This window comes from Triturus cristatus, chromosome 8, assembly GCF_964204655.1.
Source record: "Triturus cristatus chromosome 8, aTriCri1.1, whole genome shotgun sequence".
Taxonomy (NCBI): Eukaryota; Metazoa; Chordata; class Amphibia; order Caudata; family Salamandridae; genus Triturus; species Triturus cristatus.
This window is the reverse complement of record NC_140591.1, coordinates 1,384,717,827-1,384,789,915: the sequence shown is the minus strand read 5'-3', so window position 1 is coordinate 1,384,789,915 and position 72,089 is coordinate 1,384,717,827. Positions and strand designations below refer to the sequence as shown.

The 72,089-nt window shown below is 43.6% G+C and overlaps 1 protein-coding gene and 1 long non-coding RNA gene across 2 annotated transcripts; one reads left to right on the top strand and one right to left on the bottom strand.

Moving 5' to 3' along the window:
• Positions 1–42,331: 42,331 nt before the first annotated feature.
• Positions 42,332–43,028, bottom strand: LOC146805797 (uncharacterized). The gene is made up of 3 exons (XR_014967513.1): positions 42,942–43,028; positions 42,742–42,824; positions 42,332–42,649 (listed from the first exon to the last, which is right to left on the bottom strand). It is a non-coding gene; the product is annotated as an uncharacterized LOC146805797 (long non-coding RNA).
• Positions 43,029–61,770: 18,742 nt separating this feature from the next.
• Positions 61,771–64,753, top strand: LOC146805796 (claudin-8-like). Its single transcript, XM_085623099.1, has one exon. The coding sequence runs from the start codon at positions 61,911–61,913 to the stop codon at positions 62,736–62,738; it is 828 nt and encodes a 275-aa protein (XP_085479225.1). The 5' UTR covers positions 61,771–61,910; the 3' UTR covers positions 62,739–64,753.
• Positions 64,754–72,089: the final 7,336 nt, after the last annotated feature.

The window sequence follows — 72,089 nt, the reverse complement described above, 5'->3', positions numbered from 1 at the left end:
CTGGCAGGATCACCTGATCCACCTTGGGAAGGTTTTAGAGGCTCTGCAGAGTGCAGGTCTCACTATCAAGGCATCCAAATGCCAGATAGGGCAGGGCACTGTGGTGTACTTGGGCCACCTTGTAGGTGGAGGCCAGGTACAGCCCTTACAACCCAAAATCCAGGCCATCATGGACTGGATAGCTCCAACAACCCAGACCCAAGTCAGGGCATTCCTTGGCTTGACTGGGTACTACAGGAGGTTTGTGAAGGGGTATGGGTCCATTGTGACCCCCTCACAGAACTCACCTCCAAGAAAATGCCCAAGAAAGTTAACTGGACAGTTAGTTGTCAAAAGGCTTTTGACACCCTAAAAGAAGCAATGTGCTCAGCACCAATTCTAAAAGCTCCAGATTATGCCAAGCAGTTCATAGTGCAGACTGATGCCTCTGAGCTAGGGATAGGAGCGGTCCTATCCCAGACCAATGATGAAGGCCAAGACCAACCTGTTGCTTTTATAAGCAGAAAACTACTCCCTAGAGAGCAGCGTTGGAGTGCCATTGAGAGGGAGGCCTTTGCTGTGGTTTGGTCCCTGACGAAGCTGAGGCCACACTTGTTTGGCACTCACTTCCTAGTTCAAACTGACCACAGACCTCTCAGATGGCTAATGCAGATGAAAGGGGAAAATCCAAAATTACTGAGGTGGTCCATCTCCCTACAGGGAATGGACTTTGAAGTGGAACACAGACCAGGGACTGCCCATGCCAATGCAGATGGACTTTCCAGGTTCTTCCACTTAGACAATGAAGACTCCATAGGACAAGGTTAGTCTCATCACCTTTCGTTTGGAGGGGGGTTGTGTGAGAAAGTGCCATCTTTCTTGCATGGTATGCCCCCACTTTTTACTAAATTGCTGAATGTACTTCGATTGAGTGTACCCTGGGCTCCTGCCAATCAGGTGCCCAGGGCCTATGTTCCTTCCTTAAACCACACAAACTCCCAATTGGCAAACCCTAGCCACATGTCAGCCCCTAGTAAATGGTACCCTAGGTACCCAGGGCCTTGTGGCCAGGGAAGGCCTCTAAGGGCTGCAGCACTCATTGTGCCACCCTCAGAGGCCCTGTACCCTTACACACACACTGCCCTTGCAGGCTGAGTGTCTGGGTGCAGGAGAAAACAAAGAGTCGACATGGCACACATCACTGTGTACCATGCCCATCACCTACACTGCCAAGGCATATGTCAGCCACCCCTCTAGCTGGGTGCATTACGCCTATGGTGTGGGCACAGGAGCAGGAGCCCTGTGCCCCTACAGTACCCGGGTCCATTCCTGGGCACTGTAAGTGCAGTGCTGTCATTTAAGAGTACATGGTGCTGAGAGCTTGTCACACACGAGCTCCACAGCACCATATTGGCAACACTGAAGCCTGGGAAGTTTGGTATCAAACTTCTCAGCACATTGAACCCACACTGATGCCAGTGTGGGATTTAATGTACAAAGCACCCCAGAGGGCATCTTAGAGATGCCCCCTTACAGCTAACTTACAATCCACGTCTGCTCTGAGGCTGCCCAGGCTGCCACACAGCAGACACGTTGCTGGACCCCTGGGTGGGAGAGCCCCTGCTCTCCCGGGCCTGCAACAATGCACATCCTGGGTGAGGTGAGAAATCTCCTCCCCCAGGATGAGCCAAGGGAAGCTTCAAAGGCATGCCGCCATTTGGAGTTTCCCCAGGCCACTGCAACCCCCCACTCTGGCGGGAAGCTTGGCCGGAAACCCCATACAAGGACAGGGGATGTGCCAGCCTGCCCACCCCACCCCTCAGGTGGGGGAGGCGAGGTGAAGCACATCTCTGGGCTCTCGCCATCTTGAAGATGGGAGGCCCTACCCTATCAGGATTAGGCTACTGCCCCCCTCCCACAGGAGAGAGGCAGGATAGGGGGTGTACCCACCCCAGGACAAGGACCCATTGGTCCCTGGCCTTCACCCTCCTGTAACGCCCCCAAATCTAGTATTTAGGGGCACCCTGAACCTTCCTTCCTTAGATTCCAGATAGAAAACGACAAGAAGAGCAAGAAGAACAAAGACCTGCCCTGCAGCTGCTAAAAAGAGACGGAGACACCAACTGCTTTGGCCCCAGCCCTACCGGCCTGTCGACTCTCGAACCTGCACCAGCGCGGCATCCCTCGTGGCCAGCAACCTCACCAACCCCGGAGGACCTGGCTACCCTTTAGCTCTAAGCCCCTGGGACTCCCACGAGTAGAGGCTCTACTCAAGAAACCTATTTGCTATCCCTGGCACCAGCCCGGGACCGCGGACCCAACACACTCTGCACCAGCCAAGCCTGGCCAGTGCCGGAGTGGACAAAGACCCAGAGGACGACCCCACGGCGACTGTGACCCAGAGTCCGGCACCCAAGGACCCCCCTCGACATCCCGGAAGAAGCCTGCAGCCTCAGAACCAAGTGCCACCCCAGCCGCGATCAACCAGAGGGTAAGATTCCCGACATCAAAAGGCACCCCTGCACCCGGCGCCCTGCGGCCCCCTGTGCCCAATCCCGGGGTACCCACCTAACCTACAACTACCCAACTTACCTCTCGAAGTGGTGGTGGCACCTGAAACCTCCTCGTCCCCAAGCCTGCAGCCTTTTTCCAAACCGGAACATTCCTATTGATTTCCATTGAGCGCCCGAAGGCTCAAAAGCACCCTGCACCCAGCCGCCCGAGTGGCCCTGGCAGTGCCCTATCTACACTAACCTACTTCCCCACTTGCCCTGAGTAAGTGACCAGGAGCCCAGCTCCCACAGCCGCGTGGCTTGCCAGACAGCAGCCACCAACCAAGGCCCCCCTATCCCTCATAGGATAACATTGGGCCTAACTCTCTCTGCACCCGGCCGTCCTGAAACCGCTGAGGGTGAACCAACTGTACCTACCTGACACTGGGGGACCCCTGAGTCCATGCCCGGAATTTCAACTCTGCCAGTCGAGTACTTACCCTTAAACCGCTAACTTCATTTTCCTCATAGGGTAACATTGACTGGCTTTTTCTTCAAAAATCTTCTAAGTGTGAACTTTTCAAAACTGCAAAAATTCACCAAAAATCAGCCAAGTGACAAAAACGAATTTACTCACCTGCTCCTAGGTGAGCTCCCAGTGCTGGATCTTTGTGCCCAGCCCTGACTCTGAAAAGTGTTCACAACTATACTTACCTCTAACTCATTTTTCTCCCATAGGAAACCATTGTCTGCTTTTCTGTAAAATTTCTTCTAAGTGTCTACTTTTGAAAAATTGAAATATTCTTTAAAAATCGTACCATTTCTGCAAACGAAATTACTTACCTGCTTTTGATAAGGACCCCAGTCCTGGGTCTAGGCACCCAGTCCTGGATTACTAAAGTAACGATAACGTACTCTACCTGCAACTTGAATTTCTTGCCATAGAGATCCATTGAATGTTTTCTGTGAAATATTTTCTAAGTGCTAACTTTTGAAATAGCTAAATATTATTTAAAAATCATTACAGTTATTAAGTCGACTTTCATCACTTGATTCTGAATACTGACCCCAGGCTGGTTCTAGGAGCCAGACCTGGAATTCCAAAAGTAATCTGAAAAGTAATTTATTACATATAACCTGAATTTACCATTGAGCTCAATGCATTGTTATGTTTAGGAAATAGGATTGTTTATTGCAACCAACTGTGACTGTTTACACAAATTTATTGCTTAAGACAAAAGTATTTTTATTCAACCTCTCATTCTGAGAAAGTATATTTTTACTCCCTTTGTGGTTCTAAAAATAAAACAAGCATATATTTTATATATATAAACCATTGGCCTAGAGTTCAGTTATTGAGTGTGTGAAACCATTTGCTGACTGAGTGTGTACAATAAATGCTTTACACTGTCCTCTGGTACTGCCTTACTGCTCGACCAAGCTACCACTTTTGAGAGTAAGGTCATACCTAACTTTGACCTCTATCAGTCTCTGGGGGACTGTGGACTCTGTACACCCTGTACCTATTAGGGAACAGTATATACAGAGCCACTTTCTCACACAGGGGTTTCTAGGATGGTTTGAATTCGGTCAGGGGTAAGTTTCCTCCCGTCTTTGGATAGTTGGTGGCCTAGATACGTTACCTGGGGCTGGCAGAATTGCAATTTCTTTCTGGAGACCTTGTGACCGTTCTCCGCAAGGAAGCGGAGGAGGTGAATGGTGGCTGTGACGGCAAGAGGAGCGGTGTCGGCCGCCAAAAGAATGTCATCGACGTACTGTATCAACACCACTCCATCGGGTAGTTGGACTGCATCCAGTTGCCTCTTGAGGGCTTGGCTGTAAATACTGGGACTCTCAGTGTAGCCTTGGGGTGCCCTGCAGAATCTGTACGAACGGGCTTTTAAAGTGAAGCCGAACAGGTAGCGGCTGTCTGGGTGGATGGGGATGGAAAAGAATGCGTTCTTGAGGTCAATAACAGTAAAGATGGTGGCAGTGGATGGAATCAGGGTGAGGATGGTGGTGATGTCTGAGACTACGGGGTACTGGGGTATGACTACTTTGTTAACCTCTCGCAAGTCAACAATGAAACGGTAGGCTTTCTCATCCCCCTCGCCTTGCTTCTTTACAATGGGTAGGATAGGGCTGTTGCAAACATTACTGACTACTTCTTCTACCACTCCTGCCTCGACCAGGGACTCGATGATTTCCACCAATGCCTTCTCGCCTTCGGGTGATATCCGATACTGTGGAAGCTTTGGGAGCACTGCGTCCGGTCGGACGGTTATGTGTACCGGGTCGATCACCATGCGCCCTACATCTGAGTCGGTTTTAGCCCATAGATGTGAAGGTAATGTGTCGAGTAGGGACATATCAGCATCGGTTATAGAGAGCATACGCTGTGTGTGACAGGGTCTGGACAGATCTGGGTTATCGTGTAGGATGACTCGAACTCCGTCTGGGGAGCATCTGATGGTGGCTCGAAAATGTTTTAGCAAATCAAGTCCCATAATAGCATCGGGGGTGTTGGAGGAGAGCAGAAAGGTTGTGTCAGTGGTGTTATCTTCTAAGTCAAAGGAGATTGGTGCTGATAAGGGGTTAGTGGAGGGCGTTCCGTCAAAGCCTATTGAGGTTACGTGTGAGCCAGACAAGGGTGCCCTAGGAATCAGTCGTTTAGATAACGCACTACGTGTTGCCCCAGTATCTACCAGGAATGGAGATTTTGTGCCCAAGACCTTAGCGGTGACGTAAGGACCTTGCTGGTCAACACGGAGTTCGACTGGATCCCTCCCTTGCCCCTGGCGGTCCTATGTGAAGTCATGAGTGCTCTCATAGTCGGACTGCTGACACTGGTTTTGTCGGGGGCGATCAAAGGTGTTTGGTCTGCCTGGCCTGTCGTTGATGGTGTTGTTCGTGTGCCCTCGTCCCTGTCCTCTATTTCTGGGGTCATATGTTGTGTCTCTGGGGTCCCTATTCTTGTTCATTTCCAGAAGGACCGGGCACTGGGATTTCCAGTGTCCGAACTCCCTACAGAACGCACATTGATTCCCATCTAAGTCTCTCCGTCCGTTGTAGGGTGTAGGGGTATGATCTCTAGGGGGTAGCTTTCTAGGGGCGGTTGGTTGGTAATTCTCCTTTGGGGGTTCCCTTCCCATGGTCACCCCTTGCAACTGTGCTATCATTACCCTCTCCTTTAATTCCTTTTTCTTCTTCTCTGACGCCCTATCATTCTCGTTCTTCTGGTTTTCGTAGTATTGGGCCATCTGGAGAATTGCTGCGGGTTTGGAGGCTGCCCAACTACTCTCGCTGGTCTGTAGTTTCTGGGAAACTTCTGGCGACAGACCCTTTACATAATTCTGGACAAAAAGGTGATGTCCGGTTGCGGTGGTCATGTCTTGGCCACTGTAATCGGAAAACACAGTCTCGAATCGGGAGAAGTATTCAGACACATCCTCCTGGGGTTTCTGGCGGCAAGCCGTCACTATCGACCAGTCTACCTTTCTTTCTGGGATTAGAGTCTTCAGTTTTTGTACAATCTTGTCTGGGAGCTCTAAGATGGCTTTCGGGGGTTTCTGTCCTGGTTCTCGCTGTTTATCTATGGTATCGAGTTGGACCCAGGTATATCCGAACGGCTCAGCGTGGTCAACTCTCCGGATTTGTTTCCACACATCAGCCGGCAGGCATAGCCCAAAGAACAAGTCGATATCTGCTAACGTCATTATCGTTGAGCCTAAGGCTGTACCCAATTCAGTGTAGAAGGCAGTCGGGTTCTTTCTCAAGTCGGGTAGAGTCTTTCTAAAGGTCAAAATATCTTGCCGGTCCCACGGCTGGTAGACCCAGTTATATACAACCCTTCCCTTTGCATCTTGGTGGTTGATGTCGTCGTGTGTTCCCTGACCCCGTGGGGGGACCCAGTAGGGGGCAGCTTCTTTAATGGGCATCATGGCATCGGCCCTTCCTCCCTGGGGCTTAGTTGCTATGGGGGTTTCTGTTTTGGTGGTCTGTCCATGTTCTTTAAGGTGTCGGTAGACCTCGAGTGTACGAGTGAAGAGGTTCGTTACATCGCCCTCTCCTTCTTCCCCAATGTCTACCTTCCTATATAGGGCCGCTAAGCCTTCGGGACCTTTATCGTGGTACCTATCCTCATATGCATTCAGGGCGTGATAACAGAGCCGTACGACGAAGTGTCGTCTGCGGCTGTCGGCATACGAGTTATACACGTCTGTTATATACTCCTCACTTTCTTTTCGCTCCACCAGCGTCCCTACTATCTTGTCAATTCCTGCCCGTTCATCCTTAGTTAATCGGTTCATTCTGGTGGACTCTTTCTTTCCTATATCATGGTCGTCTAGCGTTGTAGTCGACGTTGGGTTCGGCACAAGAGGCTCAGCCGGCGCGGAGGCCGTGAGGGCCGAGGCCCCTGTACTGCTTTCGCTCGTGTTCGGGGGTTGTGGGTGTTGCACTACTGATTGGGAGGGTGCATACGGAGGGGGCATGTAAATGATCGGGGGACCTAACAGTAATTCGTCATTCATTCGCTGCTTGGAGGACAACTCAGGGTAGAGCAAAGAAGGGGTCCTAACAGCGTACTGGCCTGAGGTTTCGGGCTCCTGTCTTAATTTAGTTTCCCTTCTCTCCTTTATGTCTTCTTCTAACTTTCTAGCGGCAAGGTGAGCTGCCTTTCGTAATTCCTTTTCTGCTTTTACTTCTTCCCTCCTTTTCCGTTGCGTTGCTTCTTTGCGCCACATGCCGATACTGTCAAGCATAGTAGGCGTCGTCTTATTGCTACGCAGAGCTATTTCTAGCGCTTCTATCTTATGGTCGTCGAAGGATCCCATCAGTGGCCACTGACTCTCGGGGTCCTTCTTTGTATATTTATGCCATAGCTTGGTATAAGCTACGGCGACTAGTCCATATTTAGTGAACATGTCCTTATTAGGGGTGCCCTCCAGTGGAGCCGGATGGTTCACCTCTAATAAGCGGTCCGGGCAGAACCAACTACCAATCAGTGGGGAGAAGATAGGCATGACGGGTTTCAACGGGGACAAAAGTCAGCACTACCTATCTTTTCACTGCTTGCAAAGACTAGACAGAATATCTCTATTCTTCGTTATTTGTAAGCAGAGAATACCTCCAAAGAACCAATATCGAACAACTAGTGTTCGGACAATCAATCAATCAATCAATGGGGAGATAAAGATAGGCACGACGGGTTTCAACGGGGACAAAAGTCTGCGTTACCTACCCTTCACTATTTGCAAAGACTAGACAGAATATTCCTATTCTACGTTATTTGCAAACAGAGAATATCTCAAAAAGCACTATTCTTCAAAACAATCAATGTTCGGACAATCTATCAATGGGGAGATAAAGATAGGCACGACGGGTTTCAACGGGGACAAAAGTCTGCGTTACCTACCCTTCACTATCTGCAAAGGGAGAGAGAGAGAGTATTTCTACTCCTCCCCGTTTGTAGACAGCGAATATCTCAAAAAGAACAATCAATGAGCAATACTAGTATTTCCAAAGCTTCAAACAATCAATCAATTATTTCTCAATTTGTCGTGTATCACGACCTTACCCGGACCGCGTGGACAGTTTCTCGTCTTCCGCCTCCAGCGCCCGATCGTCCTCTACTCTCCGTATTTGCCGCGGCACTCCTGATGGTTCCCAGTCAGGACCGTAGATCACTCGAGAGAGGTCTGCTCGGAACCAGTGAAGTTCGGATGATCGGCTGCCAGACGAGGGTCTATTGGGCAGGAGCTCTCCCGATCGTTGCAGTCGTTCACTCTGTCGTCGGGACCTCTCCCACTGGATCCACGTGTCGCTGATGGGCCCCACGTTTGGGACGCCAATTGTTAAATGGTAGCGGCAGTTTCAGTCGATAACCTTTCAAGTATTTGCCCGGCGGTAATCGCCTCTTATACCACTCGATAATTTACCAATGAAAGAGGCAGGCGCCGGAGACTGGAAGGCAGGAAACAAAGTTTTATTCCGTCGGAGCAGAACACATCAGATCAGACAGCAAGGTATCGTCACGAGGTGCTCTAACTGCATCTCTGAGACCTAGTCTCTTATACACTGGTTTATTGCTTTATTACACATAGTACATTCTTGAGATTCCCTTGATGCATGGGGGAATATCCCCTGAAGCCCCGGTTCAGATCCGATCCCACACATAGATACAGTAGAAGTTCCCACCCCACCCACAGTAGGAGATGGCTATTGCGCAGCAGGGTATTCCGCCAATTCCTGGGGGGTGTGTGTGACCGGTCGGGTCTCAGGGAGTAGGGGCTTTGATCTACTGTAATCCCTTTGATGTGGGGTGTTTCCCTTACAGTAGGGGCAATAAACTGCATCCGCAGGGCTAGGTGATGGCCTGGGACCAATTCAGACAATGGGGCGCAGAGGAAGGGGGTTATCAAAGGAGAGGCATGACCATGTATGGGATGTCGGTCGGAAGTGGTTCCGTAGCAGGGTCGCGCAGAAAGAGAGGGTTTATGGCCTGTATGAGAGAGCGGGGGTGGCCAGCGCGCGGGGGATGCTCGCAGCGCCAAGGGGACCGCGCTGGCGATTGACAATGAGCGGGGAGAGAGTGGGGTGCCTAAAATGGCGGCCGTGCATTCGCTGTGCGTGGCGCTGGGGAGAGGCAAGATGGCGCAGATAATGTTCAGTTTGCAAGCTAAATTTCCACAGCGAGGCTTCTTGGCACCTGACTAGGCAGAAAACACCAAATGATATTGGAGACAAATTAGGACACTAATTTAGGGAAACAGGCATTTTCCCTGACTTCAAAATGGCCCCAGAGTTTACTGGCACTGCTTGACATATGCTAAGGGCAATCAATAAATCAATTCTATTGGTGCATGTTTTATGCATTAGAGCACAAATTTCAACCTTTGCCTAAGCTGTGTTAAACTCTATTTTCCACCAGTTTGTCACCCCCAAAATCTTTAAGAACTTTGATTACAGTAACTAAGCTCTCTTGCCTCTTGTTTGCAGTTCAAATGATTTGTAGGTCGACATTTCCTGTCCTTCTTCCCAACTGCATTAACATACAGGGCCATCTATCACTCCAACGCAGGGTTAGGTACTGCTGACTGCGCCTTTTTATGTACTTATTAAGTTATTTGTTACTGAAACAGATTGCAAGATTTTCGAACACAATAGCCCCCATCTGTGTAGCATTTTGAATGAGAATACATCAAGCATGGTTAAGAAGATATGTGTTGTGTTTAATGAAAAGAAGGCCAGACAGACAGCAACATCATTATAGACAGTATAATTGCAGGAGACATGCACACGTGTAATGTAAGAAAGATTGGATAGGGATAGAAGACAATGTTGGGTTCTTACATTTGCCCTGGGAATCCAAGGTCATGGACGTTGTTTTTCATGGCAATCTTTAACACCTTGAAGACCAACAATAACTTTGTGTCTAAGGGCAGTACCTTCCAAACACAAGGGATGGAAAGATAGATGCTCAGAAGTGGGACCGACCACAACAGGGTTTGAATGCAATAGGAAGACAAATGTGGGCAGGGTTAAAAACTTGAAATGGTGTATACTAAGGTGCAATATTGGGCATATAAGGAGGGGATGAATCCCGAAGGACCTTGAACATGGTAATCAGGAGATTAAATTGGATTGAGCTGCTTGCAAATTTACAGTCAGCCTGTATATGTTGACGAATGATGAGAGTTCAGCTAGAGTATGAAAAGTATGAGAGTGACAAAATTATCAACTATGCCTATAGGCGAGGTTGGCACTTTGGGAGACCCACCAATATACTATTACAATAATCTATGCTGCTTATGATGAAATAATTTGTAGGACTCCTTAGCATCAAAGGGTAGGTGCAGGTACATTCTCCAGTTGGACAATTGCTGGTTCTTGTCAGCTGGGTTGTTGATAAAGCAACAGGACTTAAACAACACACCCCTTTTGAGGGCATTTGATGAGGGAAAGTGAGCCTCCGGTGAGCAATTATCAGACTTGAGGCCTAGAATCATTCTGTGTCTTATGACATGGAGATAGATAGAAATCTGAGAAAGGATTTAAGCTGAAAGTGAAGATAGAAAGGACAATTTGTCTATCATCCTTGTAGAAGTGGCAATAGAAATAGACTTTGAAGTAAGAGCACCCACTGAAGAGGCATACAGGGAAAACAGAAGCAGGCCAAACATAAATTGTTTAAGGGACACCCACTGGTAGGGAAATGGCTCAGGCTCTGGATTGCACCATGACACAAAGGATGACCAGTTGTAGAGGTAAAATGAGAACCATTCATATTCCATGTGGACAATTCCAGGTAAATCAGTACTCCCCAAGGCTGGGTTGTTATTGGTGTGAATCACAACCAAGCAGAATTAGTATGCAGGATTGGTGGCTGTGTTTAGATGGATTTCATAAATGTATAATGTGTGTGAGAGCAGCACCACTTAAATGAAGAAGCCAGACATGAGTGAGCCAAGTAGGTTATCTGTGTTGGCCAAGTATAAAGAGATAGCCATTGGAAAATTAAAAAGGTAGTTGTCAGATACGTGGCTAACCTAAAGGAGGAGGAGGAGGGATTAGCTGACTTGAAGCCTCGGTGGAGGGTGCACAAGAAGGGTGAGTGAAAGGTTTGATGAGCAGAAGCTAGAACGAATCAAATAAGGCATATGAGGAATTGGTTGCTTTAAGAATACAAATGAGCTGGGGATGGTAGAGAGTGATGCTGAGTGTATTTTGAAGAAAGTAAATCCAAGTAATCAGGGATGAGGAGCAGTTACTAAAGTGAATATTCTGGATCTTTGTTTCGAAGTATTAAGTTCATTCACTCAAATGTTAGTGAATAAAGTGGTGCTATGAGGGGAAATAATGACAGCAGATTCAGATAAATATCTACAAGAAGATTGCAGACAGATGGGGTGAAAATACAGATGGAATAGTGTATCTTCAGGGTACAATGTAAGGTGTTGTTGAGGTTGTAGATAGAGAATGAAGTTCATGTAGGTTCGCTGGAAAGGCATTTAGCCTAATTTTACATTTAGAAATGAAAGTGTTCATATATGTTTGGTGGTGCAGAATTTAGAGGTAGGTGTGGATGAGGGAATAAGGGCATCACAGCAAAAAGAAGTGATGAAGGTATGGAGGTGGTCTTACTGTGTAGGGTGATGTAAATGCAGTCATGAAGATTACCAGGACTTAAATGCTGAGTGCGACAGGAGCCAGTGATGTCACTCCACCTTACATCGCCTACCTGGACTACTTACTACGAGATACCAATCCTTCTTTAGATCAAATACTAATGCTGGCTTTTGCAAAAAAAAATACTGATCACATCACAGCAAAACGAAATGCAGCAAAATAGAACACCATTTACAAATATTTAATATGGTGCTGAAGACGACCTTAGGACAATTTAGCCCGGCTCAAATAAGTGCCAACCAGACAGTTTGTCGAAGCCAGCTCCTTGATGTAATTGATCAGCTAGGAGATGACCTGAAATTTGATAGGCATTATTTCCTTGCACCCGCACATGAATTGTGCATTCACCTAGGTAACTGAAATAAAGGAAGATATTTACCTCTTGACAAAGTACATTGTACACCCTGCACAATTTAGTGGCTTCTGCCCAGTGCATTAAATGGGCAAGTACCGTCCTGAGTACCTGCGCTTCTTTAGTTTGAAAAGGAGAATACCTGCACTTCTCAGCACTGCTGCATTATTAGGAGAGTACCATCACTTCTCAAAAGCAAGCAGATACCCTAAATGTTGATTACCCGCTCTTCTATATTTCCATTGAAAGCACTGCTTCTCCGCACATGCAAAAATACTTCGGACCTCCTTACAAGTTGATTTATTTCACCCAGAGTGTTAACTCTGGGAGGAATAATGCAAATTAAAATTACAAGTGTGCAAGGGCCCATAACTATGGAGTCCGAGAACTTTGTAGTCAATAATTCTGTGTCCGGAAACAATGTGCCTGTGAGAATTGCTGCTAGACAGGGGCTAAGGGCAGCACCATTGCCCAGCTCCACACCTGCCCACCGCAAAATACAATGCTTCCTTGAAACAGGCACTAGCATGCCTTTAACCACTGTGCTCCCACCTCCCACACAGGGCTTAATTTGAGCCGGCGGTTTCTGGTGCTCGGCACAGGCACTTAATTGGTTTCCGATGCTCCACACCGGCACATAATTGTCAACACCACACTTATGCCAGTCTGCCACAAAGTGGAGCTGCTCATCTAATTTAGAGATCAGCAGAACAACAGTTGCTTACGAATACAATGTGCACAAAAGATTTCTAATACCTGCCTCCCCAGCCATTCCTTTAGCTTTGGGGACCTGGAATAATCTGAACTGTCGCACTTGCAGGTGAGAAAGATGGGCATAAGTTGTTTTGGCAGCGATGGTAGATGGTCAGTAATTGTTTTGGCAGCGATGACAGGTGATTGATGGTGCAAGCTGCAGTGGCCTCCTTGTCAGAGTCCTGGCACTTAATAGTTTACAAATTAAGCACTGCTCCCACATACAGTCCCGCTCAAAGCAGATGGAAAATGTATGCAGTTTCCTCTGAAATGGTAAAAAACTTGACAATAATTCATGCTCTAAACCCAGGTGCAAGCAGTTATTCCCTACTTGAGGGGAAAAGCTCACATTTGTGGAATTTTCACAGCAAAGATGAGACCAGCCAGTAAATGTAATTCTGGCCCTACAATATCTCCGCTGCAAAGCCTGGCCAACACCTCATGAGGGCCAAGACGCTTGTTATGTGCAGACCGCATTTCTGTTACCAGTCACTGTTAGTCCAGGTACACAGACGCACGAGGGCAAAGACAAAAAAACATAAATGCCTTTGTTTTCAGAAGAACTAAACAAGCATTGGTAAAGCTAATAGTTTCGCCTTTCAAAATCGTTAGCACACATGATGTTGTGGCAAGCATTTTGACTTTTTTAATTTACCATTTCAGGATGGCAGATGCCCATCCTCGAGCAGTTCATAAAAATACAAGAATGGGTGCACAAAAGCTTGGGTCAAGCAATTCTAGTTATTTTACTTTTTATGACTGGAAATGCAAACATTGGCAAAGCCAATAGGACTGGCTTTAATGTTGCTAATTGTCATGATACATGGACTGTGCTCACCTGTGTAGGCTGGGCAGGAAAGAAGATGTGCTTATCCGAACTTCAAATGTGCTTCAATTTTCCTCTGCAGAACAGGACAGGGGTACACACAGAGTGCGGGTGCTGCTTGGTGTATGGTTTTGTGGCTGCAACACTTGCACTGCAAGAAAAATGCAAGAGGACAGAAGACAACCTACCTTTCCTAAAGCGTCACAGGATAACCTTGAGACATTCAATTGTGGTGACCATCTTAAATCCAGCGAGTATGCGTTCCTCGTGCTTTAGACCATTCCTTGCTAGGCAATCATCATACTTAGTTGCTGCAGTCAGAACCTTGTGACCAAGAGTGTGGGATTCATTGTGCTTTCATCAAGCATCATCAAGGATTTTTTTCTCAGAGAAGAATTCTGGATAAAAATGAGAGACCAAGGATCAAATCACTGATTTGGATTTCATTTTGAAATTATGCTTCCAAGGATTATTACACTGGACTCATCCTTTCTTGGTTTAGGAACTCTATAGAACCTATTCTCATAGTGAAACTTCCATTGGTACAGACTCTATTTGTATAAATTAAATTATATATGGTATTAAGGTATTTCCAGAGGTAGGGAAGAGAACTCTTCAAAGCTCTAACAGTCTACTCTTGATTCCATCAAAATTTAAGAAAGAGAATTCTCGCACCCGTTTCTTCTCCAGGAATGCCACCAGAATATGGCACTTGCAACCTCAAGATCTCCGTGACATGCAATAATTCCCTCCCATCAAGAAGAAACTGAAACTTCTTCTCTTCAACAAATATCTATCCCTTCCTTAAACCATAAGTCCTCACTGTTTGCTGCCACCCCGCACCCTCTAAACAAATCTGAGCAATCACTACCTCAAGAAAGACTGTGCCCTACGCTCACCTTCACAACACCCTACCTTAGATATCTCGGAATCTATATCGTCCATCTATGCCACTGTCTATCATTTATATGGACAACGATGTCTTTATTTCTTGTTATTTTGATTTACTCCACATGTAACCAGTGTATTCGTAGATGTGCTAAATCTTTATATATATATATATATATATATATATATATATATATATATATTACCTACTGGCGGTCGCCAGTAGGTAGTTATAGTTAGGACCACGTTTCCATAGGAAATCCGCAACATTCTATTTTGAATAACTTTGGCGCCGGTCGACGAATCCTCGCGAATTTTTCAAAATAGTTGGGGCGCTACGCTCCGCTCCTACCCTGAAAGTCTCGGGGGGATTCGTCAAGCGGGGGCTGAGATAAAAGGGGGGTCCCAAAACGCGTTTTTCCCATGCATTTTTCCATAGGACCTTTAGACAGGGCTACAGCCCGAACGGCCGAACAGAATTACTAGAAATTTGGCAGAGAGGTAGTCCTCAGGTCAAGGAAGTGCCTTTTGTAGGTTTGGTGTAAATCTGTTCAGTAGATTCTGAGAAAATAGCCTTTAAATCAATATATATATCTGAGCCAGCTTACGGTGCGCTTACGGTACGCTTACCGTACGCGTACGGTGGCGTGCGCGAGCGCGATTCTGATTGGCTCTTAGATCTTAGTAAACATTCGAATCGGCCGAAACCAGGAAGCGGCGGCCGCCATTTTCTCTCTCGCACTGAGAGTGATTTTTAAAATATAAAGCCCAAAAACATGTAAAGGGGCTGTTTAGACAACTCCCACACACATAGCCATGTTGAGGGAGTCCCCAAAGATCCCCCAAGGCCAAAAACGGCTTTTTTATTTTTTCGGTAATTTCGCCGATTACGCTTACCGTACGCGTACGGTAAAAAAATATCAAAAAAAATAAAACTATCCACACTCTCTCTACCCCGTGTGAGCAATTGGTGCCCGAAGGGCACCAATTGTGCATGGCTTATTAGAGATAAGATAAATTATCCACACTCTCTCCACCCCGTGTGCAAATGGTGCCCGAAGGGAACCATTTGTGCATGGCTTATAAAATATACGAAAAATTAAAATATTACCTTTCAAAACGAAGTGCATCATATGTCCTCCATGTGCGCACGGTGCGCGAAGCGCATCGTGCGTACATGGCCCATCTAGCGTAACGTGGGCACGCGGTGCGCATAGCGCACCGCGTGCCCACCGTGCGGGCACGGCACTAACTGCGTAAAGTGGGCGCACGGTGCGCGAAGCTCACTGTGCGCGCACGGAACGAACTGCGTTAAGTGGGCGCGCACGCCACGAATGGCGTAAAGTAACTTAGCATTTAAAAAAACGTACAAATTCACTGAAAAAACCATAGGTTTCACACATGTTATAGTTAGGAATTAGCATTTAAAAAACCTTGCAAATTCACTGAAAAAACCATAGGTTTCACACATGTTATAGTTAGCTGGACATTTTACTGATAAAAAACCAATGAAATTCCCCCGTTATAGTTACTGTAGGCAACTATAACTCACGCGACCGTAATCCTCTGCTGATGACATATGTGTCTTTATGAAAAAAAAATATTTGTAATATATGTATAGCTAAAATTTAATGGAAGAAGACATGGGCAAATAAGTGTCTAAATACAGTATTAGCATCAGCAGAGGATTGCGGTCGCGTGAGTTATAGTTGCCTACAGTAACTATAACGGGGGAATTTCATTGGTTTTTTATCAGTAAAATGTCCAGCTAACTATAACATGTGTGAAACCTATGGTTTTTTCAGTGAATTTGCAAGGTTTTTTAAATGCTAATTCCTAACTATAACATGTGTGAAACCTATGGTTTTTTCAGTGAATATATATATATATATATATATATTTTTTTTTTTTTGAACAACAAACGCCCTGAAGCTTTCAAAAGGAGCACTCGACCATGCTCCTGACCATCAGGTCACTTCTGCCTCTCCGCAGCCTGCCCCTCCTTTCGCCATGAAATTTCATTCACTGATGCCGACACGTTTCGAGGCATTGCGCCTCTTCATCTAGGGCACAAACAGCCATTGAAAACTTAACTCCATTCCCCTTTCCGGTTTTTATTCAAATTGCTCCCAGTGGGCTTGGCTTCACATTGAGTTCTTCCGAGCATGATGGACTTTGTAGTCCTGTGGGTTAAGCATATATATATATATACCTTATCTACCTCCAAAGTGTATCATCAACCCTAATGTCTTCTATACAAGTCATATACATACTGTCACAATGCGTCTATATTTATTCCAAATGTAACTGCTGATATACCAATTCTGTGAAATGCTCTGATAACCTTCAGGTCGAGTTTGCGCTATATAAAACTCAAGTAATACAATAAATAAATAAGTGAATGCATATTGCTGGGAGTGAAAGCACAATAACGAGTAGTCATGATGTTAAAGCAGATGAACTATGTGAATGAAGCAGTGCTTAATTTGTAAAAGAATGAAGCTCTGCTCAGAAGCCTGTGGCAGGTGCAATTAAATGTCAGCATGAGAATACCAAGGCTGTGTAATCCTAGTAATACATTTACCGTATGTCTCTTTAATCCACAACCAGACAGTCCCTGCTCATTTGTTTCATTCTTGAAGGCTCCAACTTTCTCCCTTTGTGACTGTTTCCTCATCTTTCTCTTCCTCCGTCTTTCCGATCTCTATGTTTTTCCTTCTCTTGCACTCTGTAAATATCTTATGAAGAAATAAGTTTGTTCTTCTTAAATATATGCTGATGACCCCCACTGGCAATTGCCTGATTACATTAAACACTGTGATTGAGAATCATTCAGGTCAAAGACTGTATTTCTAACTTACTGAAGGTAGTTATAGATATAGAACAAGCATTATAGTCTAGATTATTCTGTGGATTTATTACAAAGGTGTATTCTCTCTTTCAGCTCTAGGAAGTCATAAAGTTGCCATCAAATAGCACAGAGTGGGTTATGTGCTGTTTGTCATAAGGTATATCTGATGTAACAGTAAAATTAGGAAACTTTGACAAGCAGAGTCTAGCTGCAAGAACAGACAATGTGAAGATATCCAGCAAGTCTGGGGCATATTTACAAGCCCCTATCGCTACCACAACGTCACTTTTCACAACATTGTGGTGGCGATAGGGGCTTCACCTTATTTACAAGGCAGCATTAAGCCACTTAACATGGCTTAACACTGCCTTGTAAATAAGGCACTCTTTCATGCTATACTCAGCGTGAAAGGGAAGGGCAATGGGTGTTGCGGTGGGCATTCGACTGCAACACCCATTGATTTTGACTCTGCTCCATATTTACAAGGGTGGCGTAAATATGGGGCAGCGCCAAAATTAGGACCAGGGAAAACCTGGTCTCACCCTGGCGCAATGAGGAGAAATTTTAATTTCCCCCAGTTTTTGCTGTTTTGATGTATGCTGTGTTGTGCAATATACATGGTAACAGCAAAACGCAGTATGATTGTTGCAATACTGTCACACTTAATAGTCCTGATTCAGAACATACGAAACCTATACGGGACCACTGGCCCATCTGAACCATTGTTTACAAAACATTACTTTAATACCCCAGGTTCTCTAAATTGTGGGGTGCCCTTGTTTTGAAAAATACTTTTATAAAGTTGGAATTTTTATGCCCTTAGCCCTTTTGTGCCTATAGCCTGGCCTGGGTCACATGACTGGGTGTAACTGACAGACTTTGTGATTTCCTCCCAGACAGACAAATAATAAAGGGATTAGCTGTGCATGATTCGGTCATCTTCTGGCAGGATGGGGACGGAGCTGAGCACATCCCCACGTACACCTGAATAGGCTGTACTATGTCTTCTGCCTTCAAACAAAGGGCCTAACAATCCTGCATTGTCACTTCAGCCAGCTTGGAGCCTAAGCAGAGGAGGCAGGAAATCCAATGCACTTCAAACTCACTGTCTAGAACCTTCTTTCAACCTCCAGACAGCCGCAGCCACAGGCCGTGCAGGTAAGAGCGGTGAGGCGGTGGGGCTGGGTTGGGGGGTATTTGACAGACATCCACGACGGAAAATGAAAGACTTAATGAATTTTCCCTCGTCGTCTGTCAAACCCCCCCACCCTACCCGCAACCTCCCCCCCACCCGGCCCGAACGCCCAACCTCTCTCACCTGCACAGGCAGTGGCTTCTTCCAAAACCACAGCACTAGTGTATTAAAGAAGGACCTTAGACATCAACTCTTCAGAAAACCTCTGGACCTGTGGATACTCTGCCAGGAAGAAGGATTGCTTTGCTGGTACAAGCACTGGCACTCTGCTGGACAGCTGCTATGAAGGACCTGCTGCTCCGCTGTGCTGACCTGCTTCCTGCTGTCTCTGGACTGGGGAAGAACAACTGGACCTGAAACTTCATCTTGAACCCAAGACCCCAGAGTGACTTAAATGGCTAGTCCGCTGGCCTCCTCATCTGAGCCTCAGGGTCATAAAAGGCTCTCTAACAGTTTCCTAGACGCGTCTTCAGTGAGTTCCTGAACTTCAAGTGGTGCCTCTCGGGTCCTGAACCCTTGGTGTGGCTATCAAGCCTTTGAAATCAAGTTTTTGGGCTATTCGCGATCGCAAAAGGGCCTGTTTGCACCAGAACCATGCTGCTCACTCCAAAAATCTGGAGCCGCTACTAGCCCAACTCTTCACACAGCAAGCATTGATCGCCTGAGGAGGACCGCCAATGAAATATCCAGCCTGCGATGCCCAGCCAGCTCTTAATACCACGCCAACAAATGCCTGAGATGCCCTACTTGCTCACTGCGGTCCTCTCCAACGGGAAGAAGACTCATTACACAAAAAATGAGAAGGTAACATTTCTGCTGTACTAATCTGGGACTGAATCCAACCTGCACTCCATCACGGTCAGCCATAACATTTGATTTTGACCGGGTAAAGCGCAACCAGATAGCCGTGGTTGGCGCTTTATGCTTTAAGTCACTATATTGTGGTTTATTGTATAAATATCCATAACTCAGGTTCTACTGATTGAATTTTTGTTGTTTTGGCCTAGCTGTATTTATTAAATAAACTCGTATTTTTCTAACCTGGTGTGGGATCTTTTATGTGGCGTTTTCACTGTTTTACTGTTTGCAGTGTTGCACAAATACTTTACACATTGCCTCTAAGTTAAGCCTGACTGCTCTGTGCCAAGCTATCAGAGGATTTAGCACAGGTTCATTTGGGGTTTGCTGTGCCTTACCCTGACTAGGATTGTGGTTGCTGCTTGACAGGGCTCACACCCCAGTCAACCAGTAACCCAGTTTCTAACAACAATTAGATAGTGTTAGAAACGTGGGTCTCTAGTTGGCAAGGGTTTGCGCCTTTGTCCAATTAGGGACCCTTCTTTCTAGTCAGCGTAAGGGGGATAACACTCCTAAAATAACCCCTGCTCACCCCCTTGGTAGCTTGGTACGAGCAGTCAGGTCTATCTCAGAGGCAGTGTGTAAAGCATTTGCACCTAACCAACAGTAATACAGTGAAAACACTACAAAATAACACCACACCAGTTTAGAACAATATCCAATATTTTTATATATCCAAAACAAGACCAAATCAACAAAAATCCAACATACAGTACTTTAAAAATATGCACTTTGCAAGAATACTTGAAAAACACAGTTCCTTGAAGTCGGTAGCTCCGTCCGGTGCTATAGCAGTGCTGTAAACAACAGAATCCAACAGTTCCGCCTGAACGCGTCAGTCAGTGGTGTCAACAAACTCGTTAACAGTACCTTTTATGTTGAGGCTGACATGTTGGTGCGGGTCGGACATGGGAACCGTCACGGTTTGGAGTGAAGTGGAGCGGTGTGGCGTGCAGTGTCCTCAAATCTCGGTGCAGGCAGCGACTCGGTGATAGTCGTCCAGCAGCATCGGTGAGACTAGGGCTCTGATGGCGGTGCTCGTTGCAGTGTTGACAGATCACGTGCAGGCGACAGAGCTGTTTGCGGGAAGCGGGAGTTGGTCGGTCCGGACTGCGGTGTGGGACGGTGCATCGTGGGACTTATGAGCAGTGTCCCCAAGCCATGATACAGTCACGGAGGTCCCGGTCAGTGTGCAGCGACGGCATTGGTGAGACCAGGACGGCAAAATGAAGCAAGGTGGTGCGGAGTGCAGTGCCCAAAGGTCACGGTGCAAGCAGCGTCTTGGTGGTGGTGGCAGCGGTCATCGTCGTCGGTGAGACCAGGGTTGCGGAGCAAGATGCGGTGGTGCCCTCTGCGGTGCCTTCAGGACACAGAGGCAGGGACGGAGTCGGTTGCTTTTCCCTTCTCTGTGGCCACTGAAACAGTAGTTCCAGAAGCGGTACCCAGAGATTGGTGAAGTCTTTGTAGTCCCTGAGACTTCAGAACAGGAGGTAAGCTCTACTTCAAGCCCTTGGAGATACTCAGCATAAGTAAAGAAAGTTAAGTCAAGTCCTTTCACTGCCCAAGGCAGAAGCAGCAACTGCAGGCCAACCCAACAAAGCAACAGCACAGCAAGGGGGCAGTACTCCTCCTGGCAGCTCTTCCAGCTGTTCTTCCTGGCAGGTTCCTTGATTCCAACGAGTTCTCTGGAGTCTTTTATCTCCCTGAGACTTCCAACAGGGGGCAATCTCTACTTTAAACACTTGGAGAAAACTCTAACAGCAGGAAGATGAAAGTACAATCCAGTCCTTTACCTGCACAAGACAGAAGCAGCAAGCAGCAGGCCAACATTACAGAGCAGGCAGAAAAGTGGCAGTTCCTCCAGACAGCTTTTCCAGCTCTTCTTCTTGGCAGGTTCCTTAGTTCAGCAGTAATCTAAAATACTGGGGTCTGGGCCCCAATATGTATACAGCAAATTCCTTTGTTCTCTTGGTGCAGGGAGGCTCTGTGCTCAGCCAAAACCAGTTCTGTCCTCTCTGGTCCTGCTTCTGGGCAGGAAGTGGAGACAGCATTGTCCAAGGCAGACAGGGCCTATTCAGGTGCAAGGAAACGCTCCTCCCACCAAATAAAGACCAGGCCTAATCAGCTGCTAGTGAAAACTCCTCCCACTACACTGAATGCAGCCCAGGTCTATTCAGCCCAGCCCTGGCTCATTCAGAGGCAGTCTGAGAGAATGCACATCCCCAGCCCCTATCACTCCATAGCCAGACAGTCAAACCAACAGAGGCACACAGGATGGCTAAGCAAGAAAATATCCACTTTCTTAAAGTGGTATGTTCAAACATACAATATAAAAATCAATATAAAAATCCTCTTTACTATAAGCTGCATCTCTGTATTCTGAGTTCAGGCATACAAAATTCCATCTTTTTATTTTGTCCCAATGAGAAGTTATATTTATAAGATGTTATAAATGAACTCCCATTCTTTCCTAAGGGACAGATAGCCTTTCAATAGTGAAAAACGGAATTCACCGTATTTCACTATCAGGACATGCCACACACCTCAGGACATGTCCTACTTTTCACATACACTGCACCCTGCCCACCAGGCTACCTTGGGCCTTCCTTAGGGGTGAATCAAATGTAAGAAAAGGGAAGGTTTGGGCCTGGCAAGTGGGTGCGCTTGCCAGGTGAACATGACAGTTACAAACTGCACGCAGACACTGCAGTGGCAGGTCTGAGTTACATTTACAGGCTGCTCATGTGGGTGGCATAATCAGTGCTGTAGGCCCACTAACAGCATTTGATTTACAGGCCCTGGGCACACACAGTGCATTGCACTGGGGACTTACCAGTAAATCAAATATGCCAATCATGGAAACACCAATCCATAACCTAATTTGCCTGGGGAGCATATGCACTTTAGCACTGAATAGCAGTGGTAAAGTGCCCAGAGTCCTAAAACCAACAAAAACAGGAGGCCAAAAAGCTAAAAGTCTGGGGGTAAACCCACTGAAAAAGCCAAGTCTAACAAATAGTCCTTTAAATAGGTGTTGATTCGACTGCTCAGTCATTGTCCTGCAGTTATGTCTTTGTAAAAGACATTCCCCTCTTGGATGTCCTGCAAAGTGTCAGGTTCCTAACAGGGATATACTGTTCCCAGTTTTGCTTTCTCTTTGATACTTAGGCTGAGGATTTGATCCCCTCTCATGTGTAGGTCTCGCAAATGCCACTCTACTCAGGCATGGAGTACTGCATAGTAACCTCTTAATATGGTTTTATTTGCTAATATGTTTGTAAATAAAGTGCTGGTGTCTTCCAGATCATTTTATAGTGCTGGGGTTTTCAACTATTACATGTCACCTTGATGGCTTGTTTTTGGATGATCTAGCACCCACTTTATCTCTCACTAACCACCCCCCCTCCATATTTATGAGCTCATGTATATTATGTTTGGTACTTTGTAAAGTTTTTAATACCTTTCCTGGTGATAAGGTGCTGTATAAAAACTCCAAAGAAAGAAATAAAATTAATGGCTGATTGATCATTTGTGATATGAATGATTATTTTCATCACTGGGAGAACTCTTTTCCTGGCCACTAGAGGTGGTTCCAACAGGAAAATCTATGAATATTGCATGAATACTTGTGTACTTTATTTCACTAGTTATGATCTGACTTGACAGTGCTACTGTCGCCTGTCAATTATGGAAGCCATACTAGTAGAGGGGCTTTGGCTCCACCCACATGTTGGGAGCTAGGAGTACATGTTTTGATTGAACTGAAGCTTTGTGCTACCTCAAACAAGTGCTTGCCCTCCACACATCTGTGATCATTTTGTTTATTTATCCAGCTGCCTAAGTTGGATATTTTAGGGGCACACACATAACATTGTAAGTATATTAAAGTGTCTTAGATAATAAGATAATATATAGCATATAGCATTTTGTCTGGCAGAAGCACAGATGAGAGGAGAGCAGCCATTACCCTAGATGAATGTTTAGGTCTGCTTGACAGTGCAACTGTCACCAGACCTTTTAACCTACACCAATAGTATTCTACTGTTCTTTGCTTCCACATAAATACATATCCATTCCCTTACTATCTACCTGTAATCAATGTTCCATCTCATTTTTTTCCTCTGTGTGTGGCGGTGCAAAATCCCTATGCACTGCAACAAAGGCTATGTGTGCAACTGATCAAGCATGCAAGTGCTGCGCTCAGCAATATAAATCTGTGGCAATTACTACTCCAAACTTCAGTTTACAACAAGAATAAAAACAGGTGCATTAGACACACATAGCTCTATATAATAGGGTCTTGAGACAGTTTTTCAACATACATACATACCATTGTGACATGAATTGTTTACTCCTGTAGCACCTACACCCCAGGTATAGGAAAGGACAGGACATAGAAGGTTGTACCATTATAAGGCTTTAATGAACAGCAGGGTTGATGCAAACAGTTAGAAGGAGGTGGCTATTATTGGGCTCGAACCGAGATCCATGCTGGACCCAGTGAAATATAATGACATTTTTCCCAGTGTAAATTGCTGACACCGGGGCACATTAAGCAGCGCCCGCAGACTGTCTGCTTTATTGTTACGAACAAGAATATGCAGACTGTGAAGGGGTTTTCTTATTTACAATTTGAGTTGGCCTAAAAAAAAGGATTCATATAAATGACCATCAGCCCTACTTTTAGTCAAGAATGAGCCTGTATGGGAGTCACCTGGAGCCTAATACATATATGCCAAAACAATTAAGGGGAAATAAAGGTATACACCTTATCAATTTACAAGTCAAGTACTTAAGAGAAACATTTGAGGAAGGTTTTTTACTTTGTTTATACCTTGTATATAAGCTATATGCATGTACTGTAAGAAGGTAGGTATATGTTAAGGGTGCATAGCTGGGAGAAATAGGACGCCTAGATTTAAAATGCAACAGTGATGGGGCTGTATTGATAAGACTTTATTACTATGCAATGGAACCCTTTTTAGCAGCTTTAGAAGACAAATTGAGAAAGAAAACAATAAGTTTCTAAACCCAGGCCTTGCAGTTTGCAAGCAGCATTTATGCTGGTTCATAGCTTACAGTGCTATATTATATGAGTTGCAATTTATGAACTGCGGGTAATGTCAAAAGCAAAAACCCACTCAACTATCTACAATTAAAATGTGTTATTTGCATGTTACAAAGTGTGCTTTACAGGAGATGTATTAGCCCTCTATGCAGCATTATGCATTAAAACTGTAACTAAAAAAACACACAGATCTCTCCAGCAACTGCATTACCCACCACAGTTATCCTACTGTTACTATTATCCCCTGAGATGTTATGGGCACACAAAGATCTCTGCAGAAGTTGTCTTAACATCAGAAGATAATTTAAAATGCAGTCTTCGTGAGCACAACAGATTTACTGTCACATTTCTTTGCTGTACAGTTTGAAAAAAGTAAAAGTACAAGTTGAAAGCTGAAGTTTTATTACTACGTTTCTCGTAAATGCACTCCGTTTCTGTTGTCACGCCTTGACCACCAATTTATGGGTATGCACATCAATGAGGTCTTTGGTTCATCGTAAATTGGTAAAAAAGGGAATGTTGTCCTAAGATCAGCACCCACAGGCTAAAAGACTAACAGAGAATTATTCCCCCCAACTTCCCAAGTTCTAACAGCACCATATGAAAATGGTATGACTTGGATAGGGTTGCACTCTTATTTGCATGAGCTGATCTTTGAACATAGTTGGAAAGTAAAACATTCAACAAACATCCTGTTACATTATGATAAGGTTGCATTTGATAAAGTTCCCTTCAAATGGGACGTGATACAAGATGAGGCTTTCACTGCCCATTTCGAACAATCCGGGTTTGGACCTGCTCTTCATTGCTTAAACTGGTGCATCCTTGCTCTCTTAATGGTGATCTCTTCACAAAACATTCCAGTGACAAATGCAGGGCATCCAGTGTTGTTCATTTCTCAAACCTTAACCACTACAGAGAATAATTGCATAATTTAATTTAAGACTGTGAACTTCTGATTATCATAGAGGACTTTTATTATTAATGACATTATCTCAAGGGGGCACTGAATACTGTGGCTGTGTGGATGAATGATTATAACATGAGATTTTTAAAGTTCACGAAATGTGCTAACTCCTGGGGTACCTGGTCATCTGTTTTTATTTCTACTATGGCATCTGCTTTGATTCAGAACATCCGCATGGAAAGGCTGTTTCTTTACCTTTAATTCATCAAGGACAAATGGAAGAAGCATACACCTCAACAAGTATTTATTAAAAGTCAGTGGTTAAAAACATGAACTGAGAAACAGTCAATAACATAACAGGAGCAGCTACACATACTATGGATGAAACGCAGGCTAGTTCCATTGCAATAAATAAATACATGTCGTGTACAATACATTCATTCGTGTTTGTGCTCCCAAATGCTGCTGCTGATAGTTTTTTCTTAATTTTATATAGCACAAACTTGGAGCGCTTTACATGAGCACCAGTTGCATTACACAAAGACACCTTTATTTTTAGGTCTTTCTTGGAAGTGCATGTGCTGTCTCTCATGACATGCTGTATTTACTGTTGCAGCATTTAAAGATCACACAATTAACTTTAAGGTCAATAAGATCGAGAAGGACAAAAAAGCCTTCAAGATCGAAGTAGTCTACCCATTTTTGAAAGATGATTTTTACTCGCAACCAGATTCCTGTAGATTTTTACCTGAATACCAAGGTGAATCGAGACAAAAATGTTTAACATTTTTCGATACCTCATCCTTTGAATCGACGGGTGATTCCGATCCCGGGGAGGGTTCCTCCAATCGCAATCCACAGAAGAAGCCTTTTTTAGGAGACGGCCAACAGAAGCCGCCCGGGAGGTACAAACAACCATGGCAGATGAGAACCAGGAGACAGTATTACAAGTCGTGAGAGCCTCATCCATTATCAATCTATCAGATGTCATCCTAACGAAGGCACAAATTGAAGTTCTGGAACTAGGATTGTCCTTTGTCCCAGGGGTAACCATGGATTTTACTAAGGTCAAGATGGAAATGCTGGAGTTATTTCATAAAATTTGCCTAAGAGCATTCTTCATGGGCAAAGGGGATACCACGAGACCCGAACCATCGGGACTACGTAACAAATCTTCCTTTTGCCCCCCGTCATACAGTGTACCCAAAAATATTTTTGCATTTGAACATGCCGTGTTATCCTCTCTTAATGTTCTTGAAAAAAAGCGTATGTACATTAAGAAAAACATATCGCTGGACCACAGGAAGGCCATTACTGCACTAAAGGAACAACAACTGGCGGTGATTAAGCCAGCCGACAAGGGTGGGGCAGTGGTGATTTGGTCTCAACAGGCTTACCTTACTGAAGGAAGAAGCCATGTAGGTAACACAGGGTGGTATCGATGCATTCTACACGATCCTACTAACGAGATTGCCCATGAAATTATGAAGATTGTTACTCACGGTTTGGACCTAGGGATCTTAGGACCCAAAGAATCAGAATATCTCATTAAAAAGTATACAAGGACTCCAGTACTATACTTCTTGCCGAAGGTGCATAAGGATGCCACCAATCCGCCCGGCCGTCCCATTGTGTCCGGGTGTGATTTGATTCTGGGGCCACTGTCAAAATATGTGGATGTGTTTTTAAAGCCATTTCTTGCGGATGTAGCCTCATATTTACGTGACACCATGGACTTTATAAATAAAGTTGAAGGGTTCCCATTTGATTCGGAAGTTCACATACTGGTTACAATGGATGCTTTATCCTTGTATACCCAGATCCCCCAGCAAGATGGACTCGATGCGATGGAGTCTTTTCTTGAAACAAGACCTAGACCACATCAGGTGCCCACCGAATTCATTCTAAAATTGGCTTCAATCGCCTTGCGGCGTAATTTCTTCAAATTTGATGACAAATTCTTTGTACAAATCAAAGGGTGTGCCATGGGCTGTCCCTTTGCACCAGAAATTGCAGTATTGTACATGGCTAAGTATGAGGAAATGTTTGTATACAAAAACAATACCTATATTACCTGTATCAAGCAATGGTTTTGGTATATAGATGATGTCTGGTGCCTTTGGGAGGGGTCGGAAATCATGCTTAAAGAATTCCATGGGTGGCTTAACGATCGTAGCCCTGACATTAAATTTAGCCTTGAATTCAGCAAAAAGAATCTGCCATTTTTGGATGTCAATGTAAAAACATCCCCAGGTGGGTTAATCACCACATTACACACCAAACCCACGGATAAGAACAATTCCCTCCACTATCAGAGTTATCATCAGTCCAACCTTAAGAACAACTTGCCCTATGGGCAATTCTTGCGTATCCGGCGGAATTGCTCTAGGAGAGAGGACTTTGAAATACATGCCGAGGGGCTAGTCAACAAACTGAGAGAGAGGGGATACCCTAGAAAATTGTTAAAACAGTCACTAAAAAGAGGATGGTTTACTCCGCGAGAGCACTTACTAACAAAAAAGACAAAAAGGCCAACAAATCGAATTGTATGTGTGTCCACGTTTGGACCACACACACATCCCATTAAAAAGATTATCCGAAGCAACTGGCATCTGATTGAAGGAACCATAAAAGATGTGGGGTTGCCACATTTTGCACTAAAAAAGAATCAGGACATTGGGCAGCAAGTTACTAGCTCTTCGGGCTTTAAAAAAAAAACATTTACATTATGCACCATGTTCAACCTCCAACCGATGCAAGAACACCACAAATGTGGTACCTGTTTGGTGTGTGATTTGACACAAGAAGGGACATTATTCACAGACGGACTACGGCACTGCACCATAATGAAGTTACGAATTGTAAATCTAAAAACGTGGTTTATGCCATTACATGTCCATGTAAACTGATTTACATTGGCAAAATAAGTCAGGAGGTACGTCACTGCATTGTCCAACATCAGTCTTGCCTGAAAAATAAGATACTCACTGCACCCATGATGGAACACTTTGTGTCCTCAAAACACCTATACACTTATTTTACCTGGACAGTTTTGTCCCAAATGAAGAAAAACAACCAGATTGGAGGTGACCCTGAAGTCCGGTTGGCACAGAGGGAGGCTTTCCTCATTATGAAATTTGACTCAGCCCTGCATGGGCTTAATGAATTGTCTAAGATCACAAAACTGTAATTACAACTTTAGACATTCCCCCTAATTTCAGTATTTTTGCCGGGTGATGTGCTTTGTTTAGGGCTCTAAACATTTCATGTTTCAAGATAAATGTATATCCTGGTCACATACATTACACTTAAATCAGGCTATTTTACCAACAACGTCGATATTTGAGCTCATGAGTTAATGATCCATTTCGGATTTTCCAGCAGCCAAAGTGAGTGCTTTACTCATTTGAGAACTACCAGTACCAGAATTCCCGGGGACTCTGTAACTTCCTGGGGAATCTCTGCCGGGTTGAAAGGAAGTGCCTTGCTTCACTCAAATATTTGCTGAATTGTAGCAGACATCGGGTGTGTGGAGAATGTTCTAAAACAATTTAATCCAGGTAAGCGGCATGAGGCACCACCTTTATAAATAGGAAAGTACATTTAGGTCAAGTGTTTTAGTAACTTTTACCGTTTCCACTTTAGACTAAGTTTAAAGAAGTGTGGAATCGGGACGGGCGTCGCCTGAGCAGCCTCATGGAGTGAAATTGATTCCCCTGGCAGGTAAACAGATTTAGAGTACTTATGTCGATTTTGAGAAGCTTTAGACATAAAAACACTTCACTAATGGAACATTGTTTTCCAACAGTGAGGCGCCAATTACTGACTACAGTCAAGCCGTCAGTACAACTTTGTAAAGTCTCTGTGGCAACTGGGATTTCTAACTAAAGGTAAAGGTCGCTCTTTACCAATTCAGATAGCTTGTGAACACCAGCGCATTGTATAAATACAGACGTATGTGCGTGCAACGTGATGTTTTGGTCATTACTTTGCCCCCTAGATTTTTCGTCACATCTCATGGCAAATTGAACCGTCAGGCACTTAGAAGAGGTTTCAACTATTCCTCTACACACATGGAGGACGCACATCGCGCCGCTTTTAAGGCACTCAATTAAAAGCAGTATCTGTTGTAAATATTCTTTGGGTCGCAGTTTAGGAAACATAAAATATTCACTTATGGTTTTGTTGTTTTTTATAGATATCAACCTTGTCCAACTCCTGAGGAGAATCCGTGAATTGTGTGGATTCAAAACGCGTTGGCTCTTGTGAGCCCGGGAGATTGTGTATATATTGTGCCTTAAGGAATGTAGTAATAATGTTTTCCTCTTGTGTAGGCAACATTGGTTTGAAGACATAACCCCCGGTCTCTTGGCCTAGGCAGGACAATTAACAACGTCTAGTTAAGAATCTAACGTTAGCTTGGTGCCTTATGTAAAAACTAGGACTGGTGTTGTACTTTCAATGTTAATTTTATTTCACACGATTGTCAAAGTTTGTTTCACTTGTCATTTTTGTCTTTGAATTTTTTCGTTTTTAAGTGAAATATAACATTGTGTATAAATGTGTTTCTTGTAAATGTGGTGTTCTGTAAATGGAAGGTTTCTTTTCTAAGAAATAAAAAAATATGTATTTGCTTCACTAAGCTAAATAATTTAAAATAAGCTAAATACAGCAATAAGAACCCTAGAATTGATGGACTAGGGGATTCTCTTTAAAGTGTGCAAACTAGTCCTTCTGAACGCACTCTTTTCTCTTGTATTTACAGTGGTGCAGTCCAGGAGGTTTTAGGACCCGAGCCTTCTTTGTTCTCAATATCTACTGTATGGGCATTCAGCACGTCCATCGCTTTTGATTGGTTCCTTGATGTGCTTTTGAAAAATCCTTTCTTTAAATTGGTCTATAGCTTACATTTTCCCTTCCTTTTGGTCACGCCCTGTAGACTGCCCCTGTTACATGCATTAGTTCACGATTGGCCACATAAGTTACTGTGGCGTACTCTTTTTCTTTTGCCACTGCTTTTCATTTACTGCATCCTGCTTTTCATTCACCTGTTGTCCATGTCATGTTGCCTTTAGCCCTTCACTCCCCTCCTCATGCCGTTCAAGTTATAAATTCCCCCCTTCCCTCCCATTGTCCATGTTTCCCTGCTCCTCGCTCCAAGTCTGCCCCTCTTTTCATTCACAGCGTCACACTTTTCTTTTACCCAGTGCCCATGTCATCTTGCCTTTAGCCCCTCCCTACCCTCCTCATGCCATTTAAAGATGTAAATTTCCCACTCTCCTCCCGTTCTCCATGTTGACCACCTTCTGACTCCTGGGCAGCTTGACAATGGAGATGGCATCTCAGAGCACAATCCCTGCTGCTTTACCATGAAGTGCGTTCATGCCTCAAGCAAGCTGAACAACGTAGGCGACGACATACACTGCAATTGTCAGTCTTTGCAAGATACTTCGCTGGTCTGCCCACCCCTGAGGTGACCTTCATTTTACAGTTCATTAAATGTACTGCGGGTGTTTCAGCCTGGTGTTGAGTTGTGGTTGCATTGTCGATGGTTGCAGAACCTGCTTCCCAGGAGCTGTGTGCAGAAACATGTCAAGCACAGCACTGGTTCAGTCTGGTTCAGACACTCAATTGCTACCAACTGACTTATTTGTTCCACCCCTGCTGCCAGATTTTCATGTTGTGTGGCTATTCAGAGGTTTGTGCTCTGTGGTTTATCCCCCTCCCCATTTAGTCCCCTAGAGTGCCCAGAAGCATGCACTCGATGAAAGGGAGAGTTGAGATATAGGTGTCAGATCCAATCGAGTTTGCAAAAGTAATTAGTCCTCTTATAGGAAGAATAACACTGAACACCCTAAATGTGTGTGGTCTTTCCAACAGGACCTGTTTTAGAGGAAGCACATATGCCATTGTTCCATTTAGTTCTGTATTGTGAAGACTAAGGAACATAAGCTTACATTCAATGTTACCCTTTCGGAGCTATTGCCACCCTGCTCCGACCATCTGGAAAATTATGGATTTATTTCCCGCCAGTAAATTGATGAGCTATTAGGGCACCGACACAGGGAAAACGGATGCAGCCACCTCACCTCTCGGGTGCAACCTACTACCCGCTCCCAGGGAATGCTAAACTTCTGGCATGCTAGACTTTTTCAGAGGTTAATTTTAGATGGAAAATGTGCAAACATTACAAATTAAGAAGTGGAGACCTGTACCCAGGACAGCTCAATTTTCCATAGTGTACGTAATACATTGGAAGCAATAGGTACGCATATATGCATATATTTATAATGGTAACTGCAAAACTACAAACCCCATAATGCAGTTTGCTGTTGGCTAAAACGTCGTTATTTATCTGTGTTTTCTTATATATGCTTCTTAACCCAGCACACTGGGGCCAAGTGTTAGTGGCCCACTTGAAGTCTAGGCATGTGGGTACGTGCTCTCCAACAAGGGGCACAGTCAGTATTTCTCTCAAGTGCCTAGAAACCTTGTTGATCACATGCATGCAGAGTCATGTGCAAACATGTGAAGGACACTGCATATAGGTACCAGATCGTGGATAAAGGCCCCTCCCTCGTGTTGAATAAACACAAAGGGTATGCCCGTTTGTTACTTATAGATGCCACTTTTCTCAAGCAATGTTTTTTATGGGCACATGTTGCAACTTCAGGGAGAACACTGAATTGCACGGGGCGATGTAGCACTAAGAATAAAGGGCCTGACTAGCGAAACGTAAACATTTTAGGAACAAGGAGGGGTTGGCCTTTGACAGTCAGGATGGGTGGAAATCTGATCTCTTTCTTACCACCTCACCGTCCCAAGGGCAGCTTGGCCAGCTCCTCTTCTCGCTTCAGAACCTCCTCCCCAGAAGTTTGTCATGTCTTCACAACACAGCACCAAAGTTCACAGGGACTACAACCAAGTATGTGAAAAGGCCCAGCGGACTCGGGAGACGACCTTTACTCCGCGGGCGTTTCACCGCGGTAGGTTTACAACGCGGGCTTTGCAACGCAAGTCGTTTCAACGATCTGCGCTGGAGGGCGCTGTAAGCTAAGGAATAGTACGATTTACTATCCAATACCTTCCCTACTGTACGTAGACTGGTGTTGGAATAGTAAATTGTACTTTCCCTAAATCCAGCACCCTCCAGTGCAAGTTGTTGAAATGACTTGCGTTGTAAAACCCGCGTTGTAAGATACGCGATCAACATGATCGCTTAGTATCGTCATACATTCTTCCCATGCTACCAAAATGCCCAATGCAGTAATCCTGTCTCCCAGTGCAGAGCACCATACTGTGCATTATCACCCCAGCACAGCACAGCAACGTGTGACACAACCCATGCACTGATGAAAATGCTGGCCAAAATCGTTCTGCGCTATTTTGCTGCTTGTGCAACATGAAATGGAACTATTTTTATTGCCAATGTCCATAACATATCAACCTTTTTGCGCCAGCTCAAAACACAAGGACAGCACTGTTGTCTACTGCATCCAACCATGCAAAGTAGTGATTCAGGACTCTACAGCCACAGTATTCTCGAAACCTATCATGCAGTAGTCCCATAAACACAACTCTTGTGTGAACTGTGCCTAGATTTCACCAATAAGAAAATTACAGAAGCCTGTGTCATTAAGGACATCTTCTTCGAGTTCATTTATTCCTTCTGCAACCGTTTGTGATCTACGAACTTTGTCCCACCGAGGCAGAGCAACTCCCAGCATACACTTGTTAATTGAAAACCATTGACTGGACCTTAACCCCTTGTGTGCCACGCCCTTTCCCCGCCCTGTGCCGGGCGTTGCATTAGCGGGCGGGGTTCATGACGAGCTGGACTCGTCATGGGCACAGCGCGACCGTGCTCCATGACGAGTCCAGCTCGTCATGGGCACAGAAGGGGTTAAGGTCCTGGTGACATGGGCTTATCTGCCAGCACTGTGGAGAATCACTACCGGAGACCACTGGGCCATGCACTGGATACGCTCAAGGCACTCCTACTTTGTAGTGCTCGGTGGCCCCAAGCAATGCCCGGCTTCGCCCAACTTATGCCCAGTTTTCTGCCGGGTTATGATATCTGGTACGCTGTCCAGATGGGTCTGTGTCACCAGAACACAACTTTTGCATTTACTGACTCTGCTTTTTGAGAGGTTGATCTGATTGGCTCAATTAAAATGAACCAAGAATACAACTCCCAAAATGCACTGATGTGTAAAATCATAGTATAGAAAAGTGGTGTCGCAGTGACATGGAGCCGTCTTGTCATCCTATTAACCAGTTAGCAGCCAGCAGATGCAAAGTCACATCACTGAGTCTGCTAGACGTGGATACTTAGCACTCAAGTATCACAGATTGAGGCAAGGAGGAGGTCTTGTGCTGGTTTTAAAGATTACATTCGAGTGCAGGCCCTCATCTTATGACTGTTCGAGTAAACAGTGCCACAAGCAGAAGTTATCGCCTCCCAACCACGTGGTGGCTCTTAAGTTACACACATCCACAGTTTAATAGCCCATCTAGTCCAGAGATTACCTGTGCATTCTGGGACTTGTAGTCGTCTTTGTGTCATTCTAAAACAAGAACTACAGGACTTTAAAAAAAATAGAAGGTATGAGCTACTTACACACAGACCTGCTGAGCTCAGAGCTCTGCCCTGCAACAGTATTCACAACATTTCAGACCCCTTTTCGGCCCGGTTTATGTCCCCTAATAGGCATAACGTCCCTAACCGAGACGTTTGCAATGAGTGATTTGGTGTCCAGTTTTACTGGGGGCCTCAGGTGAAGTTTAAAAGTTTGATATAAACAGTGCCACTGGAATTATGCGAAAGGAGTGATTACACTCCATGCAACACAATTCTACTCCAGATAATTCCACTACAAATAATTACACTGCAAACTACATAATTACACTCCACATATATCCACTCAGCTCCAAAACACATAATTACACTCAACAAAACTGAACTCTGCAACATGCCCTATATTTACACTCCACATAATTCCACACCATGCCACACAACATCACACAATTAAATACCACACAATTCCATACCACACAACATAATTGCACTCCACTGCATACAACATAATTACTTTCCACATATATCTACCCCATGCACATAGCAACACTTCACACCATGGCACATAATTCCGCTCAACATAATTTAACTCAATGCCACAAAATTCCACACAACACATTTCAGCTCCATACAATTCCATTCCAACGCACAAAATTCCACTCCACAAAACATAATTCCACTACACACCATATATATCCAATCAACAACACACACAATTCCACATCATACCACATAATTCAACACAATGTTACATAATTCAACTCAATACATGCCACTCTATGACACACAATACCACTACACATAAGTCCACTACACTTAATACCACATATTTACTATTCACATAATTCCATGGCACAAGCATGCACAGATCCAGCATTTCACACATTGGTTCACTTCAGTTCTTTCTGCACAGTTTCTTTTCGATAACGTTTTCAAAAAATCAAAACCGCAAACATACACTCTCCTCTTCTTTTGGTGTCTTCTGCATACACATGCACATAATCTTTATGTATCTATAGCCTTCTCTCTCCCTTATTCTCTTTCTCACACACTGTTTCTACAACGTTATCTAGAGTTCATTCACCACTTCATACACAAACTACCTAGCACTCTCAATCTTCCGTTCTATCTAGTTTATACAGCTCTCACCGCTATCGATTCACCATACCACATATTTCCCCTACATAAATACACTATACACCATACAATTCCACCCCACGTAATTCCACAACTAACAATTCCAATTAAAACCACATAACTCCACTACAAACAACATACATCCACACCACTATAAACAAAAAACATAAGTAATAAACAATATAATTTACAACGTAAATAGCTCTAACTTTCACACATGCGAGACCGATTGCATTGCAAATTCTTGTTTTAAAATATGGGATGATTAAGTGATTTGCCCAGAGTCACAGTATGTTGAAAATGCACACTCCGGCAACATTTTCCTTTGGAGGCTAACACTCACTTTGGTTATTATAAAGGCATTCCAAAAGCTTTTCTGGGGGGCGAGCACAAAAAATGAAATTGATGCGGGCCTGGACCCAAACTCGGCTCCTCTGTTCCAAAGACAGAAACACTGCAATTACACCACATCATCTCTGCAAGCTTCAGCAGGCACCTGACATTAACAAAGCAAGAAGCAGTTGTAGAAGCTGCAAGCTCTGTAATGTGCAGCATATCTAACGTCCCCATAATAGCTGCTGCGGTTCATCATCATGCCTTTGAGCATGTAGTTGAGGAATGGGCTCTTGGTGACGCGCGTGCTTTGCAAGTGTGTGTCGGGCTGGAGGAAGGCCCTGTGCATGTGCGCGTGCATGTTAGAGGGAACTATGCTTGTAATGCTTCACATTACCATACAACATTCATTAAAGCCAAACCTGTTGGCATTGCCACTGCTTGTTTTGGCTATGGTTGTGTCTAATGCATTGATGCTTTGTCATCTCCTTTAATTGCTGTCCTCTTGCATGGTATGTGTGCTTTCCTCTAAACATGCTGTAAGTGACTGTCCTTATAGAGCCAATGAACTGATAAACAAATTACAGCTTACTATTTTTGACATTTTTTTTAAAAACCAGTACTCGAATAAACGTACTAAGTGATGCACCACCTGTGCTGGTTGCAGAACTGAACATGTAATTCTAAAACCTCAGAATGGAAGGACTCGGATAATGAAGATGTATAAAGTGGTACAGCTCTGATTACTTCCTCTCAATGATCATGACATTAGGCACTACTCTTCTTCATCACATTTCTGGGTCCCCACCCTCCTTCCCTTTTAAGTAGTCTCAGTTACTTCTCCTACTCAGATGTTAATGGAAATGGAATGGAAAAGCCATCAATTTCAGAAGAAAGTGATCATTTTAGAAGAAAATATACATGGTTTACTGCCTCCTCCATACAGATAGCATGGTGGAGGAAATACATTTTGTGAATTTTTCTCCAGATGAAGCTTTTCAAACTGAAGTGAGATGATTTTCTATCAGTGATGTCCATCTGTTTACAATTTTTCAGGTATATGAATATATCAACTTAATCCCTAATGTGAGGCAACTTGATCCGGATAGCTTCTTAACATTCCTTTAGCGGGACATGGGATCCTAAAACAAAAGAAATACGGTGGAAGATAAATTACTTATGAAAGGTATATAGATTCGAAATACCTAATCTAAGCGTGAGAATGTTAGCCAACTCGGAGCTCCTCAAGTAGAGCATTGAGAAAGTGAGATAACTTGCGATGCACATGTTGGCTACTTGGGGAGACTACTACATCAGAAGGGCATATTGATGTTGAGAGAACTAAGGGGCATATTTACAACAGAAGAGACGGAGAGCGGCGTTAGCCTTCTTGGCTTAACGCCGTGCTGCGCCACTTCTGAAACGCAGGGCTGCACCAACAATAGGGTGCAGCCCTGCATTTCCCCCTGCACTGGCATTAAATTTAGCTGCCTATTGCCAGCGCAGGCACCCTTGCAGCATAGTGCTAGGGTGCCTGCATTACATGGGGGAGATTGTTTATGTGCAGGAAGGTGTCCCTTCCTACATATAAAACAATCTTTAAATGGCGTTTTGTAATTTCTATGTGTGCTGCCTAGTGCAGCACACATAGGAGTTGCAAAATGTTATTCTTAAAAAAATATATATATTTTTTATGTGCAGGAAGGGACACTTCCTGCACATAAACAATCAATGGCATTTTGCTGTTTCCATGTGTGCTGCACATATCAGCTCACATGGAAACAGCAAAAACGAGGAGAAATAAAAATGTTCTCCTTGTTGCGCCAGAGTGAGACCAGGTTTTCCGTGATCTTCATTTTAGGTCTTCCCCATATTTACACCACCCTTGTAAATACAGGGAACACCCACTGCCCTCCCCTTTCACGCTAAATATAGCATGAAAGGAGGCGTTATTTACAAGGCAGCGTTAAGCCATGTTAAGTGGCTTAACGCTGCCTTGTAAATAAGGCAAAGCCCCTTTCACCACCACAACTTTGTGAAACGTGGAGTTTTGTTGGTGAAAGGGCCTTGTAAATATGCCCCTAAGTGCCAAGGCTTTTTATGTCTGTGTAGAGATGGCTTTACCTGCCTCCCAGATCAGAGAATATTCTACATAGACTGAGACAGAAACAAAAGTTGAGCAAGCTTCAGCTGCTAGTTGTTGTGCTATTCTATTTTCATTGGCCCACATTTCTCTACCATTGGTTCTTGTGACTGTTGTTCATGATGTAGAGAGTGTTGTTAGAACAACCATATCATTCATACAGTAGATGCAGGAGTCTGTGAAGAGAGATGCATCTTAGTTCATTGTCTTTGTGCTGTGCAGCTCTTGCAGGCTCAGAACCCATTGAAACTAATGCCAAGGCTATGAATTCTGACTGATTTCACTGGCAAGCAGGTAGCTGCTGTGCTAGGACGCAGTGGCAGCCGCCGCAAATCAAAAGTGTGTGTGTGGGGAGGAGGGAATTTAGGGCAAATATTATAAAAAAAATTAAACGTAACTGTCGCTCTCGCCAATGCTGACGGCAGCCTCGGTGCTACTCTCCCGGCAGCCACTGGGAAAGCACAGGCTCCCCACCCAATCCAGACGCTGCCTGGGAGTCTGCTGCTTTTCTTCAACCCAGCTGTGCAACACAGCTGGGTTGGGGAAATAGAAGTGCGCACATCTGTTTTGCCAGTCTAAGATGGCTGGCCAAACTGACATGCTAACACATAAGTGCCCAACACTCCTTCCTGTCAATGACCGGCCCTACCCAGCCATAAACACGCATTACTCAAACAGGGCCAGTCACACAAGAGTAAAATTATGTTATTGTTTTATTATCATCTTATTTTTCTGTGACTCACTCTGACCAATGGGTAGACACTCCTCCGCCATTATGGAGGAGCCGCCCCTGCTTGGACGTCAGAGAAAGAGAATCTACACATGTTCACGAGTGACATCAAGATAGATTGGGACTCTCCTCTCACTGCCTCCTGAGCTTTTTGACGACCTCTGGGGGAGGAGGTGCTTTCCAGTAGATCTTCTGCAGTGCCCTAGAACACACTTTGTGACAGGGCAGCACATCCCACCATAACTGGACATGCAAACTCCCCTTTTCCTGGTGATCAGAATCTTCTGGGTGTGCAGATGGTCTCCATTCAATATCGGGTCTTGACCACTGTGTCTGGTCCCAGCACCACTTGCCCAGTGTCAAGAGGTCTCACGCACACATCCCACGCAATCAGCTTCACCTCTGAACACAGGGCAGGAACACCGACCCATTTTGTTCATCCCCTTTCAGTTTGAGACAGGTCTAGTGCTGCCCCTGAGCAATGCTGGGCTCGTGCAACACGCAAAGTGTGCAGGAATTCCTTTTATGAGGAATCACACACAAAAAAACTCAAACTGAGAAGTTCCTTCACAACACAATCTTCCTCTGTGATATTCCAATGCAGCCATGCTGGAGATTCTGGGAATCTGCTTTAGTATACATTGTAGTAAGATAATGCAAATTTGCTTCATAGAATGTTGAACATTTATATATGTATTTCAAAACTGTTAGTAGCACATGTTTTCCTTCAAACACATCTTCCATATTTAAATCATTAAAATTTTCCAGATTTATGATCATAACTCTAATTGCAGACTAAAATATTTTCATAAACATATTTTTTTCAGAATTTATTTTGGTAATTGCAATGGATTGTGCGATGTCAACTTTTATATATGAGAACTTAACATTTTCAATGGTAGTCAAGGCTGAATCTATGAAACACCAAATTTCCTTCTTTCTACTCTACTATCTATTTTAATGTGCGCCACCGCAGCTCCTTCTTCGGTGCCACCTAGAGGACAAATGGATAACTTTCAGCCAGTTGTTACCCAATAATGTAGAATTGCAAACTCACATTGGCTTTATTTCTGGTTAGAGACAACTTTAGCTGCTACCCACATTCACTCAGTCACATTCACATACACACTTGTGATTCAATCACTCACAATCACCTATGCAAATTTCCAATGTGACAAAAGAATTATTATATTAATCGGTCTGGCATCTGTTGGAGTTATTGGCATTATAAATGCCTATTCTTTTACCTAGCCATGTTGCAGGGTGCAGTACCATATGTGGCCAAACCTCTTTTGGTCACATATGGTACTGCACCCTGCAGAAGATATGGTAAATCCACTCTACCCATAATGCATTGCATGAAAGACCCTACCACAGGTACATTCAAGTAGCAAAGTCCATTTATACAATTAGTAGCTTGGAAACGTGACAAAAGATTTATAATAATTTCGGATTAGGTTGTACTCTGTGTGGAGCTGAGGAAGGGACATTTATAGAAGGTCTCATATAAATGTGAGATGTGCTAGTAAATAAAGTAATCATTCCCAGACTTGCCTAGGACCAAGCCTGTGTTCTGCCAGAAGCCCTTTATTGCTCTGAGGCTGTAATTAGAACCTAGGGAGTAACAACACATGTAATAGGGGGTGTCTTCATGAGAGGTTACAAGAAGAGACAAGGCGGTACTAAGCTTATTGACCAATGAGAAGCCACCATTTACACAAAGGACAGGGACAGGAGCCAATTAAAAAGATGGAAGGAAAGTGGGCAGAGCATTATGACCTTATCCTGAATACAGCATGTTCCGAAGAGACAGCGCCAGTGCTGCCTAGGCGACACCTAAAGAAAATGACCCTTGGGGAGGTGTGTGTGCAAGATTATTTTTCTCTTGACATCCACTTTAAGAAAGGCTTGTATGAAAATAAATTCCTTTACATTTCATTATTCACATGTGGCTTTTCCAATGCCTTCGCCTTTCTTTTAGCTGTAGAAGTTGTCCCTCTCATCCACATCAAGGGTCGGCCTGGGAATAGTTAAGCTGTAGCTGTTCTTATGTCTCTTGACGCAACTTCTTTAATACTTGCCCATCCCTCTTTGGTGTTACTAACTCTAGTTACTGGGAGAACACCAAATATGACTAAAATCTTTAATGCAGGAGCCAGTGGCACTCATAGAAGGTTAAGGAGCGTGCTCCCCCTAGTGGGGCTCTGCTGTAAGCACCATGCAAGGCAGAACAAATAAATAAATATACTACATTTCTGTAGTTTTACATTGTTTCGCTTGGCTTCTGCAGTAAGGCGGACACCTATCCCCCTTGGGCCGGGGCCCTTGGAACTCACTATATATTGATCTCCTTCCGCTGTCACTCTGCATATGACATGGTACGTGGTGATATGCACAGCTGCAGGAAAGTGTTTTTGGAGGGCAAGTTTAGAGATTATGTGGGAAGTCGAAGGGAGGAAGAGTTTTGTTTTCGCCAATAAATATTTTTAGGATTTAGTTGGCAGCAGAACAGGTATTTGTGAGGCTCAAAAGCAAACATGACAGGCTGCATCACATGAGGTGAGCAATGGTGATTGTATCACATAAGGCGAGCAGCGCAACTAATAATTTAAGGACTGTACCACATAAATCGAGAGCTAAAGGCACTGTCTCCATCAGAGTTATGGGCTGACTGGCTTCTTAAGTAGTTGAAGAGCAGAAGCAGCGCTATTTTATTACCTTAGACAATGGTAAATGGTTGCTTGTTACAGGAACTTTAATGATGTGTGCTGCTATTGGCTGGAAATGTCACAGCACATGATTACATAGCTAAATTAAGCAACATAATAAAATATCCATACATAAAGTAGCAACACAAAAGATAACATAGCATATTAGTACAAAATCATCACAAAAGAAGGCAAGACCACCACAGTATAACACAACACCATCATATGGAAATAGTGCAGTACGTAGAAAAAAAACATGCAACGCTAAAACAATGCAAAACATCACCACTACAATAAAATTCCAAACAGCAAATGTGCAGAAACATTCTAATCATGTTTTAATAATACAATGTAAAAGGTATTTGAAGCAAGCACTGCCTTAACTTACCCCTAAGGACATGAAATAGCATCAGCCCAAAATGTTTTGCGATCTAGCTCAAGAACGATCCATGCCATAGTTTTGGCCAGACTGGAGTCTCAAATAATAGAAGAGCAGTTCTACTACCTCGGAGAGAGTTAAATTGTTGTATGTGACGAACTATAAAGGAATGTGATTCTTTTGACACAAATTGCAGCAGCATTTGTTGTGGTCTCCAAAGTAAGGGGCAGAACATGGAACAAATCAACAAAATGACACAACCAAAATATAGCAGGAAACACTGCTGCAACCAAGCAGTGAAAGCAGGGCAAAATGCAATGACCACAGGACGATACAAAAGTGCAGCACAAAAACTCAACAGCATAAAACACCACATCAACCCTACAACAAAATGCAACATAACTACAATATACACAAACATTCTTTTCACACATTACCATCTACACAAATCTGCTTTCATGATACATAGGAAAAGGTGTTTGCCTCAAGCACTTCCTTACCACCAAGGCCTTATGACAGCGGAAGTAAAAGAAAATTGTAATATGGCCCATGATGGTTTACAATTAGCTCAAACTCAGCACACTGATCTTGAATGGATGTGGGGAAGAGGAAATGTGCTTATTTTAAGAATTAAGGTTTGATACCACAGCACGAAAATATGACAACCACACCTTCAAAGCAATATTGCTAAGAGACTATTGTGGAAAGGTGTGCCAGCCACTAAATCTGCTGGAGATAACCCAACAGTCTAATCTTGCTAAATATTTATTTTTGTAGACATGTGAGTCATCAGTACAGTAAGGGATGGTCCCAGTAAACAATACTATAAACAAGGAATTACGATAAACAAGTACTCACAATACGTAAAAAAAAATACATACAATCAATAACTGAGCAGTGTTATTTAATCACACCCTCGTATTTACAAATATATATAGAATACATTTAGGTTTTATTGACATTGTGCCCGGAAGAAGAGAAAGGAGGATTGGGGAAAGTGGGTGATTTTTTGGGAGGATGGAGTGTCATAGACAGGTAAGAAAATTGGTGCAATCAACCGATTCACATTAGGCCTCCAGTTAGGCTTATTATTTCGCCACTATTACACACAGGTTTGTACAGTTGTTACTAGCCAAGCCACACAGTGAAACACAGTAAGAAATATCCGTTGTTTGTAGGCTGGTTTTAAACAGAAGTGTCGACGTTTCGACCCAAGAAAAACATAGGTTATTGTCCACCTTACATAGGGGTCTTCCTCAGGACTGTGAAGGGGGAAAGGGCACCTAGGGTAAAGTGAAATAGTATTAAAAATCGAAGGTTGTCTCGTAGGAGACATTAAAACATAAACTAAAGGCCAAAAGTTCCTCAAAATTACCATGTAAAGCCCTAAACGGAGGGCTGAAGCATGAAAAAATCAGGCACGTGGGCTCCGAAGAAGAGAGAGCGCGGCAACTGCACCTGTAAAATTAAGGTGTAGTTTACAGATACGCCCGTTCATAAATGACATATGGGCAAATGGCAAACGTCCATGGTTAACCAAATAATACAAGCGGTATTAACTGCTTAAACACTCACATTCCCCGGATGTAATCCGGTATGTCCCAACAAGACCATATAAATCAGATCAGCCGTATTCATCAGCTTAGGCCACTAGTTAAAAATCTAAACAAGCAGAGAGGAGATTGGAAAATATTAACCAATAGAAAGGAGGGGGAAGACCTCGCAACATCTAAACTGATTCAGAAACATGGACCACCGCCCAAAGCGTTCATCAATTTACCTGCTCTGCTCCCAGAAGTGCATCATATGAGGGCACTCGATCTAGGGAGAGAGGGAAACGGTGCGTAAACATTAGTGGCAACATCCACCTCAGCATGTGAAATTTGACCGGGACAGCCTCTAAAAAACTAGGAACTCACCGCTCCTCGGTGGTCCCGTCTCAGTCAATGGCGGCGTCGTGCACAAATCTAGGGTTGAAAAGGGCCAGAATTAGGTTGGGATGCGTACGCCACATGGATGATTACAGAAAGAAGGCACCACAAAGGAAAAACGGAGTGTGTTGCTCAGATGCGCTTACCGTCAGTATGCTGCCAGCTACCTCAAAGGAAACGAGGGAACCGAGCCGTTCTCCCGATTCCACTTATAAACGCGTACGTGTTCCGCGTCATGGACCGCACGTACCGCTCGCTGACGCTGGATGCTATACAAGCAGCATCACTGCGCTACCGTCCTTGGCATGGAAAGGGACAATAGAGTCAGCCACGTTAAGAAGGGGCTCGTGCTGGTATATAAATCATCGGCAAAGAAAACAACATACCAGTTTTTCATTTTTCAACAAAAACTGAATATTCAACGTAATTTTGTGTTTTCATCCACACAAATATTGTCAGTGTGAAGATCACCTGTACACAGTTTTCAGTCAGTAGCCTAATGCAGCTATGTTTGGAACATCCAACCCTCATGTGAACTTTCTTTTGCATCAACATTGACAACTGCAAGTTGAAGTGGAAGTCGAATTTATTGCTGCGGGACTTGCATTACAGCTCCAAAAGTTGGGAATAAAGGATAAGAAATCTATGAAAGTTTCTCCAATGTGTGTGCTGGATGGACAAGCACTTTCATCAATGTTGGTGTTAAACTGTTTTGGGTGATCATCTTTGCCTATGGTGGTGCACAGTAGTGGTTGGCTGCTCGCTGTGAGTGGAGCACAGAGTCTGGCAATCTACTATTTATTTACGTGTAAAAAAAGTTATTTTCTTTTCTAAATCAAAGCAACGCCTGGTAATTTCTTTTACAGATTAAATTATCCAGCATTTACCTTGCTTCAAAACACATCTGTGTTTATCTTTATTTCCATTTAAATATTTAAAAAGACTTAACATTTTTTACTTCGATTTGACATCTTTATTTGAAAGTGATGGCTTCTGAAAATTAGCCTTTGAGACCATAATTATAGGTTTTGGAGCCAGGTGGAAAGAGTAAGAGATTCACTTAGAGTTTGCTAGAGTCAGAGCTCTGCCATTAAGCTGGCTGACATTTCAGCTGGCCAAATTCTTAGTTCATTCGTCTCATTTAGAGATCAGCGAAGCATCAGGATTCAGGCCATGGAGCCTCAGGTGGCCCTGTGAACAGGAACATTTAAACTGCCGCCCGCCCACCACAGACTGTCGGGCATTGCATGATGGTAGGCCTGATTCAGACATAAAGGGGCTCATAACGATGTCGGGCGAAAAGCGTCAACACTACACCGTCTCGGCCTCGAGACCAACCGACTTGTGGTCGGATGTTCCGACCCCAAGATTACGAAGTGACCGCACACTGCAAGGTCAGATTCCTATTGTTTCCTATGGGAGCTCGTGTTATGCCCGAGAACTGTCCATAACACATGCTCCTATGGGGAAATGGGGTGTGTGTGTAAAACCCTGCATGGTGCATGCCACACAGTGCAGGGTTTTACAGGGGGATTCCATAGGTACCCCCTCAGCCACCAATCGAAGGCCGCGGTCCCCCAAAATCACTTTCCAACAGCCTTTCCATGTCGGAAAGGCTGGCGAGGAAAGAATATTAGAAATTGACATTGTAATCCAAATGGCAGAAACACCATCCATAGGGGGTTACGGTGCGGTTCTGACTGACAGGAATACTTTACGAGTCGGTCGGAACAGAGTTGGAATGACTGGCCGGTTTACGTTCCGACTGCGAACATCGTAATCGGGCGGTCGGACTGTAAACCGACCAAGCCGGTTGGAGGCTTTCCACCCGATATCATAATGAGCCCCATAGTTTTACAATTTGAAACCAGCAGGGAAAATCTCATACCCTGACTCCTGCTCATCAAACTGCTCTGCCTTCTGTGCAACCACCACATCAGTGGATGCACAGAATGTAGTGAGATTTAAATGACCTTTTAAGTCTGGATTCCTGTTGCCCTACAGTTTTCTATTTTTATTCCTGGAGACTTGGGTCTTTTCAGACTCACAAAGTAACTTCTAAGGCTAATTCCCCCCCCCCGTGCAAACCTTATTTGGGCAGTTCACGCTTAGGCCCCTGTATCTTTTTGACTACATAAGGTATCTACACCATATTAGCATCCTTTTCTTCCAACATCATGGGAGATTTTAAAGGTACCCAGGGTTTGTGGATTCCCTGGAGGGGACCCGGAAATTAGCCAAAATACAGCTAAATTTAGTTTTTGGGGGGGGAAAATGGTGAAAAAGTGCTGCAGAAGAAAGCGTCTGTTTTCTTCCCTGTAAAGGGTATCAACAAAGGGTTTGTGGTGCTGAAATCACCATATTCCCAGCTTTCTCGGACAGAAAACCAACATTGTTTTACACAGTTTTGGCTTTTTACTGTGACGAGCTTACTTTTGCTACTTTTTGTGCTTTCAACCTCCTTCCAGTTAGTGGTAGAAATGGGTGTGAAAGCAATAATGGATCCCGAAAATCTATCCATTTATGAAAAGTAGACAAAATTCCAAATTCAGCAAGGGGTCATTTGTGCAGGTTCTTCAAGGTTTTTAATAGAAACTAACAGTTGAAAATAAGAAATATTGAAAATGTGTTAAAAAATACAGCCATTTGTGCCAACGTTTTCACCTGTAACTTCTTCTAAGTATGACAGATGTTTTAAAGCAATATACGATTACATCTGCTGGACCCTTCTGGTTGTGGGGTTATATAGGACTGGTAGATTCACCAAGAACCCGAGGAACCCAGAGCCAATAACTGAGCAGTGTCTTGCAATGGTTTTTCAATATGTACAGGGTATATAGCAATTATTTTGGTAAAATATAAAGAGTGAAAAATAGGCATCAAGGACACCAATGTATTTCCAAAATGGGAACAAAATATAGAGTTTAAAAGCAGTAGCTATTTGCATAGCTCCAAAATTGTGGGTACCCATACTAGTAGGTGAATTATCGGACTTTTTCAAAGTGACTTCTTTTTTTCACATTATCTTACATTTGGAAGGCAGTAATGCATAGAAAGTCAATAGGTAATAACAGTTGCTCTACAATTCTGTGTTCCCCAGAGTCTTCCGATAAAAATGGTACCTCATTTGTGTGGGTAGGCCTAGTGCCCGCGACAGGAAACAGGCCAAATTGCAAAGTGAACACACCTAGTTTTTACAGAGAAACCTGACCCTTTTTTTTCAAATTGCCTAGATGTGAATTTTGAACCCTAGCTCGGCCAGCACCTAGGGAAACCTGGCAAACCTATACATTGTTTTAAACTAGACACCCAAGGGAATCCAGGATGGGGTGGCTTGTGAGGCTCTCACCAGGTTCTGTTACCCAGAATCTCTTGCAAACCTTAAACTTAGTAAAAACAAAAAAACATTTTCCTCACATTTCTGTGATACAAAGTTCTAAGGGGAGCAACACACTTCCAACAGCCCAGCATTCCCCCAAGTCTACCGATAAAAATGGTACCTAACTTGTGTTGGAAGGCCTAGTACCCGTGACAGGAAAAGACCCAAAACGCAACTCAGACACATCAAGTATTTCGAGTGAAAACGGACCCTTTTTTGTAATGTGCCTAGTTGTGGATTTTGGATCTGAGCTCTGCCGGCACCCTAAGGAAACCTAGCAAACCTATACATTTTTTAAAACTAGACACCCAGAGGAATCCAGGATGTGGAGACTTGGATGGCTCTCACCATGCTCTGTTACCCAGAATCCCTTGCAAACCCGAAACATTGTAAAAAAAAATCACTTTCCTCCAAGCCTCCAACTGCCTCCTGGGGGCGCAGAATGCCTGTGGCATTTTTAAGGGGAGTGGGGGCACTAGCATGCCCATTCTGACTAGCCCCTACCCCTGAATATTGAAAGAAAATATTCCCTGGTGCCTAGTGGGCTTTCAGCCCCCCTGATGGGCAGATAAGGCGCTATTGCACCCATCTGCCTCCCAGAGGGAAGGGGGGGGCAGAAAGACTGTAGCACATTTTCTTGGGGTGGGGGCATTGGCATTCCCATTTTGGACAGTCCCCACCCTTATGTACAAAAAAAATAAATCCATGGTGCCTAATGGGCTTTCAGGGGCTATTGACCCCCTGCCTCCTGGGGGGGGGGGGGGGGGCAGAAAGATTTTTGCAGTTTTTGGGGGAAAGGGTGGTGGCATTGGCTTGCCCATCCTGGGCAGCACCCACCCCAGACCTATAAAAAAATAATCTCAGGTGTCTGGGGTGATTTCGGGACCCATATTCCCCCCAGGGAGGGCAGAAAGTCTGGTTATTCCTTTTTTCAATGGGGGAAGCAAAGGCTCTTGCCCAAGGGGTCGCTCCCCCCTCCCTAGTGCCTAGTGGATGGATCCCTGCTTGAGGATCATCCTCCTGGGGCAATCCACAAGTAGGGATCCACTAGGGAAGGGTACCATTGGAAAGGGGAGATTCTCCCCTTTCCAACAATACCTCTCCCATGTGTTTCGGTGCTCTGGGGCCGAGATAGCCCCTTGTGTACCGAAACATTGAAACTGAAACTAAGTTTCATTTTCAATGTAAGGATAACAGCACACCATGCGTGTGATCGTCATTACTTTGAAAAGAAAAAAGGCTTGGGAGGTTGGGAAAGCTCTTCCCCACCTCCCGATGCCCCCCCCCCCCCAAAAAAGGAAATCCCTTTGCTGTTTGCAGCAGAGGGATTTAGTGCACCTGTGCACATGAGAACAGTAGCACTGATGTTAATGACAGAACCATTCTGTCATGAGCACCGAAAGGGTTAAACTATTTAACTTAAAATAACTATTTCAAATATTTTATGTTAACTATAACTGGAAATTAATTTTATATATTTTCTTTAAATGTACAACAAGATACAAACAAGCATTTGCAATGCAATAGGGCTCACATTTGCGAGAGTTTAAGCTATTGGCATTGTAAATGACAATGCCTTTTATTTGTCTACGGTGCGGTTCTGACTGACAGGAATACTTTACGAGTCGGTCGGAACAGAGTTGGAATGACTGGCCGGTTTACGTTCCGACTGCGAACATCGTAATCGGGCGGTCGGACTGTAAACCGACCAAGCCGGTTGGAGGCTTTCCACCCGATATCATAATGAGCCCCATAGTTTTACAATTTGAAACCAGCAGGGAAAATCTCATACCCTGACTCCTGCTCAGCAAACTGCTCTGCCTTCTGTGCAACCACCACATCAGTGGATGCACAGAATGTAGTGAGATTTAAATGACCTTTTAAGTCTGGATTCCTGTTGCCCTACAGTTTTCTATTTTTATTCCTGGAGACTTGGGTCTTTTCAGACTCACAAAGTAACTTCTAAGGCTCATTCCACCCCCCCCGTGCAAACCTTATTTGGGCAGTTCACGCTTAGGCCCCTGTATCTTTTTGACTACATAAGGTATCTACACCATATTAGCATCCTTTTCTTCCAACATCATGGGAGATTTTAAAGGTACCCAGGGTTTGTGGATTCCCTGGAGGGGACCCGGAAATTAGCCAAAATACAGCTAAATTTAGTTTTTGGGGGGGGAAAATGGTGAAAAAGTGCTGCAGAAGAAAGCGTCTGTTTTCTTCCCTGTAAAGGGTATCAACAAAGGGTTTGTGGTGCTGAAATCACCATATTCCCAGCTTTCTCGGACAGAAAACCAACATTGTTTTACACAGTTTTGGCTTTTTACTGTGACGAGCTTACTTTTGCTACTTTTTGTGCTTTCAACCTCCTTCCAGTTAGTGGTAGAAATGGGTGTGAAAGCAATAATGGATCCCGAAAATCTATCCATTTATGAAAAATAGACAAAATTCCAAATTCAGCAAGGGGTCATTTGTGCAGGTTCTTCAAGGTTTTTAATAGAAACTAACAGTTGAAAATAAGAAATATTGAAAATGTGTTAAAAAATACAGCCATTTGTGCCAACGTTTTCACCTGTAACTTCTTCTAAGTATGACAGATGTTTTAAAGCAATATACGATTACATCTGCTGGACCCTTCTGGTTGTGGGGTTATATAGGACTGGTAGATTCACCAAGAACCCGAGAAACCCAGAGCCAATAACTGAGCAGTGTCTTGCAATGGTTTTTCAATATGTACAGGGTATATAGCAATTATTTTGGTAAAATATAAAGAGTGAAAAATAGGCATCAAGGACACCAATGTATTTCCAAAATGGGAACAAAATATAGAGTTTAAAAGCAGTAGCTATTTGCACAGCTCCAAAATTGTGGGTACCCATACTAGTAGGTGAAATATCGGACTTTTTCAAAGTGACTTCTTTTTTTCACATTATCTTACATTTGGAAGGCAGTAATGCATAGAAGGTCAATAGGTAATAACAGTTGCTCTACAATTCTGTGTTCCCCAGAGTCTTCCGATAAAAATGGTACCTCATTTGTGTGGGTAGGCCTAGTGCCCGCGACAGGAAACAGGCCAAAATGCAAAGTGAACACACCTAGTTTTTACAGTGAAACCTGACCCTTTTTTTTCAAATTGCCTAGATGTGAATTTTGAACCCTAGCTCGGCCAGCACCTAGGGAAACCTGGCAAACCTATACATTGTTTTAAACTAGACACCCAAGGGAATCCAGGATGGGGTGGCTTGTGAGGCTCTCACCAGGTTCTGTTACCCAGAATCTCTTGCAAACCTTAAACTTAGTAAAAACAAAAAAACATTTTCCTCACATTTCTGTGATACAAAGTTCTAAGGGGAGCAACACACTTCCAACAGCCCAGCATTCCCCCAAGTCTACCGATAAAAATGGTACCTAACTTGTGTTGGGAGGCCTAGTACCCGTGACAGGAAAAGACCCAAAACGCAACTCAGACACATCAAGTATTTCGAGTGAAAACGGACCCTTTTTTGCAATGTGTCTAGTTGTGGATTTTGGATCTGAGCTCTGCCGGCACCCTAAAGAAACCTAGCAAACTTATACATTTTTTAAAACTAGACACCCAGAGGAATCCAGGATGTGGTGACTTGGATGGCTCTCACCATGCTCTGTTACCCAGAATCCCTTGCAAACCCGAAACATTGTAAAAAAAAATCACTTTCCTCCAAGCCTCCAACTGCCTCCTGGGGGCGCAGAACGCCTGTGGCATTTTTAAGGGGAGTGGGGGCACTAGCATGCCCATTCTGACTAGCCCCTACCCCTGAATATTGAAAGAAAATATTCCCTGGTGCCTAGTGGGCTTTCAGCCCCCCTGATGGGCAGATAAGGCGCTATTGCACCCATCTGCCTCCCAGAGGGGAGGGGGGGGCAGAAAGACTGTAGCACATTTTCTTGGGGTGGGGGCATTGGCATTCCCATTTTGGACAGTCCCCACCCTTATGTACAAAAAAAAAAAATCCATGGTGCCTAATGGGCTTTCAGGGGCTATTGACCCCCTGCCTCCTGGGGGGGGGGGGGGCAGAAAGATTTTTGCAGTTTTTGGGGGAAAGGGTGGTGGCATTGGCTTGCCCATCCTGGGCAGCACCCACCCCAGACCTATAAAAAAATAATCTCAGGTGTCTGGGGTGATTTCGGGACCCATATTCCCCCCAGGGAGGGCAGAAAGTCTGGTTATTCCTTTTTTCAATGGGGGAAGCAAAGGCTCTTGCCCAAGGGGTCGCTCCCCCCTCCCTAGTGCCTAGTGGATGGATCCCTGCTTGAGGATCGTCCTCCTGGGGCAATCCACAAGTAGGGATCCACTAGGGAAGGGTACCATTGGAAAGGGGAGATTCTCCCCTTTCCAACAATACCTCTCCCATGTGTTTCGGTGCTCTGGGGCCGAGATAGCCCCTTGTGTACCGAAACATTGAAACTGAAACTAAGTTTCATTTTCAATGTAAGGATAACAGCACACCATGCGTGTGATCGTCATTACTTTGAAAAGAAAAAAGGCTTGGGAGGTTGGGAAATCTCTTCCCCACCTCCCGATGCCCCCCCCCCCCAAAAAAAGGAAATCCCTTTGCTGTTTGCAGCAGAGGGATTTAGTGCACCTGTGCACATGAGAACAGTAGCACTGATGTTAATGACAGAACCATTCTGTCATGAGCACCGAAAGGGTTAAACTATTTAACTTAAAATAACTATTTCAAATATTTTATGTTAACTATAACTGAAAATTAATTTTATATATTTTCTTTAAATGTACAACAAGATACAAACAAGCATTTGCAATGCAATAGGTCTCACATTTGCGAGAGTTTAAGCTATTGACATTGTAAATGACAATGCCTTTTATTTGTCTATTTTGCCAATTAACACACAAATAAAAGGCATTGTCATTTACAATGACAATAGCTCAAACTCTTGTAAATGCGAGATCCATTCAAAGAAGAGGCCGCCATTGTCCCGGGCTGCACCGAAAGTGGAAGCACGCATGGCGCGCTGAATGTTGCAGGAAAGCATGTGCCTGCAGCAGGATAAACCCATTAAAGAAAATAGTGCTTACTGACTAAAAAAGACGTACCGTGTAACAACCGAAGTAAATGGACCAGTCCAAGGTTACAATGAAGACAAATCGGTACTAAGGAGGGGCTAACAAAAAACCTTCAAATGGCTGAACAAAGTTGCCAGAATCTAGGGAGTCCAGAGCCACAGAAACTGCGGAATGGCCTGAAAAAAAATTGAGAGATTAATCAAAGTACCTGTAGTTCTTGAAACAGCTGAAAACTGATCTTTTCAACACTGCTTAGGATAGGCCAATGATTAATGGACTTTGAACATGGCTCCCGTTTCACCCAAGGTGAGTTTTCACCATAGCTTTGTTACTTCGATGTAAGTGCAAGAAGACCCAAAGGCCTTTGCACACCAGAGTTCCATAATAAATAAATGAGCCTTATGTTGAATACAGTCATATCTGGGACATCCCACAAGAGCCTTGTTTACTTAGTACAAACTGCATTTGCACGGTGTGTCATTTTTTTACACCTGATGTAGAGATGGGCACTAAACACAGGCAAACTATGTGCTTCTATTGGACACGTTAGTGCATTTTCTGTGCTTTGCAGTCAATTTTATAACCAACTTAAAGTTGGCTGTAAAGTTGGGTGGGAAAACCAGAGTAAGCACAATTTGAACTCCACTCATTATGGGTGCAAGTCTAAAATAGGACGTAGAAAGCCCTTGGACCTATTTTTAAAAATAAAACAACCTATAAGTGAGTTCAATAGCGTTGGACCCAGAGTCACAAGGAATTTAGGGGGATGGTTCATTATCTAAAGCAGGGGTTTAAGTTATGTGTGCCCTGCCAGTGCTCCACACCAGTAGTAATAATAACGAGCACTGATAAAGCCAATAGGTCATGCTTGCTTTTTTAGTCAAGACTGAAAGGTTTAACCCGTGCCCTGCGTGCGTCGGCCAACGGCCGTCGCGGGCACTACCTGGCTAGTGCTGCGCACATCCGTTGGCCGACGCGGCCCTGCGCACTCATTAAAAGTCCCGCACCGTGGCGGAATTTGCGCCGCGGTTAACGGGTTAAATAAAAGCCTGAATAATGGAAATATATTAAATTAAATTACAATTATTTTCATGTAGTTTAAATTTTAAAAAAAGTAATTCCCACCTGAAGAAAAAAAATATTTTAGCGTACATTAATAATTATTAAAAATGATGCATAAATTCATTGAAATTCATGAAATTGTATAAAATAATATGTAATGTTACATTATTTTTAAATTCAAAATAGATTAATACATATCTTCTTATACCAAATAATAAATATATACTATTTGTATATCTTTTTTAACATTAATTTATATGTATTCATATTTGTAACTATTTTAAATTATGTACTTTAATTTAACATAATTTCCTATGGGGTTATATTTCATGTCCCCGCCTTCAATATTTTCTACTGGAGAGTGTTGCAGTAGTAGTGGTTGGACTTACTACAAAAGTGTAAGTTAAATGTGTAAGTTACTACAAAAGCATAAGTTAATTCACATTAGCGCAGTTTGTGAATTGCACTTTGTAGTAAGTTGTGTTGTACTGCTTTAGTACTACAAAACGTACTACGAAGTGCAGTTTGTGGATAGGGCCCATTGATTTTTGATCAGACACATGTAGGCATGTACATTTCAGACCATACATCTTTATTTGTGTGAACTCTACTTTCCTAGTGATGAAATTTACATGGATCAATTTTGAGTGTAGATAAGATATGCATATCTGTACGCCTTTCAAATATTCTGCTTGAGTTCTTTGGAAACTTCTGTCTTAGGTATATGCGTGCACAGACATAGGCACAGGCATACAATCTACACATAACTTCTGGGTTCTAATTTTCAGTATGATAATCGAGTTATAAGTGATTGCATACCACTTTCCATTTAAACTTAAGTAAATGTTTCCTCTGTTTTATTGCATTTGTCTTAAAATGCAATCTCACCCAATTCTGACTAATTTCAATTTTAGATGTAACTAGAGCACTGCGAAAGTCATGTGTTTATTCATATCCACATCACATTTATTAACATTCTTATAGCTGATCTAAATTTTGTAGGTCAATGATAGAGTTGAAATATCAGTCGTCAACAAACCTTTGTGAAGCACACAAAAGTCACAACTTCATGAACATGCAACTTTGTGAACTTAGCAAAGCTTCTCTGAAGAAGAGCTATACATATTTGGTTCAACACTGCCTGTCTTCTTATTTTTAACAGAGATTTGAATACATGAAATAGATTTATAATGAATGGACAGTCTTTCAGACGAAGGCACTTCCTGTTGTGGTGGTTGTCATGCAGAAAGGAATGTGTGTAATTGAGGTGACTAGACCTATTTCCGATGCCTAATTATATGTTGAGATTTGCAGTTCTGCATCTCCAAGAGGCATGTTTTAACAAACAGGTGGAGGATAATTGACCATGAAAGCATTAATGAGATATTATACCATTGAATAAACACGTTACTCGTGAGCAAATGAACTAGCGACCAGGCATAACTGAAAAGTGAGGGCATTAAAATGCTCATGTCCTACATTTCAATCCAAAAAGGAGGGTTTTAATTAGAAGATAATCACAAGAGGGTCTCTATAACTGTTCAACTTAAAAAAGCAGTTTAGATATCAAATAGGCTGAGGCCACTAAGCTGTCAGTTACAGAAAATGTACTCAATAGGTTTACAAAGTCTCTGGCTGTGATCCAAGTGTTTGAGAAACCAGTGCAGGCCGCCTCTGGTCCACACTTCTACTTTACAGTTCCCCAAAGTAAAATCAGATTTAGATGCTCTTGGCTTATATTACATATAACTGTTTATTCCTGCCACCCCCCTCTTCAGCTTGAGAGCATTAAATGTCTCTTACATCAAAACTGTGTTTTATAGCGTTGGATGCCCTGTTCCACTTTTATCATCACTGTGTGTATATCTTACAATTCATTATCAGGTCTGGACCGCATTACCCCCTCGTCAGCTTTCTTATAAATCCAATGGGTTCTTGTTTTGAGGACGCCTACACTAACACATTTGTATGCCAAACCAAACAGCGTTCAGCCATTTTGATGCTTCAGCCTCTAATGACAACTCCTCTCCACAATAGAAGGGTGAGGTCATCATCTGTTTCCAAGACACCCCTGCATACTTGTCTCATCTGATACAGTTACAGGAGAGAACCCCTGAAGAATCTCACTATCATGGCGAATATCAACTTACATAGTAAAGTAAGGCCCATATTTAGTTAGGCGGACAGATTACTCCGTCACACACATGGCTGATATCCCGTCTGCCTTATTACAAGTGCATTATTTCCTGTAGAACATTTGATATTACATCCTATGGCTACATTTGTGATGGAGTAACTTGTCCACCAAACTCTAAAACAGACCCTAATACTCTTCAATATTGTATTTTTATATTTTATTTAATTCTTTTTCTCCACTTTCTATTGCTTATGTATTCCTTACTTCCCTTCACCCTTTATTATTCACTGTAGTTCTTCCTTCATTAAACTGCTCTTGCTCCATTTTTGTATTGTTCTTTTCACATATTCCTTCTCTTTAGGGTATAGTGGGCCCACGATTTAAAAACACATCAAAGAATTTGGAGTGAGTAAATGACATGAGTATTTGAAATTAATAGATTTAAAAAGTTTGTAAATAAATGAAACAAAGAAACAGTACTCTTAAGCCATACATTTTGGGTAGATGTTTACAAATATTACACATTCCCTGTGCTGTTTGCCACACATCCAGTCTTGGAGATCCCTCCTGAAAGTAGGCATATGTTGTCTCCTTTGCCCACAAACGTAATAAATGTTGCCCTGTGTCCAGACGATCAATACTGACATTGATGTCCACTTGTATCAAGTCTTGGTGATTCCTTTGACTCAATAACTGTGAGAAGCACCTTCAAAGTGCTTGTTTTATTTCATTGCCCCAAGCAATTTCCGATTATCCGATCTACAGTCGTAATTATGAAATATTATTTGAAACGTATTTCAACAACTTTTCAACATAAAAAAGAATGTATTAATTATTTCTATAGGGCAGTCTGCAAGTTTCATTCTGCAAACCTGCAATGGTAAGTCCTTCCCTCTCGGCATTGTCTTCTCTTGTACACATGTGGCCTAGTAGGAAAATACCTGAGCACAGTAGGTACTGACAAGCATCAGTATTCACGAACACGTAAAGCTCAGGACCACTCATGCTCAGGACCACTCATTCTCCAGTGAGCAAACACAAAATGATGTCACCCCACAATCAGCCCTCGATTACGCATGACTTAGAATTGTCCCCATGATTTCCCCACTGTGAAGTTACCATTATGGGTGATCTCGGTAATCGCAGTAGCATAGAAATAATGGGGATTACAGATTTTTGGGGAATAGCTTTCAGGACTCAGGGATTTCATGCTGATTCCCACATGTTTTCTCCCAGTCTTTTAGCAGTTGAAATATCCATGTAAGAAGAAAAAAGGCCTGCCATTCCCTGGAGCCCGGTAACGCCCTGTTTCAGCACTCGTCTTGCGATTGTGCATCCGCTGCAATTTTCGCATAATTATAAATTTAACACATTTGCCACATAATCCATCATTTGCTGCATAATCTGCAGGTTTTAACAAAAAAGTTGCGCATGGGAGTGCCCTTTGCAAAAGTTGACTGGTCACATTTCTGTAGTTTATTGCTGTGTTTGGGCATTAAACTGGTACTACTGAGTTGCTACATATGCCCAGAGAGTCTTAACAACTTTAAAAATGGCAAAATAATGTTATAGTACTATCCCAAAATGTGCCGGAGAATGTCACATAATTAGCCTTTCCTCGCCACATAATTTCCTCGACCCTGCCACATAATTTGGCCCTCCCCTGACGCATTATTCCAGTGTCCCTGGTAATGAAGCACAACCCTTTGATAAAGGCCTGGAACAATATCCTGTCAGCACTGGAAGGATGGTCTGGGAGTGGCTTTAAGATACCCAGCCACTGCCTTTGATTGTCCATGTCTTGATGCAACATTTTTTAAAACACTTCTCCATCCCCAGGGTCCTCATAATAAGAGTACACATCACTCCCATAACCCCTATGGTAATTGGCCTTCAAAGCCCTCTGAAAAGGAATAAGGAGGGTGCTAACACGGAGATGAAATCCTCAGTAGAGAGCATGAGAATGCAGAGCCAAGGCAATCCTGGGGTCCCTCTTACCCTTGGCATCGTCTTTGGATAGGAGGTGATGAAAGTGAAAACTGTAGACCCAATGAAGCTTTGAGCTGTAGGTGGTTTGTCAATGCACAGGTAGAGGCATATGCAGACACATCAGTGCTTAATTTGAGCCGGGGTGTTTCTGGTGCTCAGCACCGGCACTTAATTGACAAAACAGGGAATTATGACAGGTAGCATATGGTGGCGCTGTTTGTATAATATAGAGAGAACCACAACAAACCGTTGTTTATTAAGCAAATGGACATTAGAACAACTAATATCTGCCTCCCAAGCCATTCTTATAGCTTTTGGGGGGGTGCTCGAACAGTCTAAATTGTCACACTTATAGCAGTGTGATGGCTAGTAGTCGTTTAAGTACTATCATTGGCAGTGACTGCAGTGGAAATGGGTGGTGCTAGCTGGGGTGGCCTCCTAGTGAGGGCCCTGGCACTTGTTTTTTTCCCATATTATGCACTGAGACACATTGACCCTGGTTATGAGACAGGCAGAGCCAAACTCCTGTATAGAGCATTCAGCTTCGCCTGATCATGAGTGGGCTGGCGTTCCTGCACACGCTTCTCCTGGGTTTTGTAACACTGAACCCGATTTTACTAGGCAGAAATTCCACCCCGTAAAACTGCATGACGCTCTGGCTGGAGTCACAGCAGCTAGCCTCGTTCCCTGGTTATTTTTCTGGCTGGGGCGGGGAATAAAATGCCACTTACCACGTGCTGAGAGAATATGGCAAATGTACTTTTTTTTTTTTACTTGTTAAACCCCACAGAATTGGGATTTCTGTGGGGCCTCCCAAATGTTAAATCCTGTTCCACATATTAATTCCCATTCCACTGGGTTTATCTCATAACTGCCTGGCACTGGTCTGGTGTTACTGCAAGGTAAAATAGGTTTTGCATGAAAAATTTGCTCCACTCCGGTACTATGCAATTGATAATTTGGGCCAACATTGCCGACTCATATGCACATGGGTGCAAAGATACAGATACACACAAACAGGAGGGCACAACCTGCCATTGAGTCTCACAAACAGAATCAAACACACACACACACACAGTTAATGCTGTTCAAACAGATGCACGTGTCGAAACATTGCTCGATGAATGAGCATACGTTGATACACGTTGATTAATCCTGTTTGGAATATTAAACACATTTTATACAGCCACACCCGGTAATCCTGCTTCCAGAAGTGAAACAGACAGCAGCTGGATGCCCTGGGTGTAGCCACAACGCTCCATGAGCAGGAAGCACAGAATGCCTCCTTGAATTCCAAGTCCATGAAGGAGCACAGACTCATTACGCTCCACTGGCAGTGGGGAAGCATGCCAACCACTCAGCACCTAATTACATTCCTTGTAAGTGGCACAGGCGTCATTACCATACCATCAAGGCATCTACCTCCGCGTGGCACATTTAGAATATAGGCAACAGTATGAAGGAAAAGGATGACGCTGCTATCTAACCAGCGCTGCTACATCCACCCACTCACACTCACACTCCAGCCGCTCATTAGTCACCAGCATCACTCGATTTCAGTTACTAAAACTTGAGACAGATGACAGAGGGTGGGGTGTGTATGACAAAGGCTCCTAATGTGCCACAGGACATGTAGCGAGTCACCACTGTACATCTGTGAAGAGGAAAACGTGCGTGTGATGTAGCGGAAGATCCATACCCTTTTCCACATAATTTATTACCTCAACTCTTGCTCAGGTGTGCTTTTTAGTACAATGCGAGTTTGTGAGGTCCACAGAAAGCTGAACACACCCCACACTCAAATACCTGCTCAGGCTTGATACTCAACAGTTTCAACTCCACTGTAGTATATATTTATTCATTTTCCCTCCATCCTAAACAAAATTCTTACTAGCTGCATCCTGGTCTGCCACTTTGGAAACAGATCCGTGCTTCAGCTTGTGTTTGCTGAAAGAGGAAAGTTCAGTATCAAATTCTACACAACTATGATTGGTCATGAATAGAACACCTATAGGAGGCATTGCCACAAACCTACTTTCCTTCCAAAAAACCCTACAACCCCACAGGTGGCACAGATATCGGTCACACTTATGATCCAAGGCTGCCGACCCTTGCACACCTTTCATACAGGGTGGATAACAAGTGACACAGCAGTCCAGCATCAGACGTCAGTCATTAGCGGAAATTCAAATTTAAATCAACCAAAGTAGAATCTTTGTATGAGAAATGCCAAGGGCACATAGAAAAGTCGAAAACAAATGCAATTGTGTACCTTAGGCTGACACCACCATCCTAACAGTTAAACATTGAACAGAAAGCTTGCACTCAGAATGTATTTGGATGAATTATCTTTTTTTTTAAATGTGCATTCAAGCAGTGTTCCAAATACTGTTGCTCAATGTACAGCCTAATGTTGTCTTACTTATGGCCGACAAATTCAACTTTGCTATAGTTCCTGTTATAGTGCACTTTGCTTGCTTCAATAATGATTAAAATATGTTTGCAATTGGGCTGTGCATCAAGAGCTTCCACGTGTGCACCCTTTGGGAATTGCTACAGCGTCACTCAGGCAGATTTACAACATTTTCCATCCACAGGTCAGACCCAGGCTTGGAAAATGCTCTAGGAATTGGGGACATGCTTTATGAAGATATGTTTTTAATTTTAAATCCAGTTCGCCTTGGGATTTAAATAAAGGTATTCATTTTAGGGGATCCCCATGAATCCCAAAACATACACAATCAAAGCTTCTAAAATAGAGTTATGTGTGCACGCCTAACCATGAATTGACGGGATTCCCATCAGCAAAAATTGTCTTGTTTAGAGTTATTTAGAGGGTATAAATGCACCTTAACTATTATATCTTTTCTTCTCCGTGGGGAACATATTTTCTTCATGGTAAACTCTTTCTTTTAAACCTTATTTCAACACGAGGTATTTAGGGATTTTTCTCTCTCCATTTCAACACCACATTTTGTAGTGTAGGGTGTGCAAGCAGTGTGGAAAAACAGCTGAAAAGGTTTAGGAATACAATTTGTCACTCATTCTAGCTGCACTGTAATCCTATGGAGCCGGTAACCTGAGTTACAGGCCCCATCGGAATTACGACATGGAGTACACCAAGGGACTTTGGCTGCTGGAACACGCAGGACCTTGTGCGGAAACAGTCATTCCCCGCATGCTATTCCCAAAAATCCCGTAACTGGGAGAATTGGGGGTTGCCAATGGTCCCTGAATGGTGAGGACACTGCAGAAAACAGCACAACTTTGGAACGGACCCCTTTAAAGGTGGTCACCAATTTCTCAGGAGGGGACCACTTTGTCCTCTCTCTGAAAATGCATATATTCACATGCATAAACCTAAAAACATGATGATGTGAAATCCTCAAACTTGCCATTTCCATTGGATAAATTCCACTATATATCTATATACATCATAATTTTAACTACCTACTAGCGACTGCCAGTAGGTAATATATATATATCAGCAACAGAGTTTTCGTAATATCCAAGGAAAGAAAGCACGGGTACTCCCAGCAGGTAAATTGCAGATAGTGATTTAATGAGCAGCACGCTCTACACATTTCGACACCAGAAGTGTCTTGTTCATGAGTATATATATATTAATATTATTAGTTACAAACATTTCCGGAAGTTACCTCTATTTTGTGAGATGTATAGCGGGTATGTTGCAGGGATAATTGAACATAAGGGCATCCCTGGAGCAAAAGCATTGCTCAACATACCAACTAAAGATTGGTTTATTTCTATATTGCTTTATTTTTACTGGACCTGGTTACTTTGTCAACTAATTGACTCCACTGTAGGGATCCAGCATCATGGCCGCAGGTTGAAATCCTGGCAGGGTCACTCCGCCATACATCCTTCCAAGGTTGATAAAATGAGTACCATTAAGAAGGATAACAATAAAACATCTGTTATCTGATAATGACACCAAGACATCCCTCTGGGTGAATGTGTGCTCCACAAATGTTATGTTGTAAAATTGTTTTGTGGGGCGCCCAACAAGTCAGCTCCTGGTAGTCGAGGCACTAGTTATTCTGTGACTCTGGCCCTAGTGGGAGCCCCACAAGCGAGGAGGTAGGACAGGTAGTCGACTGGTAGAAACAAGAAAGTCTATAAAGTCAGATATTCTGACGAGGCTGTGTGGACACTTGTGAGGGGAGCATCTATTGCTTTGTGATGGTTTTGCCTTAGTGTGCACTGCCCAGTATCCAGGAGGCGAGGAACATCACACATTTGCCGTGTATGGCATGTATGTACTTGAAACTGAAGAGTGGCAAAGTGAAACTTAGGCATGTGAAAGGTTTGTTGAAGATCACCCGTGCCCTTCAGAGCTGTAAGGACATTGTTGACCTATTATAGCACCCCACATGGCGTTGTTGTGTTATATCTTGGGGATTGTGTTCTGATTCTGTGTCTGCTGCCTATTACATCAATATTTGAATACCTTACACTGAACAGTGCCAAGGATACGAAGTGTGATTCACGAGTAACAACACAGTTAGTCTTATGGGTCACCTGCAGCTACGTATGCGTGTCAACATTCGAAAATGTTAAGTAATAGTCACTCACTGACACGTTTCTTGGAGCCCTTCCAATAGGCTGACTTGTACCTGGAAGTAAACGTGCCGTTTCTTCTGGTTTCAACTGCACTCAAAATACATTTACATTTTCTGACTGCTAGCAGCAATTAGTCTAATCGTTTTGCTAACTTAGCCACACCCCTGTGTAACACAACATGGCTCAGAGTTTGTGACACGTGAGCACCAACAATAAAGGCCCTCGCTCTTGACAGTACTGCACCATCTCCACCTGAGAAGCTGCTCACTCCACAGACCTCCAGCAGCAGAACAGCAGCAGACCTCAGGTCCAGCCAGAAGGAAGGCAGCTGGCTTTGGAAGGACCAAGCACTCAGGGCGGCTGCTGAATATCCTCTCCACACCGCTGAGCATCCACCAACATGAGGCAACAGCGCGGAGAACCATGCCCGATTTATGTTCAAGAGCCAGCAGCCCAAGAACCCCCAAATTTTGGTGAACTACCAGTGCCACCACGCTCTTTTTATGGCTGCTGCTACGGGAAAAATTTAGCATTCTATATATTTCAAATTATTGCGCTTATAATGGCAGCGCTTGCCACCATTTTGACTCTGGCTGTCACAATTATGCCTCAGTGGAGGGTCTCCATCATCGTTGAAAACCATCCTCAGTATCCAGGTCAGCGCATTGACGGACAATGGATGAGCCGCTGGGATGGGCTGTGGACCACTTGCCTCACACAATCCAACATCCCAATGCAGTGTACCTCCTATGAATCTATGGTGTCGCTCACTCCAGACCTGAAGGCTGGCCGAGTCCTGATGTCGTTTGCCGTCGTCCTAGCTGTCCTCTCCCTCATAATGGGTCTCGTGGGCTTGCTGTTCAACCGGTGCTTTGGGGGAAGCGAGCAAGGCCGGAACTGTTTCCTGCTCACTTCTGGAATAGGTTACATCCTTGCAGGGGTCATCGTTCTGGTCATCATGAGCTGGACTGCCGCTAACATCATGCGAGATGCGAACAACCCAATATGCCAAGGTGCACAACGGCAGGAGCTGGGCGAGGCAATCTTCCTTGGCTGGCCAACCATCTTCTTCCTCCTGCTTTCAGGCATCATCTTGTGCTGGATCCATCCTTGCAACGGTGAAGACAGTGTGGAGTACTCTGTGCCAATAGACCAGCCGCGGCCGATGTACGAGCTATCGACAATGGACCGAAGGCGAGGCGGTCAACCCAGAAGTGAATATCTCTAAGTCTCTGACAGATTTCCACATTCAACAATAAACTTTAATGCAGCTGTGAGTTTTTTGGGCTAGAAAAAAGCTAAACAAACGAACATGAGATTGGTCTTCACTGTTGCTAACAACTTCCATCAGGCTAATGACTGCATCGTCACTTGCGACTGTGAGTAACCACTCGGACATGGTCCTTTTTTCTGATGGCCAAAACTAGCCACATAATTGCATTTCCTTGTGAATTTAGCACCTTAAAAAGAATGATAATGCTTGGTCTTAGGACACTCAAAGAGCTCGTGCTCCATAGCAACTATTCAGAATGTGTGGGCTATTGTGTTAAAAGTTTGCATTGTTAGCCATCATAATCTGTGTTACATTGTATTTCATACAAAGAATTCTGCTCTGTTATGTTAGGCCAAAAAGATGAGGCAGAGGGTTAAAGCAGCCACTGCAAATTGAAAAGATTTATACAGCTTAGCACGATTTTGGACCCTAATTATTTAAGGAACTATTTAATGTGATTTTAGGTGTTGTAAGGAAATAATGCATTGACAAAAAGTTTAATTGTCATATCTGTTATTTAAATTGATGTGGAGCCAAAAGACTAGAAACATCTTCTATTTAATAAGTTATTATTGTATATGAATGTTTTTATGTGTACGTTTATTTATACATTCAGAAAGCATGAAAATTAGTCATGATTTGAAAAAGATGAACATTTGTATTTATGTAGCCTGGGTTTGGGTAAAGAGTCTTCCTACGTATGTGCATTCTCATTGACTGCTTGATAAGACCTGCTCACACAGTGAAGCATTATGTAAATATTAGTCACGGGTAGATAATATGAAATTTCTGCATACCATCATTACTACAGTTAAAAACATATTTCCAAGAACCAGGTGGGGGCGCTGTCCACACACCCTGAAGACAGAAAGGATAGCCAGGGGCACTCACAGTATGACAGACCCTGTGATTGTGACTAAAATTGGTTAGGATTCTGTCTCCTGTCAGAAGATATACAAGTTGGCCCCTAATGTGCTAAACTGTGTGGTAGGTAGTAAATCTGCATTACTCATATTAGAGCCAGTTTTCTCAGTTGAATGCATAGATAAATAAATAAAGAGAGAGTATGCCAAACAAACCATCAGTAATACCCGTATTGCTGCTGGACAGTAAATATTTATCTGTGTAGCTTGTGTGTAGTAGATACTTTTAGCCGTTAAAATGGCTTTTAAATTGCTCTTTCTTGTGCAAACCCCGATTTGCCTGGTGCAAATCATAAAGCATCCTGGGATGTGTGTGCTGGTCAACAGTCCCATTACTGTAGGGTTGTCCAAGAATGGTTCATAAAGGGTTAACCGATGTCAGACTTTCTGCTCAGTCAAGCAAGATATAATACTTTATAATAAGTCTAAATGGGAATCATTTAGGCAGTCAGTGGTCAACCTGGGTCTCTGGCGTGATCGGCCCCGCATGGGCCAAAGCTGGAGAAACCTACATTACAACTTTCTCGTACGGTACGTCTGTGTTGGACCATTAGGTAGAGATACTGAACTTTGTGACACAATATGCAGTAAACCTAAAAAGAACTGGAGAATAATTGCACAGATAATATGGATTTATCCGAAAATAGAACATTTTGACTCCATATGAAAGGTGAAAAACTGAAGACGGCTTGTAGACCAAATTCAGGTTGGGCTGACCAGTAGTGACGCGTGTTTGCTTCTGACATGGAACAAATTGCCCTTATTATTATTTGCTGTTTGTTTTCCAACCTCTATATCATTAGGAACATATCAACCAACCTCTACCTTTTTTTCCTGAGGAGAACGTCTGTTTCATGTTGTGCAATCATTTCTAGCGTAGACAAATGCCTGTAACCAGAAAATTGAAGTAAATTGTAACCAATGATCCATTTTCATGTTTGTTAAAATATTTCCTGTAAAGGTTACTGGCAGCATTGGTATATGAAATGACAATACGTTTTTTTATTTCTCAAAGTCAAAGAAAAAATAAATTGTTCTTAAAATCGACATGGACTTTTGAGTCTTCTTGCTATTTCCCCTAATTATTATTATTTATGAATGAAAACGTGACACGTTGGCTAACAAAGTCAGTGAGTATTGCAGCCACCCTATTTGAGCTCACACCTCTCTGTGGTACCTATTGTAAGCTGTACTTTACACGAGACTCGGCAAATACATGGAAACTCCTGGTGAGAACAAACACGGGAAGCTAGGAAAAGTTATGTAAAAGTGTTTTTGCACGTGCATAAAAGCAACATTATTCACTCTGAATGGAACGCATTAGGTATGGTACATTTTATGCCTGGATACCCTCTCGGGTGATTAGTGCGCTATACAAATCGATATTACATAACATATACATGGGATGCTACACTCCCAGTATAAAAACTGCCTGTAATTTCCTTGTTACAGTTGAGCTGTGATGTCTCTTGTCACCTTTAATAAGAACATGAAGTAGATGATCAACTGGAATAACTATTACATCTCAGTTGTGACGTCATAATGCCAGCTGCCAGCAACCAAGGTGAAAGGTAGGTCACAAGCATCTTTGCAGCTGCTGTTAAAACATTTTTAGTTCTTATAATCTGTTTTTTTTTTTTACACTGAACAGTGCTCAGCACAAATGAGAGATTTATGGCAATATTTATATTTTTACACCGTTGTGCATTACAGGAAAGAAAGAACCTCTCTACTTATTCTGGGGCACAACTTTTTTAATTTGATTGACATTAAACTGGTCCTAATATGTTGTTGCAAAAAATGGTGTGTTTAATTTCACTCTGCGGATTCCGCTTTTATTATTGAGTCTACTACCATACAATTGCTTTCATAGAGAGAGCCAAAGACCTACAATTTAAGTCGTTTGTGGGATGAGTGATGATGTGACAATGTTTTATAAGAAATAAAATATCTTCAAACATAGATTAAAATTCCTTAGGGAGGAGGTCATTTACCATTGGCTTCTGACAGGTGTTTGCTTCACTGGAAAGCGATTTCCTCTTTCCACAGGCATGTGCTGTTTCTCACTTCACTGTGAGCAGATGCACTGATCTCACCTCTACTAGGACCTACCTTTCAACAATCTGGGGTTCCTCTCACACTGGGTCCCCCCATAAAGCCTCTGCTCCTGCCTCAAGGCTCTATGCAGAGAGATAAGAACAGATCTTGCCCTCATTACTAATATCAGGATTCGACCGAAGGCTCACTAAGAGGGAGTGACTCTTGTAATTGACTCCGGTAGTGTTGACTATTAGGAAACAGACACTAGCTGAGGCTGTAATTGTAATAAATACAGTTCATCCCAGCTAGTACATAAACACCCAGAGGGTGTACATTCAGGTCCTTGCATTGCCTGGCTGTCACATTCAACCTGGTACTGATGACACTCTGGTTCCTTTGTAGTGTATGTTTGTTTCCTTGTAAAAATGGGTAACTGGAAGATCAGGTTAGCAGGGAATCTAAAGAGCCTTTCACGTGCTATGTTCATCTGACATGAGACTGACTCTGTCACAGTCCAAACAGCTCTTACTCAGATACATTGTCATTTTCAGCATGCCATGTGCTCCAGAGGTGGAGTGACACCATGGAAGACTGAAGGCACGCGCAATGTGCCACTGTTTGGTAGGAGATCCAGGAGACAAGTGTCATGTACTATTTATTTATGGCTAGCGAGACCAGTAATTACATTTTATTTATTTTTTGAGTTTTATATAGTGCTAGCCTATATAAAAGCTAGTCCTGAAGGTATAACAGCGTGTTGCATTTTATGCAAAGAAGTTTACTCGAGATACATGTGAGGATTTGTGTTCAAAGGTCTGTGCGGTAGGATTTTTATGAGACGCAGTGCATGGATTTTTGCCACCCTAGGCAAACAGATATTTCAACAGCACTGAGCAACTGAGAAATCCTATCTGCTCATGGAGGCTTTCTGGTGTCCCCTCATTGACTGTAATTCTGGTCAGGATTAGACTTCTGCTAGATCCAGTACTGATTAAAATACAGATAGAACAATGTCTGACGGTTTCTAGGAATACTTCCAGCAAAGTTGTAGCGATGATGACGATGATGAAACCCCTGGAAAAAAGACTAAGGCTCTTGTGTGAGAGCATGTCATACCCAATAGGGCTGGTAGCCCAGTTGCTGAGCTTGTTGGGAATTATGGCGTGCGTGAAGTTACCACGGATCTGTTACGACTTCCCAGGAGCTGAGCCCTCCAGTTGAAACTTTGAGGGTGAATGAGGCATTACCGGGAGACTTGGACCTAGAAGTACTGATTCTGCTGGTTATTAATCATTACTTGGGAGAGTTCTCAGGGTTTACTCATAATCACTCTCAGTTACTCTCCTTGGAGATAATGGAACCTCTGGTATCATTAACTTCACGATTTTGAAATAGATACCCATCAACTAGGACGCTCGTAAATGAGACCCAGAGCGGCCTTCCAGACAGGCAGTGCAGCGGTGAAGGGTATCATGGGACAGTTATGAAGTGTTCAAGGGAAAATGTGCTGTTTTATGCAGATGAGACAGTCACTGATGTTAGAAGTTCGACAACAAAAAGAGGCCTTGCAGGTTTGAAGTGGTGATGGTTTCAGTGGTAACTGAGGTGGAGTGGGAGGAAATATGGAAGGTGAGAATGCCAGAATCCTGTGAGTTCTCAATTCTCACTTCATATTTTCTCGATCATGGCGCTGTCGGCCAATGGGTCAAAAAGAGGGCTACTAAATATAAATTTGAATTAGTGACAAGTGCTTAAAGGAGGATATTGGGTGGTGGAAAAGGTTTATGCGAGTAATTCGCTGAAGAGGCTGAGACTCAAGGGCTGAGCCTCCTTTTTAAAGGGTCCATCCAGCGACAGAAGGAAAAGCGATCTCTCTAAAGTTCTGCATTGTTAGCAATCATAATCAATAGACGCCCTTTCTTTGATGATGTCTGCTTGGATTTTGAGATCTATTGTGTAATACTTCACAGGATGGCCTTTTAAAGATGGCCAACATTCGTTTCTACTTTACCCTTCAGCGCAGATTCTCAGTACGCATCAAACTGTATGAAAATTAGTTACATCTAACAGTGTACACATCACTTGTGCTCCAGATTCATGCTATGGTCTGAACTTTTTTTCAAAACCAAAAGTATATGTTGAAATCTCTACTGATCTAACTTTTCACCATAAGAAAGGGATCTGTCGTCTGAGTGAGAGTTGACATCAACCCTAATCTCCTCTCTACTTTCAGGGAAGAGAGGGGGAGGAAGGGGTGGGAGGGAGAGAGGGGTGATGAAAGGGGGAGGTGGAGGAAGGGATTAAAGAAAAAAAAGAACGAATCAATGAACAAAGGAAAGAGTAAAGTATGGATGGAAAGGGTACCTATTATAGAAAAGGAAGGGAGGCAGTGAGACGGGAGCAAAAAGGGGGAAGAAAGTAACAGATTTTGGATCGAAGGAAGGACTGAAGGTAGAAAAGGATGAAGGAAGTGAGGGAGGAAGGAAAATTAAGAACACACTGAAACAGTTTTTCTACACTTATGAACATAAAATCTTTAATTGCAAATTACAAAACTGAACACTTAGGCATTAACCCACTTCCCGCGTTTTCTAGTCTTACTTAAACATACCCCCATCTTAACATCCACAATAAACAGGTGACTAGTTGTAACCGTTCTCCAATATATTTCACAGTTGTTTTTGTCCAACAGTCAAATCATTACCATAGTTATCTCGTTAAATCAGGATTCTTTTCACGTGCCATGAAGCCTGGGCTTCCAGCTGGTACATTCCAAACCGCGTGCTCCTTTCCTGCTTCTCTGGGCGCCGCCCTGTTTGCAGGGCAGGGAAGGAGCGCCGTCATCAATGTTTATCATTCTCAGCTCGTGGACTCACGGGCACGTGCGCCTCAGACACCCTGCAGAAGGAATACCGGGACGTGTCATCAGCAATCCTGCACCGGGGCGGTGCTGCTGATGTTCGTGCCAATAGAGTCGCTGAGATTCCAGGCATATGATGCGGCTCGTGCCAGGATGCCATTGCTTCCCGTCCAGTTCCACTTGGAAAAATGCCTTTACGCGTCAACCGTGATCTCGAAGTTTCTTTAGGGACATATCCTGTTCTGTGTCCCTGTCGTAAAAATCACAAAGCGCAGCGAAGCAAAAACAAATGACGTCTCCCTCCTCTAGGCTACGACACATTCCATTGGCTGCCTTTGTGGTGTTCAAGCCCTCGCCTGTATGTTGACCCTTGGAATAACAGAGAATCTTCCGGTCCGCATTTCAGGGACCTAGTTATAAACAGAGCAGAAGCAAGGTTGGATAGACCTGTAAGGCAACCAGGAAGTGTCTGAGGGGCTGGTCGGGCAGATCAGTGTATGGCCTGTTTCTTGGCTGTTAGTGGGCCTGGGTTATATGGGCTGGCTTTTTATGTTATGTTAGGATATTAAAATTTATAAAGCGCACGTATACCCTGGGGTGTCTTGGCGCTAACTGTACCAGTGCACTAACTGAACGCCCGAATTATTAAAAAGCCATGTGTTGAGTTCTTCTGAAGGAAAACAAGGAGGTGCGGGCTCTGATATGGGGTTGAAGACTGTGCCAAAGTTCAGTTGTGCGAGTGACAAAACTTCTCCCCCCAGCCCCCAGTTAGATTTCCTGAATCTGGGGGTTCTGAGAGTTCTGGCACCCAAGGAGCGCAGGGGGCTGCTAGGAGTGCACCACTGGAAGATGTGTCTCAGAAACTTGTGGCCCGTGTTGTGCAGTGCCTTATGGGCGATGCACAGGCTCTGAATTTTATGTCTATTCGCACGGGAAGCTAGTAAAGCTTCCGTATTCCAGGGGATATTAAATGGAATCCAGGCAATTCTAGTACTATTCTGGCTGCGGCATTTTGTACTGTCTGAAGTCCGTAAGTATGTTTCTCCTGAAGGTTCACGTAAAGGCCATTGCAGTAGTAATTTAGATTGCACTAAAGCAGTGACAACAGATTTTTTAAGTTTTTTAGCACGAATGCAAGGAAGACTTTTTTTTGGCCATCCTGAGAGTATGGGAGGCAGAAGAGACTACATCAGAAACCTGAGAGCTATAATTAAGCTTTTTATCAATTTGTATTCCCAGGTTCTTGGCTTTGGTCACATGGGTGGGGGCTGGGGGGAACCGAACTCTACTGGCTACCAGGACGGGGACCATGCAGGGGAAAGGTTGCCTAATGTTATAACTTCAGTTTTCCCTGAGTTGAGCTTCAGACAACAGCCATTCATTCATTTATTGTTGATTACTTTGATATTAGCACAAACATTGCCTGCTGCAAGCAGAAACGCATGCAATCTGCCCGACCATGCAAAACAGACTGGTTTAAGTTTAAAGTTGCCTTATGGGCCACTTTTAGCTATCTGATTTGCTAATATGGGGCACTTATAATTTGGTACCCGGACCTGAGCAGAAGATGCAGTAGCACCAGGGTCATCTATACCTTATTTGTAGATATATTGTCAAATCAAACCAGCATCGTATTGTACTTGCATTAGGGTCTATGACACCTTTGTACGCTAGTTCCAAATCTGAGAAATGTGTTTCTTTAACCATGGAAACTTACAACATGATGTCTTGGAAAGGGGCAAATCCCTCTTCCTACACATTGTAAAATAATCTCCTGTGCATTAGCGCATAGTGACGATATCGGCAACCGTCCCCCGCAGCATAGTAAGGTATTTAGTACACACTTCATTAAATAATCACGCCACACAAAGTTTGCTGAAAAAAACAGTTTGCTGCAGGTTTATTTCATACATGAAATATGCCAACGTGGTGGGTTAACTTAAAAGCGATCCAAGGGCATGCAGCGATGAGTAACCTAAGTGCCTGATGAGCCAAATGGCATCGTGGTCATCCCAATCAATGCTACCATTTTATGTGGAGATTTTCTCCCTTAAATACCATGGACCTAGTGTCCATGACTTTACTCATGCCTTTTTAGGGGCAAAGCATTGCAAGGCAAGCCCCAGTTGCACAGGCTTACAACCCCCCGAAGGACTAGCGGGGTGCCAACGTTTCCATCCAGGGTTCTCCGGTAAAGACTCCTGGGGTTTGGCATAGAGCACCCATGCTGTGCTCATTAAAAAAAGGTACCCCTATGTACCAATCAGCCTCTGCATTGCCCTGTAACTCTACCTGCAGCACAGATGGACATTTTAATACATTCAGCACATTGCAATGAACTCCTGCCGGCATGCTGGATATGCGGTAGGGAGGGTGACAGCATGTACAGCGGGGGAGCAAAGAGGACGGCCACTGGGTGATACCTGACCCCATCCCCCTGCGTGTAAGAAATGATGTAGTGAGAAGGAAGGATAATGGGGACTCCCGTGGGGGTCCCAGCAAGTTGATCGCAGTGGATGTGCCAGAATGCAGCACTAAGGTGGCCGCCCTCTTACAAGGGCATACTAGTGTGAAAAAAAGCTTGACTTTCGAAAATGTGCCCAAGCTGTGCTCTTTTTCTAAAATGTACAGTAACATATCATAACCAGTCACATAGCACATAAACCGGCCAGGTTACTTACTTTAATATTCTCCAGGGAATACATTTTTAGGATATAAACTAAACAGATGTTTCCCACCTTCAAAATATAAGCAAAATATATTTAATGCCCAAATGTAAATAAAGACGGGCGAGCAGAGACTGCATGGGAAGAGATGAGCCAGAGCTAAGCCAGGGGCCCTGGTTGGCTCTATGAGCTCAAGTACCAGCCAAGCCAGAAATAAAATAAACAAAAAGCTTATTATTTTTTTTGTAAATCACCGAAAAGGCGTATGTTGTGTTAAATAGGTGTACCAATAAGCTAAGACTCATTAAATTGAGGAATGAGTGTTTGTTTACTGTACATTTGTGTTACAGCTTTTACCGCCCAGACCTGAGACAGTGGGGGTCGAGGGGCTAGTGAAAAATCCAAAGAGGTTCTATACTAGACTCTAAACTCCAAGATAATTTAGGGGCATATCATCGAGGACCGGCGATAATTATCGCTAAGCGCACTTAGCGCTAGGATAATTATCGCCGGGTAACGTGGAATTTTATCGCTGAGATAGCTTGCTATTAGCAACGCTTATCTCAAAAGCGATAAAATTCCTAGCGCTAACTGCCAAATGTGAGATTATCGCTGGAAATCCAGCGATAATCTCACAAAGTTTGGCGATAGCTTGATGATAGGGCAAGGCATACTTAGCCATGATGTCCAACTTACATAGGATATCATGGCTAAGTCAGTCTTGAAGCAGGCGTAAGGAAAGTAGCGATAACAGAGGTTATCGCTACTTTGCTTGTCGCTCTGCAGGTTAGCGTGCCCATTAATAATTGGAGAAATG

What these genes read in the sequence shown, in the direction of transcription:
- LOC146805796 (XM_085623099.1), top strand. Translation starts at nt 61,911, where the DNA reads ATGAGGCAACAGCGCGGAGAACCATGCCCGATTTATGTTCAAGAGCCA.